Here is a 72,089-nt window from a genome sequence, read left to right as displayed (position 1 = left end):
CGGCTTGTAAGAATCCTGGACTTTCAGACTCCCAGAAAAATGGACTTTGACATTCTTGGGTCCCAAACAGATGCTGACCTGAGACATATGCATAAGTCAGTCGACAAGCTCATTGACTCACTGAGGTCCCTAGCTAAAGTTGTCCTCCAGAACAGAAGAGGACTAGATATTGTTCCTAGAGATCGAGTGTCACCCTGGAAAAAGAATGTTGCTTTTGAGCAAACAACGCCGAGGTTTATAAAAGATAGTCTGGCAGCTGTAAAGAGGAGACTAGATGAGCGAGAAAGGCAGACGGGGGTCCCAAGGATGAGAGGCTGTACAACTGGTCCCCCTGGGCAACTTCTTTAATCTCAGCCATTATTGGCCCACCGGTGATTATTTTAATGTTACTGCTACTGTTGATTGGCCCATGTGTAATTAATGCAATGACGTCCTTAGTAAAAGAGGATCAGAATTATAAAACTGATGATCCTACACACCTGGTATAACCCCAGTCTGTACTGAGGTAAATAGTCAAAGATTCAACTCAATACCAAAGCCAAGGGGGGGGAATGAGGAGCGTAGAAAAAAAAATATATTTTTGATGCTGTGCTAGCCATTTGCATTTTTGAATTAGTATTGAATTTGTATTTTCTTTACCTCACCTTTCTGCTATAACTTTGAGGAAGGTAACAGCAGTTCTGATGACTAATCTACAACCAGCCACTCACCCTTGGTCCCCAGACACTCCCGGATCTGGAGCATGAGTTACCCTCTGGCAGGGAGTATACACATTCCAGATCCTCCACCTAGGACTGGAGCTAGAGATAGTGGCCCTCTTGGCATCTACAAGGTCAGACTTGTGGGGGTCATCAACCTAGGGCAATTGCAAGCCTATTACCATGGAGATAAAACCATCCTCCTAGAATCACCATAGGGGCTCTGTCCAATCAGTTCAAAGCACGACAGCCCACTAGCCCGACCAATGATTAGCCTCGGCACCTTTCCCATTTTGTGTTGCGCCAATCTTTGCTAAAAGGTTGGTATGAATTTTCCCTCGTGGTGTACTGATTCATTACTAATACTTGCTGGGGCCTTCCCCCACCAAAGAATGAATGTACAAAAGGTGCTGTAATTTTGGGCTCGGGGCTTCTGGTCTGCACTCTACTATCAGTGCCCAGAGACCCAGGCTCCAGTTTGTCAAGAAACAACTCATTGCAGTTTGGCCTCTGGCAATGCTTCCAGCGGCTTCAAGTTTCTGGGCATTATATTGGCTTTTCTCCACTGGGGCAAAATGGTCATAAGCTTTGGAGATGGCATGACCCATTTGTGGAACGCATTCTCCATGAAAAAGAGTGGAATTAAGATTTTTTTTCAAGGTGCCAAATCCAGAGTTACATTGGTAAGGGCACATTTTTTAAAGTTTTGGGTTTTTTTCCAAACAGATAATTGATATTTTTAAATCTTATCTGCTCAATTAATCTCGGGGAAAGCAAATGTTAAAGTTTTGGCTTTTGGGGGTTGAAATTGAAAGTGTGAAAATAAAAGCATACATTGTCTCCAAATTTAACTTTTCAAATAATGAAATAGTTAGAAATTAGAGTCAGGCATGGCTACTCACATTTGCAAACTTTTATAGACAAAGCTAGGATTACATTCAGAGTATTTTAATTTATGGCTATCCAGGCATAATGCACAACACTGCATCCCATTCAACAGCTGTACCCAGTACATTTTGTGATCTCAGCTACTCAGAAAGGACATAAAGACGGATTGTGGTGCAAACTGGCCTGGGCATAAACATAAACCGTAGTATAAAAAGAAGTGAAACAAAAACAGCAGGGTGTGTGGCTCAACTAGTACAGCACTTACTAGCATGAATGTGACCCTGAGTTGAAGCACTGGGAGAGACAGGAGGGCAGGATATGAAGGAATTAAAGAAAAAAAAAAGGAGGAGGAGGAGAAGAGAGAGGCATTATCCTATAAGCACATGCCTCAATACAAGAAGGGTTAGAAATGAATCTGTTTTCTCATCATTTTTCTGCTACTTCACCACTTACAAAATCCAATGACCTGTTGTTGACCATTTTAATAATGTTTGTCTTTATTTTCCCACCAGAGAAACCAGAAGAAGAGCTATGGCTAAACTGGTAGAGCAACAGCCTTCAGGAAAAATGTTTAAGATCAGTGCCTAGGCTCTGAGGTCCAGCTGCAAGATTTGTCCCCACACACAAAGGAAATGTATCCCCAAATGTGTGTTCATCCATGTTCTCTACTGAACACAGGGACAAAAGGTGTGGAAACAGATGTTCCTTCTGTGGAAACAGATGTTCCTTCTGTGCACAGTTTGTAATAAGTGTTATCTTCCATCAGATTTTCTATTAAAACCCAATCTGGAAATACTAAGTCATCTGAGTTATAATGCATGGACCACACAATACAGTGAGAAATTTTGGGAAAACAGTGGAGAAAAAGATGCTCAAATCATCACACTCTTTTCCCATCTAACAATCCCCAAACCATCATGGAGATGACCTCAACACCAGTCTCATAGAGCCAGAGCTCTTATTTTGAGAAGAAATGAGAAAGTATGTTTTTGGCCAATCCTGGGGCTTGAACTCAGGACCTGAACACTGTCCTTGGGCTTCCTCAAGGATAGATAGCTCTACCACTTGAGCCATTGCACCACACCCGGCTTTTCCTGTATATGTGGCATGGAAGAATCGAATCCGGGTCTTCATGCATGCTACCATGCACTCTACCATGAGGGTAAACACCCAGTCTCCTGTGTGGGTTCTAGGAACACTGAGCTATACTTTTTTGGTGAAGAACTTTTGACATTTCTTACATTCATATGGTTTCTCTCCTGTCTGTGTTCTCTGATGAAAACTGAGGTATGCCATCTTCTTGAGAAACTTTCCACATTTGTTTCATTCATAGTATTTCTCTCTTGTATGTTAATGAGTTGTGGCTGTGCCTTCCTGCATTCATAAGGCTTTGATCCTGAATGGATTTCCTAATGCACCAGATGTGACTTCTGCTTGAAACACACTCGTCCTTTATAATCTAAGGGTTCTCTCTTGCATGGGTTCTCTGATGCAAACTGAGTTCTTATCTACTTGAAAGATATTCCACATTTATTATTCCTAATGTATTTCAGGTCTGTGAATTCTCCTATGTCTACTGAGAATTAAGGTCCGGTTAAAGGTCTTTCCACACAGTTTACATTCATAAGGTTTCTCTCCCGTGTGAATTCTTGTATGTCTCCTGAGATATGATTTCTGGGTGAAGGCTTTCTTACATTCCTTACATTCAAATGGTTTCTCTCCTGTGTGTGTTCTCCAGTGGCTTTTCAAATTTGTCTATCTGAAGGATTTGTCACATTCCTTACATTCAAAGGGCTTCTCTCCTTTGTGTGTTCGCTGATGGGAAGAGAGGTAGGACTTTTTTTTTCCTTTTTTTTCTTGCATTTTTTAAAATTGTAATTAGTAAAAGGGTTACATGATATTTGCCAGATAGAAGGTGCATTAATTCACATACATTGATACCTTTCACATGTATTGGTACCCATTTCCCTCCCTCCCACACCCCCCACCCATCTTGGTTTTCCCCCCTTCCCTATCAAATTTCAAATAACCAAATACAAATAAATTCAATATATCAGATAACAAAGTGAGATACTATAACAATATGAGATAACCAAGGGATAGCAAAGGAGATGAGAGACAACATAGTACATTAAGGACAACAATCATTCATTATATGGCTTTTGTTTCAATATCCTGGAGGTCCTTTCAATTAGCTTCATACTATATGGCCTTATGTATCAAGATTTTGCTCTATTGCAGATCTCTGCTAGTAGAGCCCAAGGTTTCTACTGATTATGACAAATGAGGGAAACCATTGAGCCTAAGTTCCTTTGAGTCTGGCTTATTTCACTTAATATGATTTTTCCTAAGTCTTTCCATTTCCTAACAAATGGGGCGATGTCATTCTTTCTGACAGCAGCATTGAATTCCATTGTGTATAAATACTACAACTTGTTGATCCACTCATCAACTGAGGGACATCTAGGCTGGTTCCATATCTTTGCTATGGTGAATAGTGCTGCAATGAACATTGTTGTGCTAGTGGATTTAGTATGCCCTTGTTTCTGGATGGTTGGGTAAATGCCAGGTAGTGGAATTGCTGGGTCATAGGGGAGTTCTATGTTTAGCCTTTTGAGGCACTGCCACACTGCTTTCCATAGTGGTTGAACTATGTAGTAGTGATCCCTCCTGGCCACATCCCCTCCAGCATCTGTTATTATTCGTTTTCCTGATCCTGCCCATTCTAACTGGAGTGAGGTGGAATCTTAGAGTTGTTTTGATTTGCATTTCTTTTATGACCAGAGATGTTGAGCATTTCTTCATGTGTCTATAGGCCATTTTTGTTTCTTCTCCAGAGAAGACTCTCTAAGTCTTTGGCCCACTTTTTAATGGAGAGATAGGACTTTTGTGTGAAAGACTTTTCACATTTGTTACAATTAAAAGGTTTTTCACCTGTGTGAATTCTCTGATGCAAAGTGAAGTATGACTTCATTCTGAAAGACTTTCCACATGTGATGCATTCATAAGGTTTCTCACCTGTGTGAATTCTACTATGCAAATCAAGATATGCCTTCTTCTTGAAGGTCTTTCCACATTTGTTGCATTCATGAGCTTTCTGTTCTGTGTGAATTCTTTTATGTTTGTTGAGACTTGATTTCTTGGTGAAGAATTTGTCACACTCCTTACATTCAAAGGTTTTCTCTCCTGTGTGTGTTTGCAGATGGCGAGAGAGGTTTGACTTATGTGTGAAAGACTTTTCACATTCTCTACACTTATAAGGTTTCTCACCGGTGTGAATTCTATTATGCACATGAAGATATGACTTCCACTTGAAGGTCTTTCCACATTGGTTGCATTCATAAGGTTTCTTTTTGATTTGAGTACTCTGATGTTTGCTCAGATGACAACTGAGTGGATATTTTCCTACCTCCTTCACATCCAGAAGGTTTCTCTTCTCTGGTTGTTTCAGTTTGGGAAGTTGTGTGTGACTTCTGAGAGACAGATTTTGCACACTGGCTGTACTCATCAGATTGCACCTCTGGATATTTGCTCTGACATTTTGGAATGGATATTTTCTTCCTTGAAGAATCCTCACATTCACCACATGGATTCTCCTTTGGGTATATTTCCTTATGTATAGTGACCTTAGATCTTAAGGAAAATCTTCTTCCACATACAGTACCTTCAGGTGTTTTCCTTCCTTCCTGATATATCTCATGAGCGAGGAGAACAGGCCTATCATAGTCTTCTGTGTATTCATTATGGTTTTGAGAGGGCTCTCCCCCATCAACACAATTATGTCTAAACGATATGGCCTCTGAGTTTAATACCTTCCTTTCTCCACCATATTTCAAGTACTGCAGCTCATGTAGACTTTCATCATTTTGAGTGAAATGCTCAGAATATCTGAGAGATTGTTCAACTGCAGGAGACACAGCAGCCCTGTATGCAGCATGCATCTCATCGGGCTTAGTGGAGAGAAGCATGCTCTGACACTCAATGAGCTTGTCAGTCCTCAGCCCTAAGGAATCCCAATTATTCCTCATCAGCTCTGGCTTCCTTTATGAACTCAACTTAAAAGTTGGTACTAATCTCACTCTTTCCTCCACTGTGTTACCATTCATGCTTTCTACTTCACACACACATTCATCTGTATTTTCCTCACAGGTTTGAATCATTGCCTCAATTTTTTGGACTTCTAGAATGAGTCATAGAAAAAAATACAAATGAGAACCAAAGATTCTGTAATGGAAAGACATTTTCTTCCATTCTAAATGTTAGAAAATTTCAAAATATCAAAGTAGAAATTGACTTATGAGAAATATATGCTTTTCTGTCTAGTGTATTAAGAAACGAATAGTAATATTTTACAGAGAAAAATGTTTTTCTGGGTTTCCTTTATTCTTTGTTTTTCATCGGGGGAAATTTACTCAAATTTCTCAAATTAGTACTGATAAAATTATGAGCTGAGTACTCACCTTTGGCCTTTACAATTTTTTTATCATATATTATTTGCTTGACCATGGGAGAAAAGCTGCTTTGTTTACTTTTTTTGAAATAACTAATACATTATGCTGCTTTGTTTCTGAACCATTAGTTGTTCTTTGCTTTTCACATAAGAGTTCTTTGCTTTTCACGTAAGAGTTTATATACTCAGTTCTAACTTCTCATTCAGAATTATTTAAGGTATCTATGGAAATTTTAAATTTTGTTTTTCTCAATCTTAGACAAAGTTTCATCAAATTCCATTGCTAACAGTCCTGCTCCTCAGAAACATGGAAAAACAAAGACACTCCAGGTCACCATGTAGTTAATCATCCTCACTATATTACAAGCTTTGGTTCTGGATCTCAGTTTCTGTCCACCACTGATAAACTATTGTGGTTTTCAGAGTAGAACAGCCCTGATGTATTCCTAATTTCCTCACACCTGCATATTCCTACTTTCGAAGAAAAGTAAATCTCTTTTCTCTCTCTCATTCTTTCTCTTTTTGTCAGTTGTGGGACTTGAACTCAGGGACTGGACACTGTCCCTGAGCTCTTTGGTCAACACTAGCTCACGACCAGTTTGACTTTCAGGATCACTTTCAGCTTCCTGGGGTTATTTAAAGAGAAGCGTCTAAATGACTTTCATGCCTGGCCTCTCTTTGAAACAAGATCCTGAGATCTCAGCCTCCTGAGTAGCTAGGATTACAGGTATGAGCCTCCAATACGTGGTAGAAAATGAAATCTCATTTTCTACATTATTCACTTTATTCTTTTGTTCCATAGTGACTTCCACAAAAAGAAAGAAACTGCTAAATTTACTGACACAGACAAATTAGTAGATCTCCATATTAATTCTTGTTTCACAGGCCTTTGACACAAGGATCACTTACCTTTCTGACACACATAGGACCCATGGCAACTAGCAATATTGTTGCTCCACACAGCACAAGAAGAACTTACCCACTGAGTACAGGACTCATCATCACTACATATGATGATGTAACTGACCTGTGAAGTTCTGGTCAGAGGCTCCCCATGGTTCTGTACCTTGCTTCAGCTTGGCAATCAATTCAGGTTTAGGAAAACAGTGTCCTGCTAATAAGAAGTAGTGGAGAACTATTGCTCATGCTGGGTCATCACTGCTCTAGAATGTCACACATATTGTTCACAAGGCTGATCCTAAATCTTGTTTCTCTTATCTCACTGGTTACATGGTTGACTAGCCCAGAACGTTGCATTCAGTTGGCTAAGTAATTGTCTGGAATAAACTAGATCTTTTGCTTCAAGGTAAAATTCTATCAGTCTGAGTCCAGGAACCACTTCCAGTCTTGAGTAGTTAATTGAAGATAAGAGCCTCATGTGGATTTTCCTGCAATTGATGGCTTCAACCCCAAATTCTCAGATTTCAGCCCCCTAAGGAGCCAGGATTACAGGAGTGAAGCACTGCAACCAGTGCCAGATTTAGATTGTAAATCCCTTCTTTAAATAGTGATTTCCCAGTCACATTCCCAGTATTAATATACCTTCCATTCTAGACCATATATCCACCAACAAAATCACCTCAAGGACACCAAGCTGCTGTAGGTATCTAGCATGACATCCCTGTACATGGTTCTCTGGGTAATGTTCAGGATCTGCCACTCCTGCCAGCTGAAGTCCACAGCCACATCATCAAATGACACCAGCTTCTGTAACAGCACATTCCCATCAAGTTATGAACCCCGAGCCATAAGAATACCAAGTGTGGAAATTCACTCTTGTACATATACATTTTTACCTTTCATTGAATGTTTGGAGCTTGCTCTGATATCTATACAGTAATATAAAGAAAAATTAAGAGAAATATTTGTCTCTATATTAACTGAGTAATTAGTAATACAAAGTTTCTGCTGCTAGCATTAGAGACAAATTAAAAAATCTATGGAGCTAATAACCGAGAAGGATAAAATTAATAATACATATGTGTCTAAAAGAGTGTCTTTAGCTTAATTTGATCAAATTTACTACTTATCAGGGTAACCATGTAGTAAATTATTTTTCAATGCCTTCATAGTTTTTCTCACCTAGAATCATAATTTGGTCTTTTATAAACAGGTCTCATAAGCAATCAGAAGAGATTCAGGACATCACATGGAATACATATCCCATTAAGACATCTGTGAAAAGTACAGTGTCCAGGGGTATGTTTAAGTGAGTAACACTACTCAAGAATGCAGCTAATGGGGGAAAAAAAGAATGTAGCTCATGTTCCAGTAGTGTAGCATAGTGGTAGTATGCTTGCCTAGCATGCACAAAGCCCTGGGTTCAAATACTCAGTACCACATACAGTGAAAAAAAAAGCCAGAAGTGGCACTGTGGCTCAAGTGGTAGAGTGCTAGGCTAGAAAAAGCTGAAGGACAGTGCCCAGGCCCTGAGTTCTAGCCTGAGTGTTGGAAAAAAAAAGACAAAGAAAGAAAAGAAAAAGATAACAAAGTGAGATACTGTAACAATATGAGATAACCAAGGGACAGCAATTACAATAAAAAATTAACCTAAAAAAAAGAAAAGAAAAAGAATGAAGGTAATGAAGGGCTGAGAATGTGGCTTACTGGTAAAGTGTTTGCCTAGCATGCATGTAGCCCTGGGTTTGATTCCTCAGTATCACATAAACAGAAGAAGCCAGAAATGTTGCTGTGGCTCATGTAGTAGAGGGCTAGCCATGAGCAAAAGAAGCTCAAGGACAATGCCCAAGCCCTGAGTTCAAGAGTTCAAGCCTCAACAATTAGAAAGTATCCAGTGATTGATTTAGCACTTAAAAGTTATGACTAAGTTCCCACAATAAAAATATCCTACCTTGTCCAGACAGTGGCTACTCAGGAGGCTGAGATATGAGGATTGAGGTTCAAAGCCAGCCAGTGCACAAAAGGACCTGAGACTCATCACCAGTTAACCTCAAGAAACAGTAAGTGGGCCTTGGGTCCAGGGGATGGGTGGTAGCCTTGAGCTGAGGACCTGAGGGACCCTGACCAGGCCCAGGGTAGGGAGGTATCCTTCAGCTCAACAAATCAGAGACAGTGCCAGGATGAATTAATGCCCCATGACCCACCAAAAAACAAAAAAGTCTCTGGTTGGGAGTTTGGGCTAGTGGTAGAGTGCCTGCTTAACATGCACAAAAACCCGGGTTTGATTCCTCGGTACCACATACACAGAAAAAAGCTAGAAGTGGTGCTAAGGCTCAGGTGGTACAGTAAGTGCAAGGACACTGCTCAGGCCCTGAGCTCAAGCCCAGGACTGCCAAGGAAAAAACAATCTTTTGGGCTGTTGGTCTTTTGTGCCTGGGACTGGCTCTGAACCTTGATCCTCAGATCTCAGCCTCCTGAGTTGCTATGATTACAGGTGTGAGCCACTGCATTCAGCTTGCTACTCATCTTCTAAACATGGAACTGTGGTCACAGACACCTGACACTTCCTAATTTAAAAAAAAAAGGTAGTGCCAGCATAATTTTTGTGAACATTGCCTACCTCCTATAGTACACAATTTAGGTTGGAGGGGACCAAATGGTTTCTAGACCAAATTTTCCATGAAGGCCTATTACATGGCTGAGTGTGGACAAATGTATAGGAACTTAAGGAACATTCAAGAAGGAAGAAATGTGAAATACAACCACCACCTGCAGGACAATGAAAAGAAGAAGAAAGAACAGAACATTTTAAAAGATGGAATAAAATATACTAATTTCTTGAACAGAGCCTAAAGGAGAGGTTAAAAGGACTGCTCAGGCCCTGAGCACTGTCCTTAGGCTTTTCTTAAGATTAAAACTCTACCACTTGAGCCACTTACATCTTTTCTATGCATGTGGTACCTAGGAATCCAACTCTGGTCTTGGTGCATACTAGACAAGCTCTCTATCAATAGGTCAAACTCCCAGACCCCAAAAGGAGAGTCTTTTGACTTCCTCACTGAACCCATTATATATGAATAATGACCAACAATTCTTCCAGTTCAGCCATGCTTGACAATACTGGAGATGAACATTGGCTTAAACACAGAAAGGAAATCTCTCTATAAAGTGTTAAAAGAGAACAAGATGCAATTCACAATCCATTACGAAGAGAAACTCGTGGTGATAGGGCTCAAGTGGTCGAGTGCTAGGCTTAAGAAAGCCCAAAGATAGTGCCCAGGACCTGAGTTCAAACCCCAAGAGTGGCAAAAACAAACAAAAAAAGTGCATTGATAATATCAGGAAAAGATCATTCACTAATAGCTCATCTAAATTTTGATTGTGTTAAAGACATTATCATAATTCAAGAGAATAACAAACCATGCCAACATAGTCATATACCCAAGACAAGGTAATCAAAATAGTATATGTTTAGGTAATTATAAAGGAATGAATAGGTAATTTATTTTACATAACCTCTCTGAAATGATTTGTAGAGGGAAACATATAGTACCATATCCATGATTCATAATGCATGAAGATTCAATATATAAATACCTAAGTGTATTAAAAACAAAGTATACAGACTAATTAATATTGCATATGTATTGGTGATATAGATTCATTAATATTGTATATATGTGGTAAACATGAGGCCCTGAGTTCAAATAATTACTCAGTAGAAAAAATGGGCAATAGATTCATATTATAAATGACATTTTTTCATTGAAAAGTAACTATATTTTATGATGTCATATAATAGCACTGTAAAATATTGCACACTCTTATATTAATAATACAGTGAAGTAAAACAGTCATCATGTAAATTTCCTATTTCTGCCATAACCAAGAATAAGACTGGGCAGGACATTTATTTTCTTGCAGTTCTATAGAACAATAATTTTTGTGCATGCTTAGCCTCTTCTGAAGCACTAGGCATTAGCCTCAGGATGGCCTTTGTTTGGTATGTAAAATTTGAAAGGGGCCTAATGGTAGTAGAGTGCGTGCCTAGCATGCACGGAGAACCAGGATCGATTCCTCGGTACCACATACATAGAAAAGAGCCAAGTGTTGCTGAACCTCAAGTGGTAGAGCTCCAGCCTTGAGAAAGTCCAAGGACAGTGCTCAGACCCTGAGTTTAAGCCCAGGACTGGAAAAAGAATAAAGGAAAAAATAAAATTTTTAGTTAATTCTCTATGAAAAAAAGTCATATTATCAGACTAGGTTATACCTACTATATTCAAAGGAATATACTAGGCCCTGCATATTTCTGAACTGCACAGATGCACAGAGCAATCGAACCAAAATATTTGAAAAAGTTTGGCATCTGTACTAAACAGGCAGTCTTTGAGCTATTATTACCTTAATAATCAGTCAAAAGAGTTGTATAGTAAATACAGAAAAAACAAATACAAAGATATCCTAAGCAAAAGTCAATAATGAAAAATAAAAATGGTGGGAATATGAAAGGAAATAAACATCAGTACAAATTGTATGACCACAGCTACAGACCATTTATAATCACAAATACATCAGACATCTGGATAATAGAAATTGTATGGTAAAAAGCAAAGTCTCCAAAGACTTGCTTAAAAGGAACTCTGAAAATGAGAGTTTAAAGCTCAACCCTGATAGCATTCAGAACGCTGAGAGATGGCCACGAAGGTTTAAAACAGCATCTCTGGAGAGTGTAAAGAGACTGAAATCACACCTCTTCCTTAGTGCTGGAAAGGCTGGGAACTGAACCCTTGGATGCTGTTGACCCTGAAGGCTAGTTAAGGAGGATTTCATGTCTGGACTTTGTTGGTCTATAGTCTCCTGTCTTAAAAGAATAAGCAAATAAATACCTCTTACAAACTCTGATTTGGCTCTGATCGTGATAATAATATAGATGTTTATTTTTTTCATGTGTACATTGCAAACAAATTCAGTGTGAACTAAATATGCTTGCTCGCTGGGACTCTCACCCCAAATGCTAGTCAAACTTGAGAAACCCAGTTTCTCTTAGTGCTTTATTTTTTAATGTCTTCTTGTTTCTTTTTTTTAATTTTCTTTGGCTCTGGAATCTTGTACATGTGTCTCAGTTTATAGTTAGCAACAATTTTCCTATACACTGGGTAAGTAAAATGTCAATTGTGGCCAGGCACAATGGCTCCTGCCTCTAATGCTAGCTACTCAGGAAGCTGAGATCTGAGATCAAGGTCCAGAAAAAGCCAGCCCTGGCAAAAAAGAACCTGACACTCTTCTCTCCAATTCAACTCAAGAACACAGGAAGTGGCTCCAGGGTAGGGCAGTAGCCTCTAGCTGAAGAGCTCAGGGACAATGCCCAGGCCCAGGAGTAGGATGGTGAGGCTTGAGCTGACAAGTTCAGGGATAGGACCCACGTTAAGTTCAAGGCCCATGACCCATAAAAAAATAGGGCTGGTATCTTGGTCTAGTGGTAAAGTGCTTGCCTTACATGCATGAAGGCCCAGATTTGATTCCTCTGTACCACAACATGGGACAAAAAAAAAAGCTGGAAGTGGTGATGAGGCTAAGTAGCAGAGTTCTAGCCTTGAGAAAGTTTAAGGATAATGCTCATGCCCTAATCTCAAGCCCAGGAATGGAAAAATTAATCAATAAATAAGTAAATGAATGAATGAATGTAAAAAAATGTTAATTCGGGCAGGAGTTTGGATTAGTGGTAAGAGATCCTGCCTAGTATACACAAAAACCCAGGTTCGATTCATCAGTACCACATCCTCAGGAATGGCAAAAAAAAGAAAGAAAAAGAAAATAAGAAAGGAAGGAAGGAAGGAAGAAAGAAACAAAGGGAAGGAAGGAAGAAAGAAAAGAAAACAAAAGTGAATGTCAATTCTAAGAGCCAAAGGAAAGTTGATCAATAAGAAAAACTAGTTCCTGGCAGAGTGTTTGGCCTACTGGTAGAGTGCTTGCCTAGCATGCACAAAGACCCGAGTTCAATTCCTCAGTATCACATACACAGAAAAAGCTGCCAAAATGAAGCCAAAACAAGATCATTGGAAGAAAAGAAAAAGGTGAGAGGCATAGCCCAGTGGTAGAGAGCTTGCCTAGAATGCACAAAGACCCAGATTTGATATCTCAGTTTCACATACACAGAAAAAGCTAGAAGTGATGCTGTGGCTCAGTTGGTGGAGTGCTGACCTTGAGGAAAGCCCAAAGACAGAGCTGAGGCCCTGAGTCCAAGTCCCAGGACTGGCCAAAAAAGAAGGATAAAAAGAAGGGAAGGAAGAGGGATTGAGAATAAGAAAAATAAAAAGGGACACATGTAGCCTAATTTTCAAGTAAGACACAAACCACAAAACTGTCCAAGAAGCATGTATGGAGAGGAATTTGTATACATGCAGCTTGCTCTCCCCTCTAGCACACTAGAAGTCATGTGTGGACACACTATTTCAGCTGCTCCACTAGTATTTCATTAACTACATTTATTTATGTTACTCATGGGGATGTGATGTCTCACTATCTGCTAGTGAACCTTCCATGAGAGTCACTACCCCATTGTCACTGAATCACTTAACAAGTGTGGCTATTTTTTCTTACATCAGAACAATTAAAAGAAAAAGACAGAAGTAAATTAGCATTCAATGTAGACAGAATGTAAAATTTTATAATATGTCCAATATAATACCATCTTTATCTCTTATGTTTTCAAATCTGCAAAACCTTTAGGTTCACAAAATGGAAGGTAAAACACTGAGAAATAAAAAGCAACTCACCACAGATCTTCTCATTTTCTATTGCATTTGACAGTGAACAGAAGATTCTCGAAGAATGGCTGGAAGAAAAAGCAAATGAGGCGGTTAGGAAAGAGTCTGCATGTTTTTGCCTCATTTTTCCCTACATAACAGACTATTTAGGCGGGAGAAACATACAGTCTTATTATACACTCTTTTACATCTCAAGTATAGCATAAACTATCTGCTAAAGAAGAATCCACAGTCCATTAGATGGTAGGTTCATTGTATAAAAACAATTCATTTCTAGATTAATATATATACAAAATTTGTAAAAGCTATTGTTTGTTTGGGTGGGGAGTGTGGCCTTGTGGTAGAGTGCTTGTCTAGCATGTATGAAGCCCCTGGTTTGATTCCTTGGTACCACATGCACAGAAAAAAAGTCGGAAGTGGTGCTGTGGCTCATGTGGTAGAGTGTAACCTTGAAAAAGCTCAAGTACAGTGTCCATACCCTGAGTTCAAGTCCAGAACTGGCAAAAAGCAAACCAAGACACATGTCCCCACCAAAATGAATTAACTACTTGAAACAAAAAGAAAAACAAACCTTCATTAAAACTAGTTTTTAGTGAAATACACTGAGACATGTATGAATGATTATTTTATTAATTCAAAGGTATCCAAGGACTGCATTGACCATTTGTGAACTACCTCACTCATTTGCATGCTAAATACCACAAAAATATCTATTTATAACTCAGTATTTTTCACCCGAAGTTATACTGGAGAAGTGAATCTGATATGTAAGTCTTGTGTTATAATGTTTCAATAATGGTTATCAAATGGCACATTTCCCTATATTCAGACACTCAGAGTACCCTTGTGCAATGATTTGCAATTTGTCATTTAACCTGCTTTTGTCAAAAGGCCATCAGTGCAAGTCCTTCATGCTGACTTTCCCAAACAGTCAAGTGAAGAACGTTGGCCAGCCTGCTGGAGACACAGGGCCTAATAAAGATGCAACAGAAAATACCGGTCATAGGCGTGTCTCAATCCAACCCACACATCCTGAGACAAAGAACCAGAAGATTATAGTCTTTTTTCACATCCTTTTCTGCCCAGGCTGGCTTTGAACCTTGATCCTCAGATCTCAGCCTCCTGAGTAGCTAGGATTACATGCATGAGCCACCTCGTCCAGCTTATAGTCTAGCATTATGTAAATATTTATACAAAATACCAAGCTGAGAACTCTCCAAAAGTTGGATCCATAATATTTTTTAAAAGTTAAATAGAGGTGTTTCTACGTGTACTTGTTGCTTGATTTATTACACACAAAATGCATTATCTACACTTTTGTTTTCTTTTTTTACACAATCATGTAGAATGTAAATTTTATTTGGTTGTTGTTCATGGGTCTTCATCTCTTGGCCTGGGTGTTGTCCTTGAGCTCTGTCGGGGTCCTTCATCCCCGGTCCTGCTCTACTAGTAGGGGGATGGGGAAAAACACACCCCGACCAGGCCAAGCCGCGAGAGGAAGGGGCCCACTGTCCTCCTGCACCCAGCCTTCTTACCCTGGAGCACAAGCAGAGACGCCACGCAGCTTCATCAAGGCAGGAAGATCTCTCTCTCTTTATTCCCTAAATCCCTCCTCCTTATATTGGGTGAGGGAACCTATCAGTATACAAGATGGACAGGACAAAGAGATCCACGTGTTTTATCTCTACTACAAGCCTCAGCAGAAAGTTATTGGACACGGCGTTACTCAGCCCCCAAAAGAGCTCCTCAGCTCGAAGCTTCTACCCCTACCCCTTGAACCAAACAGTGCCACTTCCTGGGTTCTGCTGCTTAATTGCAGGTAAGAGTCTCAAAGACTTTAGTGCCTGAGCTGGCTTTGAACCACAATTCTCAGATCTCATCTTCCAGAGAAGCTAGGATTACAGGCGTGAGACACCACACACAGCCTGGACATTTGTTAATGCAAAACAACATGAATTTTGGGGCCCGAGTTTGGCCTAGTGGCCTGCTTGCATAGCAAGCAGGAAGGCCCGGATTTGATTCTTTGGTACCATATACAAAGACAAAAGCTGGAAGTGGTGTTGGTGCTCAAGTGGTAGAGCTCTAGGCTTGAGATGGTCCAAGTACAGTGCTCAGGCCCTGAGCTCAAGCCCAGGACTGGCAAAAAAAAATTAATAATAACATGAATCTTCTAAAAGACATGTTGAAAAAAATGAAAATCTACCCTTTAGACTTTAAGTAAGGGTGTTTTGATAGAACGACAGTATGAATCCTTGAAAAGCAATGTTTGCACATAACTATTTTGTTTTTCTACATCAGAAGAGCGTTTTCTTACTTTAAAAACAATCATAAAAAGCTGGGTACCTGATGTTTCACACATGTAATCGTATCTTCTCAGGAGGCTGAGATCAGAGGATCAAGGTTCAAAGCCAGCCCGAGCACAAATGGACCTAAGACTCTTATCTCCAGTTAACCTCTAAAAAATGGGAAGTGGGGCTTGGCTCTCAGGCAGAGCAGTAAGTAACCTTGAGCTGAAGAGCTCAGGGACAGAGGCCAGGCCTAAAAAATCCCCAAAACTTCAGATGTAACCATGGCCTAATCCCCATATTCACAATGCTTTAGATCAAGTGTGTTATAGATTTTAGGGTGGGGTATTTTCTTTTTGTTTTGGGATTGGGACTACCCTTATACATATTAGTGACTGGACATCCCTTATTAATGTAAAGTTTTCTGTTTCACATTGGTTATTAGAAATATAATATGCATTTTATGAGGGCATTATAACTTGGCTCTGGTGGCTCAGGGTTTTAGCCCTAGCTACCCTGGAGGCTGAAATCTGAGAACTGTGGTTCAGAGCCAGCCCAGGAGCTAAAATGTATGAGGCTCTTACTTGTTATTAAGCACCAGAAACCTGGAAGTGGCACAGATTGACACCAGCAGGGACAGGTCTGGGAAACTCTGATCTCCAATAAAATACTAAAAATAACTGGAAGCAAAAATAACTGGAATTGAAGATGTGCTTTACGTGTTTCTACACATTACTCTTTTTTTTTTTGCCAGTCATGGGCTTGGGCTCAGGGCCTGAGCATTGTTCCTGGATTTTCTCAAGGCCAGGGCTCTACCACTTCTGGCTTTTTTCTATGTATGTGGTACCGAGGAATCGAACCTGGGTCTTTGTGCATGCTAGGCAAGCACTCTACCACACTAGGCCAAACCCTGCACATTACTCTTGAACAAACAAGCTCATGGTTAGTGCCCAGACTATGAGCTCAAGAACCAAGATTAAAACAACACTAAAACAGGCATTGTATTGTAATTATATTTCAACAATTGTTTTGCAATACAGATTTAGGCAGTCTCTACATTTAAGGGATGTTAACGAGGCAGACAATTAAAATGGGGAATATCCATGTGAGTAACATTTTAAGTTGCAAAAGCCATAGCAAGTGCAGAGGATAAAAACAGCATCAAGCCAGCTCAGGCAAGTCCTGTGAGATGCTCATCTCCAATTAACCACCACAAAGCTGTTGCTCCACTTGCTAGAGCAGTAGCCCAGAGCTCAAGAGCCCAGGGACAGCACAGCCCTCAGGATAGATTTCCAGCCCCAAGACCCATCAAAAACCAAACAAACAAACCAACAGGATCAAGCCAGGAGCTGGTAGCTCACATTCATCATCCTAGCTACTCAGTAGGCTGAGATCTCAGAATCAGTTCAAAGTCCGCAGGCACAAAAATCCAGAGAATTTTATCTCCAATTAACCACCAGAAAAGCTGCGCTTCAACAGGTCAGAGCAATAGTCCTCAGAATGAGTGCCTTTTGTACCTGAATTCCTAGGACTCTGAAAGAACCACCAGAAGCCGAGGACAAAGCAAAGAGGTAAGGGTCGTGTATGGCGAGTTCGAAGTCGGACCTCTGCGCACACATTGCCGGTGATGCTCAGAGGCCGGGAGCAGAGATTACACACAGCTATTATAGTCAATCTCTAACAAGTTTCCACAGTTACAGACTACATTTAACTTTGAACAACTGGTTGCTTCAGGATTAGTCAAAGCTCAGATGTTTAACCCTAGGGTGATGAAGCGTTGTCACCTGGGCTTCAAGTAAGGCTTAGTGTTTTCTGTGGTTATTTATTCCCAGAACCTGGGAGTTGATTCCCAGAAGCCTGGGGCGAGGGAGGTCATTTCACCAACAAGTACTAGAATTTTTCCACTCTTCATGCCCCGGCCCTGGGTTCAAGCCACACAACCAACCTCCGCAACCCCCTCTTCCCTCCCCCAGCAAAAAAAAAAAACCACCCAGCATAAACATGCTTCCATAAGATATTTTAACAGAGCCAGGCATGGTGGCTCATACCCTGGAAGCCTAGCTACTCTGATGGCTCAGATTTGAGGATGAAGGTTCAAAGTTAATTGGGCCCAAAAGGAACTGAGACTCTTATCTACAATTAACCTCTAGAAAACAGGAGTGGGGCTTGACTCCAGGTAGGGTGGTAGCCTTGAGCTGAAGAGCTCAGAGACAACACCCAGGGGTGGGGAGGAAGACTTGAGATGAAGAGGGAAAGCACATTAAATCTTCACTATCCACCCCCCACAAAAGGTAGTTTAACATAGTACTTATGTCCCATTAACTTCAATTCCCAGAAAGGTCTTATATGAAGTAATACTTCTTAGACCAGATTGTCCCAAATGGAGGACACTAGCTAAAACTTCAGGATATGTACAATCTACAAATTCTGAAACCTTTAGCAAGATATATTACCTCAAAGTTTCTTCTGTAATTTTTCTTAAAAGGACAAACATCCCCTACTGACACTTCCTGAAATGCCAGCAAGAACCTATATATAACAGCTAGGATCACAAAATCCATAGTTGGGGTATTTGTGATTACATTTGGGCGAATATTTCTCTTCTTATCATGGAGCTGAGGTGACTTTCTTCTTCAAATCACAGTTTGCCTCTCGAAGCATTGTAAGACCAAGCAGAAAATGGAAACACGTGGGGAGCACTAGATAAGTTGGCTTTCAATTTTGTTTTTTTGGTCAGTTGTGGGTCTTGAACTCTGGGCCTGGGCATTGTCCCTGAGCTCCAGGCTACCGCCCAGCCCTTGGTACCACAGCGCCACTTCTGGTGTTCTGGGGATTAATTGGAGATAAGAGTCCCAAGGATTTGAATGCCCGGGCTGGTTTTGAACCACTGTCCTCAGATCTCAGCCTCCTGAGTAGTTAGGATTACAGCCTGAGCCACCGCACCCAGCTTTGGCTTTTTAATTCCTAGGTGTAATAATGGCATTGAGGTTATGAGACTACATTGGTTTTGGTTTTCTTTTGACAGATTCATTCTGCTGGAGTGTAAAGTATGTCTCTGTTTCACCTTCAAGTTTTGAAAAGATACTTGTAGGCCCTAAACTAATTCCTGGATAATTATCCACTGCCCTAATGTTCACACTGACATAAAGCAGCTGGATTGTTATTGTAAGAACACAGTTTTATAGTTTTTTGTGTGTTTGTTTCTGTTTTTAGACTCAGCCTTTTCCCCAAATTGGGGGATGTGGCCTGAGCTGGCCCCACCCCCGTTTCTGAAACTGCAAAGGTCAGTTCTGTGAACCAGCTTGTTTGCAGGCAGGATCAGGGAATGTGAGAATCCCCCCCCCATGCTTTCCCAGAAAAACCTAGCAAATATAAGAGCTGTGTGAGTTGAGTTTGTTGTACCAGTCTCCACCACAGAAGGTCATGGGACTGTTAGGGTCTGTGATCAAAAGAACGAGTCTGACACAAAAGCGGAAGTTGGAAGTTAAGTTATACATAGTTTTATTCTGCACCTAGCATCAAGAATCATACTGACAGGTCAGGGCCATCTCTAAGATGTGAGTGAGAGAGTGACCCCACCTAATCTTACAGGCTACCTTTATAGACCGCCAGACATGTGCCTAGGCTGGCCATACACAGGTGGCCAATGGAATTCAACATAGTTGACTGATGGCTAGGGCAACCACTGACACCTTTGCTGTTTGAAGGGGCCTATCATCTCAGTGGTCTTCTGGCACACTGCTCTGACAAGGAAAGCCAGGGAGTTTCTGGCAGGCCAAGGGGGCTAAGGGGGGGAGGAATTGGGGAAGTCCCTTTCAGGAGGAGATGACTGGTAATCACTTAGCCACTAATTCTGCTTGCTTGGGCAAGTGGTAACCCTCACCATGATAGGTTCATTTTGTATGCTTGCATCTCAATCATTGGCTGCCTAGATGATGACGTAACATAAAATTATTGGCTGCCTGCCTGGGACAGTTCTACATGTTACTGTGTTTTCTACCTAGTGCGAAAGAGGACCAATGAGAGAGATGCATGTGTGTTTGGTTTAACATGATTGGCTACGATTCACGCCCATCTCTCTGTGAGTCAAGTCCTCTTACTCCATGCTGGAGGGAACATTTCTACTATCTGACTAGTGAGGTGCCATTCCCTGGTAAGAAAAGACTTTTGACATTTTTTGGAGAGACAGGTTGTGTTTTTTCTTTTTTCTTTGTTTTATGTGGGACATGAGGCTTGAACTCTGGGCCTGGATGCTGCCCTTGAGCTCTCTGACTCTCTGCTACCAGCCTAAACCTGGATCTCCAGCCACACTTCCTATTTTCTAGAGGTCAGTTGAAGATAAGAGTCTCCGGGCCTTTTGCGCCTGGGCTGGTTTTGAACCTTGATACTCAGATCTCAGCCTCCTGAGGACCTACCATGACAGGCATAAACCACCGACCCATGCCTGTCTATGAAACCTTAAGGAACTTTTGTTATTATTTTGGTTTCTCAATTTTGCCTTTCTTTTAAGTCCCCACCCCTTCTTTTTGCTTTCACTCCTGAGGCTTGAACTCAGAGCTTGGGCACAGTCTGGGAGCATTTGCTGTGCTTTACTTGCCTTTCCTATAATAATGATGTTATAAGACCATTAGATTAGCCCAATATAGCGATGCCACAATTTAGGAAATTATATCTGTGGTCTTTATTAAAAGGGCTGCTGAGCTGTGGCCTAGTGTTAGAGTGCTTGTCTAGCATACATGAAGACCCTGGATCGATTCCTGAGTTCCACATACATACAAAAGCCAGAAGTGTTGCAGTAACTCAAGTGGTAAAGCTCTAGCCCACAGAAAGACCAAGAACAGAGATCAGGTCCTGAGTTCAAGCTCCAGGACTGCTGGACTTCTGTCACAAAGACCAGGCGCTAACACAGTCAGAGTTTGCACCAAGTTTTGCTTTCTTTTCTTTTTGTTTTTTGGGGGGCGAGGGGGAGATGGGAACAAGATCATGGGGCTTGGCACTGTTCCTGAGCTCTATAGCTCAAGGCTAGTCATCTACCCCTTGAGCCACACTGCCACTTATACAATGCCATCCACCTTGCTTCTAGGAATTATAAACTTAGGTCAAGCTTTCTGTATCTATATAGATGAAAGGGGTTTCATTCCAACCTTCTACAAAATGTCTGAGCCTCTCTAGCCTTGAGAAAGTCCAAGGACACTGCTCAGACACTGAGCTCAAGCCCTGAACTGACACCCCCCTCAAATGAAAGTGTGAGCCTCTGCATTATTCAAAAAAGACTCAAAGAATTTCTTTCTAGAAAAAACCACATTTTCTTGAGCCCTACTTTTAAAAGAGTAATTGTTAGATCCTTCCCAAAATAAATTTCCTTACTCACACTCTCCCTGCCTCCCTCCCTTTCAAGGCCTAGCATGTTTGCTGAGGCCTCTACTACTCAGAAACAGCTCAGAACCATAAGATTTGTATCCACTTAAATTATGCATCAAATGAAGGAGCAACGACAACTTTCTGAAATATGGAAAAATACACAGCAGCCTGATATCTGAGGATCACAGTTCAAAATCTGCCATTGCAATATAGTCGTGCAGTATTTCAAACTTATCTTTAACTACTAAAAAGAAAGATGTGAGTTGTGCTTCTAGAAATAAGAGCACCAAATCTGGGGTTATTCTGATTGGTTTGCCTTTGTAGGTGATTGTTTTCTTCTCCCTGACTGCTTTTAGGATCCTATCTTTGGCCTCTATTGATTCAGTTCAGATTGTAATGTGGCGGTGGGATGTCCTTTTCTGGTCAGACTGTTTGGGGTTCTAAAAGCTTCTTGTATCTGGATGGGCCTGCCCTTCTGGATATTTAGGAAGTTCTCTGAGATGATTCCCTGAATATATTTCCAATACCATTGACCTCTTTCTCTAGACCCTCCTCAATACCAATTAGCCTTAAATTAGGCTTCCTAATTGTACCTTGGACCTCCTGTAGGTTTTTTCATATTTTCTAGATTTGAATTGACTCATTTTCTGTTCTTTTTCTATAACAACTAAATTATCTTCAACCCTGGAAATTCTCTCTTCTGCACTGTCTAACCTGCTATCAAAGCTATCTACTTTATTCTTCATCTCCCTTGCTTCTAATTGCTCATTTTTGATGCCTTGCATGTCTTGTTTTAGATCATGTATGGATTTCTTTAGCTCCTTGATTTCCATTTGAGTGGTTAGCTCAGTAGCTTTATTCTCTTTGGACATTTGTTGGAGTTCAGTCACCATAAAACAAACCTGGACATATTCAGAAACACTGAAATTATTCCCTGCACTCTCTCAGACCACAAGGGCATCAAATTGGAACTGAACACACAACTCCACCAACGAAAACCCTGTAACTCATGGAGATTGAACAACACATTGTTGAATCACCAATGGGTCATCGAAGAGATCAGAACAGAAATCCAACAGTTTCTGAAATTTAACAGTAAGGAGCACACAAAATACCAGCTCCTTTGGGACACGGCAAAGGCAGTACTCAGAGGAAAATTTATAGCTCTGAGTGCCTACAATAACAAATTGGAAAAATCGCAAACCAACAATTTAATGTGTCACCTTAAGCTCCTGGAAAAAGAACAACAAACCAACCCTAATCCCACTAGAAGGAAGCAAATTATTAAAATCAAAGCAGAATTAAATGAATTGGAATCCAAAAAAACTATAGAAAGAATCAACAAAACAAGGAGTTGGTTCTTTGAAAGAATTAACAAAATTGACAAACCCTTAGCAAATCTTACCAAAAAAAAGAAGGGAGCATACTGATATAAACAAAATCGCAGATGAAAATGGTAATATCACAACAGAAATTACCAAGATCCAGAGTATCATGAAGGAATACTTCTCAATCCTTTATGCCAACAAATTTGAGAATCTAGAAGAAATGGATGAATTCCTAGCCAATATTAACATACACACACTGAACCAAGAAGAACTAACTTAACTAAACAGGCCTATTTCAAGCACTGAAATCGAAATGGCAATAAGAGAACTTCCACCTAAGAAAAGCCCAGGGCCAGATGGATTCACAGCTGAATTCTATAAGGTCTTCAAAGCAGAGCTCACACCAATATTCCTCAAGCTCTTCAACAAAACTGAAAATGAAGGTTCTTTACCAAACTCATTCTATGAAGCCAGTATAACCCTCATGCCCAAACCAGAGATTCATCAAAGAAAGAAAACTATAGACCTATTTCTTTGATGAACATCGATGCAAAACTTCTCAACAAAATACTGGCCAACCGTTTGCAACAACTCATCAAAAAATTATACACTATGATCAAACAGGTTTCATCACAGGGAGGCAAAGCTGGTTCAACTTATGCAAATCAATTAATATAATTCAACACATCAACAGGAGCAGGGACAAAAATCAAATGATTGTCTCAATAGATGCAGAAAAGGCATTTGACAAGATCCACCCCTTTATGTTAAAAGCTCTGGAGAAATTAGGAATCCATGGAACATTCCTCAATATAATAAAGGCTGTGTATGACAAACTCACAGTTAGTATTATACTTAACGGCAAAAAGCTAAAGCCATTCCCTCTAAAATCAGGAACGAGACAAGGATGCCCACTCTCTCCACTCCTCTTTAACATAGTTTTAGAATTCCTAGCCAATGCAATGAGGCAAGAAGCAAGCATAAATGGGATCCAAATAGGGAAAGAGGAAGTAAAACTTTCCGTCTTTGCAGATGCCATGATCTTGTATTTAAAGAATCCTATAGACTCTACTCCAAAGTTCCTTGAGCTGATTCAAAACTTTGGAAGGGTAGCAGGATATAAAATTAACCCTCAAAAATCAACTGCCTTCCTCTACGCCAACAGTGAGAGGAATGAGGCAACAATCAGGAAAGCAACTCCTTTCACAATAGCCACCCACAAGGTGACAGGCAGGTTGGATTGCCAAAACCAGGAACTGAGCAATGGACCACGAGGTAAGCCTTTTGTAGCATTTCATTTCCTTGATGTGATGTGCCAAACACTTGCCTCTTATTCTAGTTACATAGGCTTAAGTAAGAGGACTGCATTCTCTGAAGCATCCTTTGAGATTTAAGTAATACTTACCTGATTAAAAAAAAATGTCTGAGTTAGGTATGGTGGCTCAGGACTGTAAGCTACTCTGGAGGCTGTCATTTGAGGATCAGGATTCAAGGCCAGCCCAGGCAGGAAATACCATGAAACTTGTCTCCATTTCAGCAGTGAGAAACCCAGAAGTACAAGTATGGTTAACAGGCAGCCTATCATCCATAAGGGAAAAGGCCAAGGAAGAGCAAGAATCCTGGGTTCAATCCCTACTCCTGACACACAAACGAGGAACAATGAAATTATTGTACAACTAAGAAGAGCAAGAATCCTGGGTTCAATCCCTACTCCTGACACACAAATGAGGAACAATGAAATTATTGTACAACTAAGAACTCAGACCTGTACTCATCACTAACTCCATGTTGCTTGTGAGAGAGTGAATGCTTTTGTGCTTCCTTCACACAGGTGAGCTTCTGCTCTGGGTTCTCACCCAGTCTTAGACATTGAAGTACACCCACTTTAGCACATCAGCACAAGAAGTTCATTCCAGAATTGTTTAATGTATGTTCTTTAAAAACTGAAGGTGACCACCAGCTGCTACTTTCTACATCAATGGCTAGAATGTAAGAAGTGGTTTGTTTAAGTGAGCTTCATAGAATAGTGATTTCTAATTTGAGTGGGATCAAAAGGGGTCAGTCATTCTCCCTGGCCTGTTCCAAAACTGCTTCCTATGAGGGATTGTACTAAAAACATCCAGTAATCACGGGAAGGAAAATACCTTGCCTTTTAGACAGAAACCATTCAATATTTAACTTTCTCTTGTGTTGAGGCTATCTTCCCTACTCACGTTATTGAGTGAAATCACCAGTGCTATACCAGAGTGAAAAGATAATTGATAAATTTCAATGGCTAGCTTCTGATTTCTCAAATATATAAAATAGAATTTATTGGAAGCCTCGGAAATTTTATTAGCCTTTTTTTTTTTTTGCCAGTCCTGGGCTTGAGCTCAGGGCCTGAGCACTGTCCTTGGACTTTCTCAAGGCTAGAGCTCTACCACTTGAGCCTCAGCACCACTTCTGGCTTTTTTCTATGTATGTGGTACTGAGGAATCGAACCCGGGTCTTCATGCATGCTAGGCAAGCACTTTAACCACTAGGCCAAACTCCCGGCCCTAGCCTTTTTTTTTTTTTTTTTGGTAGGTTGTAGGCTTTAACACTGGATATGGGTGAAGTCCATGAGTTCTTTGGCCCATGGCTAGCACTCTCTGCTAAGTAAGCACTCTGTCACTAAGGTAAATTCTCCCTCTCCTGTGTGTATTCTAGAACATTGATCTATATTTTTTTGGTGAAGAACTTTTAATTCATATGGTTTCTTCTCTTTGTGTGTTCTCTGATGAAAGCTGAGGTATGCCATCTTCTTGAGAAACTTTCCACATTTGTTTCATTCATAGTATTTCTCTCTTGTATGTAAATGAGTTGTGAGCTGTGCCTTCCTGCATTCATAAGGCCTTGATCCCAAATGGTTTTTCTAATGCAGGAGGTGTGACCTCTGCTTAAAAGACAGTGGTCCTTTATAATCTAAGGGTTCTTTCTTGCATGGGTTCTCTGATGAAAACTGAGTTCTTATCTAGTTGAAAGATTTTCCACATTTATTATTCCTAAAGTATCTGATGTGTGTGAATTCTCCTATGTTTACTGACATTTGACTTCTGCCTGAAGGTCTTTCCACACTGTTTACATTCATAAGGTTTCTCTCCTGTGTGAATTCTTGTATGTATTTTGAGACTTTTTTTGCAGGAGAAGGACTTGTTACAATTCTTACATTCAAAGGGTTTCTCTCCTGTGTGTGTTCTCTGATGAAAATTGAGGTGTACTTTCTGTCTGAAAGACTTTCCACATGTTGTGCATTCATAAGGTTTCTCTCCTGTGTGTATTCTCCAGTGCCTTTGGAAATCATTCTTGTTTCTGAAGGATTTTTCACATTCCTTACATTCAAAAGGTTTCTTTCCTGTGTGTGTTCGCATATGGCAACAGAGATTTGACTTGTGTCTGAAAGACTTTTCGCATTCTCTACACTTATAAGGTTTCTCACCGGTGTGAATTCTATTATGCTCAACAAGATTTGACTTCCTCTTCAAGGTCTTTCCACATTGGTTGCATTCATAAGGTTTCTTTTCTGTATGAGTTCTCTGGTGTCTGCTCAGAACTGACACCTGGGTGGAAATTTTCCTACGTCCTTCATATCCAGAAGGTTTCTCTTCGGTGGGTGTTTGAGTTTGGGAAGCGGGCTGTAACTTCTGAGAAACAGATTTTGCACACTGGCTGTACTCATTGGATTGCACCTCTGAATATTTGCTCTGAGGTATTGTAATGGATATTTTCTTTCTTGAACAATCCTCACATTTACCACATGGATTCTCCTCTGTGCACATTTTCTCATGTGCAGTGACTGTAGGTCTTAAGGACAATCTTCTTCCACATACAGTACCTTCAGGTGTTTTCCTTCCTTCCTGATATATCTGGTGGGCAAGGAGAACAGGCCTATCATAGTCTTCTTTGTATTCATTATGGTTTTGAGAGGGCTCTCCCCCATCAACAGAATTATGTCTAAATGATATGGCCTCTGAGTTTAATACCTTTCCTTCTCCACCATATTTAAAATACTGCAGCTCATCTGGACTTTCATCATTTTGAGTGAAATGCTCAGAATATCTGAGGGATTGTTCAACTGCAGGAGACACAGCAGGCCTGTATGCAGCATGCATCTCATCTGGCTTACTGGAGAGAAGCATGCTCTGACACTCATTGAGCTTGTCAGTCCTCAGCCCTAAGGATTCCTGTTTATTCCTAATCAGCTCTGGCTTACGATTTGAAGTCAACTTAAAAGTTGGTACTAATCTCACTCTTTCCTCCACTGTGTTACTATTCATGCTTTCTACTTCACACACACATTCATCTGGATTTTCCTCACAGGTTTGAACCATGGCTTCCATCTTTTGGACATCTAGAAGGAGTCATAGAAAACAAATACAAATGAGAACCAAAGATTCTGTAATGTAAAGGTAAAGACATTTTCTCCCATCCTAACTGTTAAGAGCTTTTAAAATGTCAAAGTATGTCGGGGGGCCAACTGTGGGGCCAGTGACCTTAGCCTCTGTGATGTCACTTACCTTGGGCAATGTTAATTGCTTCTCATTTAACCTGTTTTGTATGAAAGTATCCCCTGGCAGTTCCCTAGTTTTAAAAAGAATCTTTAAGGTCAGAACTTGAAATAAACTGGACTACAGTGTTGGGCTCATGGCCATCTGGAGTCTTGGGCTGCTGACTTAGGCTGTAGTCCTCCCGAACCCCATCTGTTTGTCTCCTTTCTATTTTCTTAGTCCTTACCCCCTATTTCAGGAATCCCAATTCGTTTTCGGCTGGCTCCGGCAAAAGTAGGAATTGATTTATGAGAAATGTATGCTTTTCTTGGGCCGGGAATTTGGCCTAGTGATAGAGTGCTTGCCTAGCATGCACAAAGACCGGGGTGAGATTCCTTAGTACCACATATATAGAAAAGCCAGAACTGGTGCTGTGGCCCAAGTGGCAGAGCACTAACCTTGAGGATAGTCCAAGGATACTGCTCAGGCCCGGAGTTCAGTCCCAAGGACTGGCAAAAAACCGAAACGAACAAAAAAAACAACCACAGGGAAATATATGCTTATCTCTCTAGTGTATTAATTAAGTAATACTGATATTTTACAGAGAAAAATGTTTTTCAGTGTTTCCTTTATTCATTTTTTTTTTGCCAGTCCTGGGCTTGAGAGCAGGGCCTGAGCACTGTCCTTGGACTTTCTCAAGGCTAGAGCTCTACCACTTGAGCCTCAGCATCACTTCTAGCTTTTTTCTATACGTGTTACCAAGGAATCGAACCCGGGTCTTCATGCATGCTAGGCAAGCACTTTAACCACTAGGCTAAACTCCCGGTCCACTTACCTCGTCTTTTACTATTTTTTTTTCAAATATTATTAGCTTGATCATGAGAGAAAAGCCGCTTTCTTTACATTTACTTTTGAAAGGATTAATACATCATGCTGCTTTGTTTTTGAACCATTATGTGACTCTCTGCTTTTCACCTAATTGTCTATACATTCAGTTCTAATTTCTCTTTAAGAATTAATTTAGGTATCTATGGGAATTTTAAATTGTGTTTCTCTATCTTCGACAAAGTTTCATCAAATTCCTTTCCTAACACTCCTGCTCCTCAGAACCATGGAAAACCAAGGATACTCCAGCGCACCATCTAGTTAATCATGCTCTCTACACTAAAAGCTTTGGTTCTGGATCTCAGTCTCTGCCCACCACTGATACACTATTTTGGTTTTCAGATTAGAACAGCCCTGATGTATCCCTTATTTGCTCACACATGCAGCTTCCTACTTTGTTTCTCTTTTTGTTAGTTGTGGGACTTGAACTCAGGGCCTGGAAATTCTCCCTGAGCTCTTCAGCCAACACTAGTGCACTGCCACTTTGAGCCATAGGATCACTTTCAGCTTTCTGGGAGTTATTTAAAGAGAAGCGTCTAAAGAACTTTAATTCCGGGGCTGGCTTTGAAATGAGGTCCGCAGATCTCAGCCTTCCGAGTAGCTACAATTACAGGTGTGAGCCACCAGCACCTGGTAGAAAATGAAATCTCATTTTCTTCATTATTCACTTTATTCTTTTTGTTCCATAGTGACTTCCACAACAAGAAAGAAATTGCTAACTTTACTGTCACAGAGAAATTAGTAGATATCCATATGAATTCTTGTTTCACAGGCCTTTGACACAAAGCATCACTTAGCTTTCTGACACACACAGGACCCAGGGAAATCAGCAATATTATTGCTCCATACATCACAAGAAGAACTTATCCTCTGAGTACAGGCCTCAGCATCACTCTGTATGATGATGTCACTCACCTGTGAAGTTCTTGTCAGAGGCTCCCCATGGTTCTGTACCTTGCTCCAGCTTGGCAATCAATGGAGGTTTAGCAAAACAGTGCCCTGCTAATAAGAAGTAGTGGAGAACTATTGCTCATGCTGGGTCATCACTGCTCTAGGATGTCACACATATTGTTCACAAGGCTGATCCTAATCTTGTTTCTCTTATCTCACTGGTTGCATGGTTGACTAGCCCAGAACTTTGCATTTAGTTGGCTAATTGATTATGTGGCATGAACTCAGATCTTTTGCTTCAAGCTACAATTCTATCAGTTTGAGTCCAGGAACCACTTCCAGTCATGAGTAGTTAATTGGAGATAAGAGCCTCATGAGGATTTTTCTTCCATGGATGACTTCAACCCCAAATTCTCAGATTTCAGCCCCTAAGGAGCTGAGATTAGAGGAGTGAAGCACCACAACCAGTGCCTGATTTAGAGTATAAATCCTGCAGCCTGAAATCTTACACTCCAATAACACAAATATTATTCACTACAAAACATGACAATGACCGTCTACATTATTATGATTTTTGCTCACCCAAGGACACCAAGTTGCTGTAGGTATCTACCATGACATCCCTATACATGGTTCTCTGGGCAATGTTCAGGATCTGCCACTCCTGCCAGCTGAAGTCCACAGCCACATCATGAAATGACACCAGCTTCTGTAACAGCACATTTCCATCAAGTCATTAACCGTGAGGCAAAAGAATACCAAGTCTGGAAATTCACTCTTGTATATATACGGTTTATCTTACATCAAATGTGTGGAGCTTACTCTGTTATCTATACAGTAAGATACAGACAAATTAACAGAAATATTTATCTCTATATTAACTTAGTAATTAGTAATACAAAAGTTCTGCTGCTAGCATTAGAGACAGAGTAACTTCTAAGGAGTTAATAACCTGGATTGATGAAATTAATTATACATAGGTGTCTGAAAAAGTGTCTTTAGCTTAATATGATAAAATTTACTACTTCTCAGGGTAACCATGAAGTAAACAACTTATTTTTCCATATTTTCATAGTCTTCCTCACTGAATATCCTAATTTATTCTTTTATAAAAAGCTCTCATAAGCAATCAGAACAGATTCAGGACATCACATGGAATACATATGCCATTAAGACATATGTGACAAGTAGAGTGTCCAAGGGAATGCTGAAGTGAGTGACAATACTCAAGAATGTAGCTAATGGAAATAATAAAAAAAAAGAATGGAACTCATGGGCCAGGAGTGTAGCATAGTGGTACAGTGCTTGCCTAGAATGCATGAAGCCCTGGGTTCAAATTCTTGGTACCACAATTGCTAGAGTCCTAGGCTTGAGAAAGCCTAAGGACATTGCCCAGGATCTGAGTTCTAAACCCAGGACTGGCAAAAAAAAAGTACATTGATAATTTCCGGATAAGATCATTCACTAATAGGTCATCTAAATTTTAATTGATCATGCTTCAGAAAAATAACAAACCATGCCAACATAGTCATATACCCAAGACAAGGTAATTAAAATAGTTAATGTTTAGGTAATTATAAAGGAATGTATAGACAATATATTTTATGTAACTTCTCTGAAAGGATTTGTAGAAGGGAAACTTATAGCACCATATTCATGATTCCTAATGCGTGAAGATTCAATATATAAATACCTAAGTGCATTAAAAACAAAGTATACAGATTAGAGATATAGATTCATTTATATTGCATATGGATTGGTAATACAGATTCATTGATATTGTATATACTTGCTAAACATGAGGCCCTGAGTTCAAATAATTACTCAACAGAAAAAAATGGGCAATGGATTCACATTATAAATGGAATTATTTCATTGAAAAGTAACTATATTGTATGTCATATACTGGCACTGTGAGAATATTGCACACTTTTACAGTAATACTACAGTGAAGTACAGTCATCATGTACATTTCCTATTTCTGCCATGACCAAGAATAAGACTGGGCAGGACATTTATTTACTTGCAGTTCTATAGAATAACAAAAATATTTTATGCATGCTTAACTTCTTCTGAAACTCTAGGCATTAGCCTGAGGATGGCCTTGTTCTGCACATAAAATTTCTAGTAGGGCTATGAGTTTGGCCTGATGGTAGTAGAGTGTTTGCCTAGCATGCACAAAGACCCACGTTCAATTCCACGGTACCACATACATAGAAAAGAGCCGATGTGGTGCTGAGGGTAGAGTGGTAGAGCTCCAGCCTTGAGAAAGTCAAAGGACTGTGCTCAGACCCCGAGCTCAAGCCCAGGACAGGCAAAACACTAAATAAATAAATAAATAAATAAAATTTCTAGTTAATTCTGTATGAAGAAAACAGTCAAACTATCAGACTAGATTATAGCTACTACATAATAAATAGCCTTTTCAAAGGAATATACTAGGCCCTGTATATTTGTGAATTGCACAGATGCACAGAGCAATGGAACCAATATATTTTAAAAGCTTTGGCATCTGTACTAAACAGGCAGTCTTTGAACTATTATTACCTTAATAATCAGTCAAAAGAGATCTATAGTAAATATACAAAAAAACAAGTACAAAGATATCCTAAGCAAAAGTCCATAAGGAAAAATACAAATGGTGGGAATATGAAAGGAAATAAACATCAGTACAAATTGTATGACCACAGCTACAGACCATTTATAATAACGAATACATCAAACATGTGCATAATAAAAGTTGCAATGGTAAAAAGCAAAGTCTCAAAAGACATGCTTAAAAGGAACTCTGGGGCCCTGACTTTGGCCTGATGGCAGAGTGCTTGCCTAGCATGCACAAAGACATGGGTTCAATTCCTCAGTACCACATATGTAGTAAAAAGTCGGAAGTATTGCTCAGACTTATGTGGTAGAGCTCTAGCCTTGAAAAAGTCCAAGGACAGTGCTCAGGCCCTGAGCTCAAGCCCAGAAATAGCAAAAAAAAAAAAAAAAAAAAAAGAAAAGAAAAAAGTGTTTCAGTTTATAATTTGCAACGATTTTCCTATATATTGGGTAAGAAAAATGTCAGTTCTGGCCAGGCCAGATGGCTCCTGCCTGTAAACGTAGCAACTCAGGAGGGCTGAGATCTGAGATCAAGGTCCAGAGACAGCCCTGCACAAATGGACCAGAGTCTTTCATCTCCAATTAACCTAAAGAAAACAGTAAGTGGATTGGCTCCAGGGTAGGGCAGTGGCCTCTAGCTGAAGAGCTCTGGGACAATGCCCAAGCCCAGGAGTAGGATTTAAGGCTTGAGCTGATAAGTTCAGGGCCAGTACCCAAGTTCAGTTCAAGTCACATGACCCACAAAAAATAAAAAACAGGGCCGGTAGTTTGGCCTAGTGGTAAAGTCCTTGCCTCATGTGCACGAGGCCCAGGTTCGATACCTCAGTACCACATAAATAGAAAAAAAAAAAGCTCTACCCTTGAGAAAGTGCAAGGATAGTGCTCAGGCCCTGATCTCAGGCCTAGGACTGGCAAAATAAATGAACAAATAAATACATAAATAAACAAATAAATAAATGTAAAAAAAAAAAGTCAACTCTGGCTGGGGTTTGCCCTAGTGTCTGCCTAGCATACATAAAAACCCAGGTTCGATTCACCAGTACCACATCCTCAGGGATGCAAAGAAAAAAAAAAGGTAAGAAAGAAAGAAAATAAAATGTCAATTCTATGAGCCAAAGGAAAATTGATCAATAAGGAAAACTAGTTCCTGACAGGGAGTTTGGCCTACTGGTAAAATGCTTTCCTACTGAGCATACGCGAAGAACTGAGTTCAATTCCTCAATATCACATGCACAGAAAAAAACTGCACAAAGTGAAGTCAAAAGAAGATCATTTGAAGAAAAGAAAAAGGTGAGACATATGACAGTGGTGGGACCAGAAGCATAGCCTAGTGGTAGGGTGCTTGCCTAGCATGGAGGAAGACCCAGACTGGATTCCTCAGACAGTATGCCATACACAAAAAAGCCAGAAGTGGTGCTGTGGCTCAAGTGGTAGAGTGCTAGCCTTGACGAGAGCCCAAGGACAGAGCTGAGGCCTACAGTCCAAGCCCCAGGATTGGCCAAAAAACAAGAAAAGAAAAGGAAAGAAGGAAGAAACAAAAGAAGGAAGGAAGAGGGATTGAGAATAAGAAAAATAAAAAGGGACACATGTAGCCTAATTTTCACAAACCACAAAACTGTCCCAGAAGCATGTATGGAGAGAAAGTTGTATACATGCAGCTTTATCTCTCCTCCAGCACACTTGAAGTTGTGTGTGAACACATTATTTCAGCTGCTCCACTAGTACTTCATTAAGCTACATTTATTTATGTTACTCGTGGGGATGTGATGTCTCACTCTCTGCTAGTAAACCTTCCATGAGAAGTCACTTCCCCATTGTCACTGAATCCCATAACAAGTGTGCTTACTTTTTCTTACATCAGAAAAATTAAAAAACAACCGGAAGCAAATTAGCACTCAATGTAGACAGAACGTAAGATTTTACAATCTTTATCTCTTCATATTTTTAAATCTTCAACCCCCATAGGTTCACAAAATGGAAGGTAAAACCCAGACAAAAAGCAACTCACCACAGATCTTCTCATTTTTTCTTTCTTTTCACAATGAACAGAAGATTCTGGAAGAATGGCTGGGAGAAAAAGCAAATGAGGTGGTTAGGAAACAGTCTGTATGGTTTTGCCCCATTTTTTTACTGCACAACACAGACTATTTAGGCTGGAGAAGCATAAGGCCTTCTATAGACTCTTTTATATCTCAAGTATAGCAATAAACTCTCTGCTAAAGAAGAATCCAGTCCATTAGATGTTAGGTAGATAGTATACAAGCAATTCATCTCTAGATTAATAGATATACAGAATTCATAAAAGCTAATGTTTGCCTGGGTGAGGAGTGTGGCCTCGTGGTACAGTGCTTGCCTGGCATGCATGAAGCCCCTGGTTTGATTCCGTGATACAACATGCACAGAAAAAAGCCAGAAGTGGTGCTGTGGCTCATGTGGTACAGCTGTAGCCTTGAAAAAGCTCAAGGACACTGTCCATGCCCTGAGTTCAAGTCCAGAACTGGAAAAAAGCAAAAGAAAAGAAATGTTCCTACATAAAACAGTTAACTAATTGAAACTAAAAGGAAATCAAACCTTCATTAAAACTGGTTTTTATGGGGCGGGGAGTTTGGCCTAGTGGTTAAAGTGCTTGCCTAGCATGCATGAAGACCCGGGTTCGATTCCTCAGTACCCCACATACATAGCAAAAAGCCAGAAGTGGTGCTGAGGCTCAAGTGGTAGAGAAAGTCCAAGGACAGTGCTCAAGCCCTGAGCTCAAGCCCAGGACTGGCAAAAAAAAAAAAAAAACAAAAAAAAAAAAACTAGTTTTTATTAAAATGCATTGAGGCATTTTTGAACAATTTTTTTAGAAATTCAAAGGTATATAAGGACTGCATTTGTGTACTGCCTCATCTATTTACATACTAAATACCACAAGAAACATGCATTTATAACTCAGTATTTTTCACTCAAATTTATATAGGAGAAGTGAATCTGATATGTAAATCTTGTGTAATGATGTTTCAATAAAGGCTATCAAAATGCACATTGCTGTATATTCAGACACTCAGAGAACCCTTGTGCAATGATTTGCAATTTGTCATTTAACCTGCTTTTGTCAAAAGGCCATCAGTAAAGATGATACAAGTCCTTAATGCTGACTTTCCTAAACAGTCAAGTGAAGAACGTTGGCCAGCCTGCTGGAGACACAGGGCCTAATAAAGATGCAACAGAAAATACCGGTCAAAGGCGTGTCTCAATCCAACTCATACATCCTGAGCCAAAGAACCAGAACATTATAGTCTTTTCTCAGGTCTTTTTCTGCCCAGGCTGGCTTTGAACCTTGATGCTCAGATCTCAGCCTCCTGAGTAGCTAGGATTAAAAGCCTGAGCCACGTTGCCCAGGTTATACTTCTTAGAGCAGATTGTCAAACATGGAGAATACTAGCTAAACCTTCAGTATATGTACAATCTACAAATTATGAAACCTTCAGCAAGATACATTACCTCAAATTTCCTTCTGAAATTTTTCTTAAAAGGGCAAAGATCTCGGAGTGACACTTCCTAAAATGCCAGCAAGAACCAATATATAGGAACTAGAATCATTAAGTCCAAGGATGGGATATTTGGAATTAAATTTGAGAGATCATGTACTAAATGACTGTGGGAGTGGCCACAATAAGCTAGTAAAAATGGGATTAGGGAGTAGTGCCTAGACAGATCCTTTCATTTGTCTCCTGTTCCCCTCTAATAACTAGGTTCCAGCTTATTCCTCGGCCCAGCTCCTCTCACCTCCTGAAAGTTGGTCTAAACCTTCCAAAATCACCAAGTGACTGAATGTTGGAAGAAAGACTACCACGTCCATTTTGTGCTCTGCAGAAGTAGAATCAATGATTCCTTAAGGGAAGAAGAGCTAAAACCGGCTTCCTCTTCCTGTGCTTTTCTCCTCTGCTCTGTAGGGCTTCTCAGAGTGGGTGAAGTCTGTCCTTTAGGAGGGAGACTCCTGGTCACAGGGTGTCTTTCAAACATCGCTAGGCTCCATTCCTAAAACCACAGCACCAGCACACACTACTCCAATATCCCATGAACAATGACTCCAGACACAAGGACGTGTGCACACCTGCGTGAACTCAAGCCAGGCTAGCTAAGAAGGCCAACAAAGCAGGAGCAGAGCAAACATGTCTTGAGAAACAACACAGAACCCCAATCCCAGCCCACTGTCCTAAGACCTTCCACAATTCCACCACAGTCATGCCCTGGCTCGTCCTCCAGCTGGGCACAGTGATAACATCCCATGGCCGACACAGCACTCTCTCTCAGTCATGGAGGGAAATTCACAGCTCCTGCTCCTCCTGGTCTGCAGGGCCCAGCTTTCTCTCCCGGCGTCCAGAGCCAGTTTCTGGCACCTGGAGGAGACCCGAGAGCTGATGGCAGCGACACTCATGAACCCCGAGTGGAGGAACACGTGGAGGTCGACTCTGCTCCCGTGCCCCAGCCCCGGCTCCCCACCTGACATGGGCTCCCCACCTGACATGGGCTCCACAGCCTGAGATGCCTTCAAAGTACACCTGGGCGCCTGCCTCGGGGACTCCAACCTACAGAACGCCACGTGAGTCTTCTGAGGAATCCAGCAGGAAGCAGAAGAGGCACATGTGGGAAATTTCAAAGGGAAAACCCTAAGCTGTGGGCGGGAATGCGCAGGCGCAAAAAGGATCTTCTGCTTTCCCAGTCCGCCCCAAAACAAACTTCCTCCACTACCAAGGTCTCTGCTCTGCCCTAAAACTACAACTCCCACAATGCACGGCGGCACCTTGGCGGAAGTGGGCTCCTTTCAGAGGATCCACCACTGTCAGAACCTTGGTCCCAGGTGTGGCTGAAGATACTGGAAAGTTTCTCTTCCAATCTTGGAACTGTGGTGACTTTTTCCTTCAAGTTACTGTTTGCCTCTTGAAGCATTGTAAGAACAAGCAGAAAACAAAATAGTATGGGGAGCTCTAGATGTAACATTGATTGTTACATCATATTAACAAACAAGTATTCAAAAGGAATCTCTATATATAATCAATAGCACTTGGTTTTTAGAACATAATCAAAATTAGGCTAAGGGTTTGTATATCATAGATACATATGAATCTATGTAATAAAACATTGTGTCTGTAGAATCATAGGTTTTTATGTCTATGTAGTTCTGTTTATATTTCCAATACCATATCCATAGCATTTGGTGTACAAATATTGAGTCCTCACTCCTGTACTGTTTGGATCTAATAGCCACATATTAAAGATACCAGGTGCTGGACTGGGAGTTTGGCCTAGTGGTTAAAGTGCTTGCCTAGCATGCATGAAGACCCGGGTTCGATTTCTCGGTACCACATACCTAGAAAAAAGCCGGAAGTGGTGCTGAGGTTCAAGTGGTAGAGTGCTAGCCTTGAGAAAGTCCAAGGAGAGTGCTCAGGCCCTGAGCCCAAGCCCAGGACTGGCAAACAAAAAAATAAATAAAAACAAATAAAGATAGCAGGTGCCTTTTGTTCCCTTGGTCTTGACTTGTCTCACTCACATCTTACGGATGTCCCTGACCGGTCAGTATGATTCTCTATGCTAGGTGTGGAATAAAACTTTGTTTAACTCCTGCTTTTCTGTCAGACTCGTTCCTTTGATCACAGACCCTAATATTGGCTAGCACTCTCCCACTTGAGCCACAGTACCACTTTCCAGTTTTCAGGTGGCTAATGGGAGATAAAAGCCTCACTGACTTTTTGCCCAGGCTGGCCTTTAACTGCAATCCTCACATCTCAGCCTCATGAGTAGCTTAGATTACAGGCATGAGCCACTGGCACCCAAATCTGGTTCTTTCTTTAAAAGTTGTTTGTTCCAGTACCTACTGTATGTGATATTTTTTTACCCCCCAGGGGTGGGCTTGAACTCAGGGCCTAAGCACTGCGAATGTCAGTTCTGTGAACCAGCTTGACTTTCCCCAAAATCCATTCCCTATAGGCATTTCCCATCTTCTTGACAAAGGAGAACTTGACTCAACTCAGGGGCTGTGAATTCCCTGATGACAGCTCAGATTACAAGAGCAGCTTAACCAGGTGAAGTTACCAGAATTCCTCCCCCACCCTATGCCCTCAGCCTGCCAAGAAACTCCCTCCCTTTCCTTTGTCGTCAGAGCAGTGCATCAGAAGCCCAAACAGCAATGGCGTGAGTGGTTGCCCAGCCATCACTCAAGTACTTTGAGATGCCATTGGCCACCTGTGTATGGCCAAGCAGAAACACATGGCTGGTGGCCTATAAAAGTGGCCTGTGAGATTAGACGAGGTAGCTCTCTCACTCACATCTTAGAGATGGCCCTGACCCGTCAGTGTGATTCTCGATGCTAGGCATGGAATAAAACTGTTTAACTCCTGCTTTTGTGTCAGACTCGTTCCTTTGATCTCAGACCCTAATATTGGGGGACTGGACCCTAGCAGTTTGCAGGCAAGATCAGGGAATGTGGGATCCCTCCCCCTTTCCCAGAAAGACCTAACCAAATATAAAAGTTGTGTGAGTTGTGGGTAATTCCCCCCACGAGGTCCTGTCAGAATGTGAAAGATCCAGCATGGAGAAATTGTGTTGAAATCATGATGTGAACCTGGAAATGGGGCTGGAGGGAAGCTAAGGAGCATGGCCTAGGACTGCTTGACTTTGGCTGTGGAGGAAAGTGGATGTCTCCTAATAGAAAATTAAGTTAAAAATCAGTCACATATTGAGTTTCTCAACGCAGCTCAAGCAGGTCTCGTGTAAGGGAAGGTTATGGGAGGAGATGACTGGTTAATTGCTGGAAATCACTTAGCCACTAATTCTTCCTGCTTGGGTAAGTGGTAACCCTCACGTCGATCGGTTCATTTTGTATGCTTGCAATGCAGCCATCATCCGCCTAGATCATGATGACACAGCTTAAAACTATTGGCCAGCTACCTGGGGTGGGACTACATGAGTCTCTGTGTTTTCTCACTGGTTGAACGAGGACCAATGAGAGATTTGCATGCCTGTTTGGTTTAAGTGACTGGGTACTGTTCGTCCCCGTCTCTCTATGAGTCAAATCCCCTCGTCCCATGCTGGAGGGCACCACATTTCTACTATCTGAGTAGTGAGGTTGCCATTCCACAGTAAGAAAGGACCCTTGCCCCCCCCTTTTTTTTGGAGTCAGCAAATTTTGTGATTTCCTATTTTTTTGGGTAATGGGACTTGAACTCTAGGCCTGGGCCCTGTCCCAAGCTCTCTGGCTCAAGGCTACCACAGTACCCCTTGAGCCCCAGTCCCACTTCCAGTTTTAGAGGTTAAATGGAGATAAGAGTCTCAGGTCCTTTTGTACATAGGCTGGCTTTGAACCTTGATCCTCACATCTGAGCCTCCTGAGAAGCTAGGATGATAGGCATAAGCCACCATGCCCAGCCTATTCATGAAACCTTGAGCTTTTTGTTATTTTGGTTGTTTCTCAATTTTGCCTTTTATTTTAAGTCCCCACCCGGCCATCTTTAATTTTAGTCCTGAGGCTTGAACTCAGAGCTTGGGCACAGTCTGGGAGCATTTGCTGTGCTTTACTTGCCTTTCCTATAACAATGATGTGATAGGACCAAGAGATTAGCCCAATATAGAGAAGCCACAATTTAGGAATTTATATCCTGGGTCCTTATTAAAAAGCAGGCTGCTGGGCCAGGAGTTTGGCCTAGTGGTAGAATGCTTGCCTAGCGTGCACCAAAACTCTGGTGCAATTCCTCAGTACCATATTCATAGAAAAGCCAGAATTAGTGCTGTAACTCAAGTGATAAAGCTCTACCCTACAGAAAGGCCAAGGACAGAGGTCAGGTCCTGAGTTCAAGCCCAGGACTACTGGACTTCTTTCACAAAGACCAGGCCCTAACACAGTCAGAGTTTGCACCAAATTTTGCTTTTTTTTGTTTTTTGGGGGCAGGGTGGGGGGAGCAATGTGGAACAGCAAGACCCTAGGGCTTGGGCACTATCTCTGAGCTCTTTAGCTCAAGGTTAGTCTTCTACAACTTGAGCCACACTGCCACTTATACAATGCCATCCACCTTATTCTAGAAATTATAAACTTGGTCAAGCTTTTTGTATCTATGTAGATGAAAGGGGTTTCATTCCAACCTTCTATAAAATGTCTGAGCGGCTCTACTCTTGAGAAAGTCCAAGGACACTGGTCAGGCGCTGAGCTCAAACCAAGGACTCCCCCCCACCGCAAAAAAAGTTTGAGCCTCTGAATTATTCAAAAAAGGCTCAAAGAATTTCCATCTGGTAAAACCCATTTTTTTCTTGACCCCTACTTCTAAAAGAGTAATTTTTAGATGCTCTGAAGAATAAGATTCCTCCATCCCTCCCTCCCTCCCTCCCTCCCTCCCTCCCTCCCTCTCTCCCTCCCTTTCAAGGCCTATCATGTTTGCCGAGGCCTCTACTACTCAGGTACAACTCAGAACCAAAGATTTGTATCCTCTTCAAATATCCATCAAATGAAGGAGCAATGACAACTTTCTAAAAAAAAAGGAAAAATACTCAGCAGCCTGAGATCTGAGGCTCACAGTTCAAAATCTGCCATTGCAATATAGTTGAGCAGTATTTCAAACTTATTTTTAACTACTAAAAGACAGAAGTGAGTTGTGCTTCTAGAAATAAGAACACCAACTTTCGCTAAAAAAAAATCTGAAAAACCCCAAAACAAAACAACAACAAAAACAAACTCTCACGCTGAGCTCACTACTGCAAGTTCAGAAAAAAAAATGAAACACTTCTTTCTAGCAGATTTACCTTGAATAAAGGAAATATTAGAATCCTTGCATGTTTTTCTAGCTACATAGGCTTATGTAAGAGGACTGCAGTCTCTGAAGCATCCCTTTAGGTTTAAGCAATATTTTCGTGATTTAAAAAAATAAATGTCTGAGTTGGGCACGGTGGCTCACGCCTGTAATCCTAGCTAATCTGGAGGCTGGGATCTGAGGATGCAAGGCCAGTCCAGTCAGGAAATACCATTAAGAATTGTCTCCAGTTCAGCAGTGAAAAACCCAGAAGGAGAGTTATGGTTAACAGGGAGCCTACCATCCATAAGGGAAAAAGCCAAGGAAGAGCAAGAATCCTGGGTTCAATCCCTACTCCTGACACACACAATCTAGGAACAATGAAATTATTGTACAACTAATAATTCAGACCCTTATTCATCAATAACTGGTTCCATGTTGCTTGTGAGAGTGAATGCTTTTGTGCTTCCTTCACACAGGTGAGCTGCTGCTGTGGATTCTCACCCAGTCTTGGACATGGAAATAGGCCCTCTTTAGCATATTAGCAGGAGGTCATTCCAGAATTATTTAATATTATCCTTTGAAAACTGAAGATGACCCCCAGCTGCTTTCTACATTAATGGCTAGAGATTTAACAAGCGGTTTGTTTCAGCGAGCTTCATAGAACAGTGATTTCTAATTTGAGTGGGATCATAAGTGGTCAGTCATTCTCACTGGCTTGTTCCAGAACTCTTTCCTACGAGTGATTATACTAAAAACATCCAGTAATAACACGAAGGAAAATCTTTTCCCTTTTTGATAGAAACCATGTAATATTTGCCTTTCACTCAGTTTACTAAGTGAAATCACCAGTGCTATAACAGTGTGAAAGGACAATTGATAAATTTCAATGGCTAGGTTCTGATTTCTCAGGTAGATGACACAGAATTTATTGAATGCCTTTGAGGTTTAATGTCTTGCCTTTATTTATTTATTTACTTACTTACTTATTTATTCATTGGTTGGTTGGTTGGTTGGTTGTAGGGCTTGAACATTGGATCTGGGCACTGGCACTGAGTTCTTCAGCCCAAGGCTAGCACTCTCCCATTTGAGCCACTGTACCACTTGCCAGTTTTCAGGTGGCTAATAGGAGATGAAAGCCTCACTGACTTTTGTGCCAAGGCTGGCCTTGAACTGCAATCCTCACATCTCAGCCTCATGAGTACCTAGAATTACAGGCATGAGCCACTGGCACCCAGTTCTGGTTCTTTCTTTAAAAGATGTCTGTTCCAGTGCCTACTCTATGTGCTATTCTTTTTTCTTAATCCCCCCCCCCCCAATGCTGGGCTTGAACTCAGGTCCTGGGCACTGCAAATGTCAGTTCTGTAAAGCAGCTTGGTTGTGAAGGGACCCCTTTCTTGACTTCCCTCCAAATCCATCTCCTATAGGCATTGCCCATCTTCAGGTCAAAGGAGTACTTGACTCAACTCAGTGCTGTAAATTCCCTGATAACAGCTCAGATTACAAGAGCAGCTTAACCAGGTGGAGTTACCAGAATTCCTCCCCCAACCCACCTCCTTAGCCTGCCAGAAAACTCCCTCTCTTTCCTTTGTTGTCAGAGCAGTGCACAAGAATCCCAGTAGATGATAGGTCAGTTCAAACAGCAAAGGCTTCAGTGGTCTTCCCAGCCATCCCTCAAGTCTGTTGAGATTCCATTGGCCATCTGTGTATGGCCAAGCCCAACCACATGGCTGGTGGCCTATAAAAGTAGCTAGGGACCTGAAAAGCTTAGCCTATTTTACCAAGGGGTTGCCAGGATTCCATTTTAGGAGCAATATTTTACTGTAAACTGTAGATCATATAAAACATCTAACAACCACACAAACTTTTTCTTTGGCTACAATAATGTAGTTCACTTATCACCCATTTGCAAAGGCATTTCCCTGATTCTCTTGGGATCTTAATCTCTGAGACTCTGCTTCAGTTGTCACTGTAGGCCTAAACAGATCAATAGGGACACAGCCTCAGGTCCACAAACTTTTCTGAATGTGTGGCTGGTGTTCAACCCAAATCTTCCTTAACGACTGCAAGTGCTGGGCTTGAACTCATGGCCTGGGCATTGTCCTTGGAATTTCGTCAAGGCTAGTGCTCTACAACTTGACCTCAGCACCACTTCTAGCTTTCTTTTTTTCTGTTCATGTGATATTGAGGACGTCCTGCACATTAGGCAAGCACTCTACCACTAGTCCATGCTCTCAGCCCCAATTATTCTATCTTTAACCCACTCTTTGATCCTACTGTTTTGGAATATTGTTGTCTTTTTCCTATTTGCCTGCCTTTTCCACCTTTTTATAACTAAGCTTTCTTCACCGTGGAAACATTTCAGGTCAAATGTTGGGATACAGACACCATAACTTCCCTTGGTGGATTTGTGTATAGCTTGGCCTTTTCTCCTCTCAATCAAAATGGTCATTCGTGGAATACATTCTCCATAAAGAAGAGTATTAAGATTTTTTTCTTCAAAGTGCCAAATCCAGAGTTACATGGGTAAGGACACATTTTTTAAAGTTTTGGGTTTTTTTCCAAACAGCTAATTCATATTTTAAAATCTTATCTGATTAATTACTCTCAGGGAAATCAAATGTTAAAATTTTGGCTTTTGGGGTTTGAAATTTGAAACTATGAAAGTAAAAGCATACATTGTCTCCAAATTTAACTTGTAAAATAATTAAATAGTTAGCTAGGATTACATACAGAGTATTTTGATTTATGGCTATCCAGGCAAAAATTCACAACAGTGCATCTCATTCAACAGCTGTACTCAGTTCATTTTGCTTGTGATGTCAGCTCCTCAGAAAGGACATAAAGATGGATTATGGACATAAACATAAAACCTAGTATTAAAAAAAAGTGAAACAAAAAGAGCTGGGTGTGTGGCCCAACTAGTACAGCACCTAGTAGCATGAAATGTGACCCTGAGTTTAAGCACAGGGAAAGACAGGAGGAAGGGATATGAAGGAATTAAGGAAAAAATTAAAAAGGAGAAGAGAGGAGAAAAAGAGAGAGGAGTTATCCAATAAGCACATACCTCAATACAAGAATGGTTAGAAATGAATGTTTTCTCATCATTTTTCTGCTACTTCACCACTTACAAAATCCAATGACCTGTTGTTGACCATTTTAATGATGTTTGTCTTTATTTTCCCACCAGAGAAACCAGAAGTGGAGCTATGGCTGAATTGGTAGAGCATTAGCCTTCAGCAAAAATGTTTAAGATCAGTGCCTAGGCTCTGCAAAATTTGTCCCCACACACAAAGAAAATGTATCCCCAAATGTGTGTTCATCCATGTTCTCTACAGAACTTAGGGACAAAAGGTGTGAAAAGAGATGTTCCTTCTGTACACAATTTGTAATAAGTGGTATCTTCCATCAGAACTTCTATTAAAACCCAATCTGGAAATACTAAGTCATCTAAGTTATAATGCATGGACCACACGATACAGTGACAAACTTTGGGAAAACAGTGGGAAAAAAGATGCTGAAATCATAACACTCTTTTCCCATCTAACAATCCCCAAAGCATCACGGAAATGACCTCAACACCAGTCTCATAGTGCTAGAGCTCTTATTTCTGAGAAGAAATAAGAAAATGCCTTTCTTGGCCAGTCCTGGGACTTGAACTCAGGACCTGAACACTGTCCTTGGGCTTCCTCAAGGATAGATAGCTCTACCACTAAGCCACTGCACCACATCTGGCTTTTTCTGTGTACGTGGCATGGAAGAATCGAACCCAGGTCTTCATGCATGCTAGCAAGCACTCTATCACGAGGCTAAACACCCAGTCTCCCGTGTATGTTCTAGGAACACTGAGCTATACTTTTTTGGTGAATAATTTTTGACATTTCTTACATTCATATGGTTTCTCTCCTGTGTGTGTTCTCTGATGAAAACTGAGGTATGCCATCTTCTTAAAAAACTTTCCACATTTGTTTCATTCATAGTATTTCTCTCTTGTATGTTAATGAGTTGTGAGTTATGAATGCCTTCCTGCATTCATAAGGCTTTGATCCTGAATGGTTTTTCTAATGCATGAGATGTGACTTCTGCTTGAAAAACACTCATCCTGTATAGTCTAAGGGTTCTCTCTTGCATGGGTTCTCTGATGCAAACTGAGTTTTTATCTACTTGAAAGATTTTCCACATTAATTATTCCTAAAATATCTCAGGTGTGTGAATTCTCCTATGTCTACTGAGATGTGAGTTCTGGTTAAAGGCCTTTCCACACTGTTTACATTCATAAGGTTTCTCTCCTGTGTGAATTCTTGTATGTCTCTTGAGACATGATTTCTGGGAGAAGGATTTGTTACATTCCTTGCATTCGAATGGTTTCTCTCCTGTGTGTCTTCGCTGATGGGAAGAGAGATATGACTTTAGTCTGAAAGACTTTTTACATTTGTTACACTTATAAGGTTTCTCACCTGTATGAACTCCCTGTTGCAAATTGAGGGATGACTTCTTTCTGAAAGACTTTCCACATTTGCTGCATTCATAAGGTTTCTCACCTGTGTGAATTCTATAATGCACATCAAGATGTGACTTCTTCATGAAGGTCTTTCCACATTTGTTGCATTCACTAGGTTTCTTTTCTGTGTGAATTCTTGTATGTATGTCGAGATCTGATTTCAGGGTGAAAAATTTGTCACATTCCTTACATTCAAAGGATTTCTCTCCTGTGTGTGTAGTGGAGTGCCCTTGGAAATCTCTCTTGTATATGAAGGATTTGTTACATTCCTTACATTCAAAGGGTTTCTCTCCTGTGTGTGTTCGCAGATGGCAAGAGAGGTTTGACCTATTTCTGAAAGATTTTTCACATTCTCTACACTTATAAGGTTTCTCACCGGTGTGAATTCTATTATGCACACCAAGATACGACTTGCAGTTGAAGGTCTTTCCACATTTGTTGCATTCAAAATCTTTCTGTTCTGTGTGAATTCTTGTATGTCTGTTGAGACTTGATTTCTGGGTGAAGAATTTGTCACATTCCTTACATCCAAAGGGTTTCTCTCCCGTGTGTGTTCTCCAATGTCTTTTGAAATTTCCCTTGTATCTGAAGGATTTGTAACATTCCTTACATTCAAAGGGTTCCTCTCCTGTGTGTGTTCGCAGGTGGCAAGAGAGGTTTGACTTTTGTGTGAAAGACTTTTCACATTGTCTACACTTATAAGGTTTCTCACCGGTGTGAATTCTAGTGTGCACATTAAGATGTGACTTCCACTTGAAGGTCTTTCCACATTGGTTGCATTCATAAAGTTTCTTTTCTGTGTGAGTTCTCTGGTGTCTGCTCAGAGTTGACACCTGGGTGGAAATTTTCCTATGTACTTCATATCCAAAGGGTTTCTCGTCTTTGGGTGTTTGAGTTTGGGAAGTTGGGTGTGACTTTAGGGAGATGGTTTCTACACACAGATTGTACTCATATGATTGCACCTCTGGATATTTGCTCTGAGGTTTTGCAATGCATATTTTCTTTCTTGAAGAATCCTCACACATACCACATGGATTCTCCCCTGTGTACATTTTCTCATGTGCAGTGACTGCAGATCTTAAGGACAATATTTTTCCACATATAGTACCTTCAGGTGTATTCCTTCCTTCCTGGTATATCTCGTGGGCAAGGAGAACAGGCCTATCATAGTCTACTGTGTATTCATAATGGTTTTGAGAGGGCACCCCGCCATCAACACAATTAGGTTTAAATGATATGGCCTCTGAGTTTACTACTTTCCCTTCTCCACCACAATTGAAGTACTGCAGCTCATGTGGACTTTCATCATTTTGAACGAAATGCTCAAAATATCTGAGGGATTGTTCAACTGCAGGAGACACAGCAGGCCTGTATGCAGCATGCATATCATCTGGCTTACTAGAGAGAAGCATGCTCTGACACTCACTGAGCTTGTCAGTCTTCAGCCCTAAGGAATCCCGATTATTCCTCACCAGCTCCGGCTTCTGTTGTGAACTCAACTTAAAGGTTGGTACTAATCTCACGCTTGCCTCCACTGTGTTACTATTCATGCTTTCTACTTCACACACACATTCATCTGGATTTTCCTCACCGATTGTAATCATTGCCTCCCGCTTTTGGACATCTAGAATGAGTCAAGAAAAACAAATACAAATGAGAACCAAAGATTCTGTAATGTAAAGGTAAAGTCATTCGTTTTCTCCCATCCTCACTGTGAAGAGATTTTAAATATCAAAGTAGGAATTTATTTAGGACAATTATATGCTTTCTTGGGCCGGGAGTTTGGCCTACTTGTACAGTGCTTGCCTAGCATGCACAAAGCCTGGGGTTCATTTCCTCAATACCACATATATAGAAAAGCCAGAACTGATGCTGGGGCTCAAGAGGTACAGCACCAACACGATGTGGTATTTGTACACAATGGAATTCTGTGCTGCTGTCAGAAAGAATGACATTGCCCCATTTGTTAGGAAATGGAAAAACTTAGAAAACATCATATTAAGTGAAGTAAGCCAGACTCAAAGGAACTTAGGCCCAATGGTTTCCCTCATTTGTCATAATCAGTAGAAACCTGGGCTCTCCTAGCAGAGATTTGCAATAGAGCAAAACTTTGATATAAAAGGCCATATAGTAGGACACTAAATGAAAGGACCTCTAGGATATAGAAACATAAGCCACATAATGAATGATTGTTGTTCTTAAGTTATCACTCATCTCTTTTGCTGTCCCTTGGTTATCTCATATTGTTACAGTATCTCACTTTGTTACCTGATATATCAGATATATTTGTATTTGGTTATTTGAAATTGGATAGGGAAGGGGGGAAAACAAGTTGAAGGGTGGAGGTGAGGGGAGGGAAATGGGGACCAAGACATGTGAAAGGGTATCAATGTATGGGAATTAATGCATCTTCTATCTGGCAAATATAATGTAACCCTTCTATTAATTACAATAAAAAATATATGAAAAAAAAGAAAATGAGAAAAAAAAGAATTATTTTAGGTATCTATGGGAATTATAAATTTTGTGTTTCTCTATCTTGGACAAAGTCTCATCAAAATTCCTTCCTACCACTGCTGCTCCTCAGAACCTTGGAAAAACAAAGATACTCCAGCTCACCACCTACTTAATCATCCTCACTAGACTAAAAGCTCTGCTTCTGGATCTCAGTCTCTGCCACCACTGATACACTAATTTGGTTTTCAGAGTAAAACAGCCCTGATGTATTCCTTATTTCCTCACACCTGCATACTTCTACTTCGAGGAAAATTAAAACTCTTTTCTCTCTTCCTTTCTTTCTTTCTTTCTTTCTTTATCAGTTCTGGAATTTGAACTCAGGGTCTGGACACTGTCCCAGAGCGCTTCAGCCAAGACTAGTGCGCTGCCACTTTGAAGCACAGGATCACTTTCAGCTTTCTGGGGATCATTTAGAAAAAGGCATCTAAAGGACTTTCATGTCTGGGTTGGCTTTGAGCCAAGATCGTCAGATCTCAGCCTCCTGATTAGCTAGGATTACAGGTGTGAGCCACCAGCACCTGGTAGAAAATGGAATCTCATTTTCTACATTATTCACTTTATTCTTTTTGTTCCATAGTGATTTCCACATAAAGAAAGAAATTGCTAACTTTACTGCCACAGAGAAACTAGTAGAGAAGCTAGGGCTTTGAGACAAAGGATCACCTAGCTTTCTGACACACACACAGGACCTAGGGCAACTAGCAATATTATTGCTCCATACAGCACAAGAAGAACTTACCCACTGAGTACAGGCCTCAGCATCACTCTGTATGATGCTGTCACTCACCTGTGAAGTTCTGGTCAGAGGCTCCCCATGGTTCTGTACCTTGCTCCAGCTTGGCAATCAATGGAGGTTTAGCAAAACAGTGCCCTGCTAATAAGAAGTAGTGGAGAACTATTGCTCATGCTGGGTCATCACTGCTCTAGGATGTCACACATATTGTTCACAAGGCTGATCCTAATCTTGTTTCTCTTATCTCACTGGTTGCATGGTTGACTATCCCAGAACTTTGCATTTAGTTGGCTAATTAATTGTGTGGCATGAACTCAGATCTTTTGCTTCAAGCTACAATTCTATCAGTTTGAGTCCAGGAACCACTTCCAGTCTTGAGTAGTTAATTGGAGAAAAAAACCTCATGGGGATTTTCCTGCAATTGATGGCTTCAACCCCAAATTCTCAGATTTCAGTCCCCTAAGGAGCCAGGATTACAGGAGTGAAGCACTGCAACCAGTGCCAGGTTTAGATGGTAAATCCCTTCTTTAAATAGTGATTTCCCAGTCACATTCCCAATATTAATATACCTTCCATTCTGGACTGTATATATACCTAGAAAATCACCTCAAGTTTGGGAAGACAGTCTCCTGTCAGTAGAATATGGTTTAGAACTTTTGTCTAACTTCTGATTGGGCTTCTGGAAGAATCAGAAGAGAAATTTTCAACATAGTCAAGTGGATGTTTTCTTAGAATATTTTTGTGTGTGTGACATTTCCTGCACACTGTAATCTTGTACTCTAGTAACATGAATATTCATAAACCCCTACAAACTATGATGTTGACCTTGTAGGTAATTATGATTTTTGCTCACCCAAGGACACAAAGTTGCTGTAGGTATCTAGCATGACATCCCTATGCAGGGTTCTCTGGGCAATGTTCAGGATCTGCCACTCCTGCCAGCTGAAGTCCACAGCCAGATCATCAAATGACACCAGCTTCTGTAACAGCACAGTTCCATCAAGTCATTAAGCCCAAGTTATAAAAATACCAAGTGTGGAAATTCACTCTTGTTCGTATGCGTTTTATCTTACACCAAATGTCTGGAGCTTGCTCTGATATCTATATAGTAAGATACAGACAAATTAAGAGAAATATTTATCTCTATATTAACTTAGTAATTAATAATACAAAGTTTCTGCTGCTGGCCTTACAGACCAGGTGACAATTCTTAGGAGCTAATAACCTGGAAGGATAAAATTAATTATACATGGGTGTCTAAAAGGGTGTCATTAGCTTAATTTGATATAATTTACTATTTCTCAGGATAACCATGAAGTAAACAAATTATTTTTCCATACTTTCATGTTCTTCCTCACTGGATACGTAATTTCGTATTTTATAAAGCAATCATAAGCAATCAGAACAGATTGAGGACATCACATTGAATACATATCCCATTCAGACATCTGTGAAAAGTACAGTGTCCAGGGAATGTTCAAGAATGTACCTAATGGGAAAGAAAAAAAAAAGAGTGTAGCTCATGGGCCAGGAGTGTAGCATAGTGGTAGAGTGCTTGCTTAGTATGCACCAAGCACTGGGTTCAAATCCTTCATGCCACATACACTGAAAAAAAAAAGCCAAAAGTAGCACTGTGGCTCAGTGGTAAAGTGTTAGGCTTGAAAATGCCCAAGGCAGTGCCTAGTCCCTGAGTTCTAGCTTCAGGAGTGGCAATAATTAAAAAGGAAGAAAGAAAACAAAACAAAAAAGAAAAATAATGAATCTATTGAAGGGCTGGGAATGTGGCTTAGTGGTAAAGTGTTTGCCTCATATGCATGAAGCCCTGGGTTTGATTCTTCAGTATCACATAAACAGAAGAAGCCAGAAATGGTGCTGTGGCTCATGTGGTAGAGGGCTATCCTTGAAGAAAAGAAGCTCAAGGACAATGCCCCAGCCCCTATTTCAAGAGTTCAAGCCTCAACAATAAGAAAGCTAATGATTGATTTAGCACTTAAAAGTTATGACTTTGTTGCCACAATAAAAGTATCCTACCATGTGGAGCCAATGGCTACTCAGCAAGCTGAGATATAAGGATTGAGGTTCAAAGCCAGCCAGTGCACAAAAGCACCTGAGATTTTTATCTCCAGTTTACCTCAAGAAAACGGGAAGTGGGCTTTGGCTCCAGGGTAGGGGTGGCAGCCTTGCTCTGAAGAGCTGGAGGACCATGCCCACGCCAAGGATACGGTGGTATCCTTGAGCTCAAAAACTCAGGGACAGTGCCCAGGATGAATTAATGCCCCATGACCCACCAAAAAAAAAAAAACAAAAAAGGCTCTGGCTGGGAGTTTGGCCTAGGGGTAGAGTGGCTGGCTAGCATGCATAATGACCCGGGTTCGATTCCTCAGTACCACATATACAGAAAAAAGCTGGAAGTGGTGCTCAGGACCAGGTGTTAGAGGAAGTCCAAGGACAGTGCTCAGGCCCTGAGCTCATGCCCAGAACTGGCAAAGATAAAAAAAAATCTTTTGGGCTTTTGGTCTTTTGTGCCTGGGACTGGCTTTGAACCTGATCCTCAGAGCTCAGCCTCCTGAGTAGCTAGGATTACATGTGTGAGCCTCTGCACCCACCTTGCCACTGAATTTCTAAAGATGGAACTGTGGAAACAGACACCTGATACCTCCTCATTAAAAAAGGAAAAAGTAGTTAAGCATAAATTTTTTGTGAACATCGCTACCTCCTACAGTACAAAATGTAGGTTGAAGGAGAGGAAACAGTTTCATGGAAGAATGTGTACAAATGTATAGGAGCTTAAGGAACATTCAAGAAGACAGAAATGTGAAATACAATCGCCACCTGCAGGACAAAGAAAAGAAGAAGACAGTGGGATTAGATCTAAAAATAATAGAACACTTTAAAAGTTTAAATAAAATATCATACTAATTTCTTGAACAGTGGTTAGAAGGAGAGGTTAAAAGGACTGCTCAGGGCCTGAGCACTGTCCTTGGGCCCTCCTTAAGATTAGTGCTCTTCGGGGCTGGGAGTTTGGCCTAGTGGTAGAGTGCTTGCCTAGCATGCATGAAGACCTGGGTTCGATTCCTCGGTACCACATACATAGAAAAAAGTCGGAAGTGGTGCTGAGGCTCAAGTGGTAGAGCTCTGGCCTTGAGAAAGTCCAAGGACAGTGCTCAGGCCCTGAGCTCAAGCCCAGGACTGGCAAAAAAAAAAAAAAAAAAGATTAGTGCTCTACTGCTTGAGCCAGAGCACCACTTCCAGCTTTTCTATGCATGTGGTACCTAGGAATCCAACCCTGGTCTTAGTGCATACTAGACAAGGACTCTACCTAGGTCAAATTCCAAGCCCCCAAAAGGAAAAACTTTTGACTCCCTCATTGAACCCATTATATATGAATAATGATCAACAATTCTTCCATTCCAGCCATGCTTGACAATACTGGAGATGAATGCTGGCTAAAACACAAAAAGGAAATCTCTCTGTAAAGTGTTGAAAGAGAACAAGATGCAATTCACAATCCATTAGGAAGAGAAACCCAAGTGGTGCTAGGACTCAAGTGGTCAAGTACTAGGCTTGAGAAAGCCCAAGGATAGTGCCCTGGACCTGAGTTCTAAACCCAGGACTGGCAAAAAAAAAAGTACATTGATAATTTCAGGAAAAGATCATTCACTAATAGCTCATCTGAATTTTGATTGTGTTACAAGACGTTATCATGCTTCAAGAGAATAACAAACCATGCGAACATAGTAATATACCCAAGACAAGGTAATTAAAATAATATATGTTTAGGTAATTATAAAGGAATGTAAAGACAATATATTTTATGTAACCTCTCTGAAATGATTTGTAGAAGGGAAACTTATAGCGCCATATTCATGATTCCTAATGCGTGAAGATTCAATATATAAATACCTAAGTGCATTAAAAACAAAGTATACAGATTAGCAATATAGATTCATTAATATTGCATATGGATTGTATATACTTGCATATGCATATTGCATATTGCATATGCATTGTATATACTTGCTAAACATAAAGCCCTGAGTTCAAATAATTAGTGAACAAAAAAATGCACAATAGATCCACTTATAAATGGAATTATTTCATTGGAAAGTAACTATATTGTATGATGTCATATACTGGTACTGTGAGAATATTAAGACTCTTACATTAATAATACAGTGAAGCACAGTCATCATGTACAGTGCCTATGCCTGCCATGACCAAGAATAAGACTGGGCAGGACATTTTTTTTGTTGCAGTTCTATAGAATCACAATAATTTTTGTGCATGTTTAGCTTCTTCTGAAGCTCTAGGCATTCACCAGAGGATGGCTTTTGTACAGTACATAAAATTTGACATGAAGCTAGGAGTTTAGCCTAATGATAGTAGAGTGCTTGCCAACCATGCATGAAGACCTGGGTTCGATTCCTCGGTACCACATGCATAGAAAAGAGCCAAAGTGGTGCTGAGACTCAAGTGGTGGAGCTCCAGCCTTGAGAAAGTCAAAGAACAGTGCTCAGGCCCTGAGCTCAAGCCCAGGACTGGCAAAAAAATAAATAAATAAATAAAATTTTTAGTTAATTCTCTATGAAAAAAAGTCATACTATCAGACTAGATTATACCTACTATATTCAAAGGAATATAGTAGGCCCTGCATATTTCTGGATTGCACAGGTGCACAGAGCAATAGAACCAAAATATTTGAAAAAGTTTGGCTAATGTACTAAACAGGCAGTCTATGAACTATTATTATCTTAATAATCAGTCAATAGAGATCTATAGTAAATATACAAAAAAACACATAAAAAGCTAACCTAAGCAAGACAATAATGAAAAATACAAATGGTGGGACTATGAAAGGAAATAAACATTAGTACAAATTGTATGACCTCAGCTACAGACCATTTATAATAACAAATACATCAAACATTTGGATACTAAAAGTTGTATGGTAAAAAGCAAAGTCTCCAAAGACATGCTCAAAAGGAACTGTGAAAATGAGTGGTTAAAGCTCAACGCTGACAGCATTCAGAATACTGAGAGATGGCCCAAGGGTTAAAACAGCAACTCTGGAGAGTGTTCAGACACTGAGATCACACCTCTTTCTTAGTGCTAGAAAGGCTGGGAACTGAACCTCTGGATGCTATTGACCCTGAAGGGTAATTAAGGATGATTTCATGTCTGGACTTTGTCTGTGCTATAGTCTCCCATCTTAAAAGAATAAGCATTTAAATGCCTCTTACAAACTCTGTTTTGGCTCTGAATGTAATATGAATACACATGCTTTATTTTGTTCATGTATCCATTGCAACCTTCCCTGTGTGAACAAAATATGCTTGCTTGCTGGGATTCGAGGCCAAAATAGTAGTCAAAGTTGGGAAGCCCAGTTTGTCTTCTACTTCTCTATTTTTTTTGTCTTTTTTTAAAAAACTTTTCTATGGCTCTGGAATCCTGTACAAGTGTGTCAGTTCACAGTTAATGACAATTTTCCTATATAGGGGGTAAGAAAACTGTCAATTCTGGCCAGGCGCAGTGGCTCCTGCCCGTAATCCTAGCTACTCAAGAGGCTGACATCAAGATTCAAAGCTAGCCCCGGCACAAAAGGACCTGACACACATCTCTCCAATTCAACCCAAGAACATAAGAAGTGGCTCCAGGGAAGGGCAGTAGCCTCTAGCTGAAGAGCTCAGGGACAATGCCCAGGCCCAGGGGTAGGATCTTAAGGCTTGAGCTGATAAGTTCAGGGATAGGACCCAGGTTCAGTTCAACGCACATGGTCCACAAAAAAATAGGGCTGGTATCTTGGCCTAATGGTAAAGTGCTTGCCTCACATGCATGAAGGCCTGGATTTGATTCCTCCGTACCACATACATAGAAAAAAAAAAAAAGCTGGAGGTGGTGCTGAGTTTCAAGCAGTATAGTTCTAACCTTGAGAAAGTTCAAGGATAGTGCTCAGGCCCTAATCTCAAGCCCAGGACTGGCAAAATTAATCAATAAATAAGTACATGAATGAATGAATGTAAAAAAAAATAAGTCAATCCTGGCAGGAGTTTACCTAGTGGTAAGAGTGCCTATCTAGCATACACAAAAACCCAGGTTCGATTCATCAGTACCACATCCTCGGGAATGGCAAAACAAAATAAAACAGAGAGAAGGAAGGTAGGAAAGAAAGAAAGAAAGAAAAAGAAAGAAAGAAAGAAAGAAAGAAAGAAAGAAAGAAAGAAAAGAGAAGAGAAGAGAAGAGAAGAGAAGAGAAGAGAAGAGAAGAGAAGAGAAAAGGTCTATTCTAAGAGCCAAAGGAAAATTGTACAGTAAGAAAAACTGTTTCCTGGCAGGGAGTTTGGCCTACTGGTACAGTGCTTGCCTAGCATCCACAAAGACCGAAGTTCAATTCCTCAGTATCACATACACAGAAAAAGCTTCACAAAATAAAGCCAAAAAAGATCACTGGAAGAAAAGAAAAAGGTGAGACATATGTTGGAGAGGTGGGACAAGGAGCATAGCCCAGTGGTAGAGAGCTTGCCTAGCATGCAGGAAGAACCAGATTTGATATCTCAGACAGTATCACATACACAGAAAAAGCCAGAAGTGGTGCTTTGGCTCAAGTAGTGGAGTGCTGGCCTTGAGGAAAGCCCAACACAGAGCTGAGGCCCTGAGTCTAAGCCCCAGGACTGGCCAAAAACAAGAAAAAAAATGGAAATGAGAAAGGAAGAGGGCTTGAGAATAAGAAAAATAAAAAGGGGCCGGGGGTTTGGGCTAGTGGTAGAGTGCTTGCCTAGCATGCATGAAGACCCGGGTTCCATTCCTCACTACCACATATATCGAAAATAAGCCAAAAGTGCTGCTGAGGCTCAAGCGTTAGAACTCTAGCCTTGAGAAAATCCAAGGATAGTGCTCAGGCCCTGAGCTCAAGCCCAGGACTGGCAAAAAAAAAAAAAAAAAAAAAGAAAGAAAGAAAACTAAAAGGGGACACATGTAGCCTAATTTTCAAGTAAGACATAACAACAAAACTGTCCAAGAAGCATGTATGGAGAGGAATTTGTACACATGCAGCTTACTCTCTTCTCTAGCACACTTGAAGTTGTGTGTGGACACACTATTTCAGCTGCTCCACTAGTACTTCATTAAGCTACATTTATTTATGTTACTGGTGGGGATGTGATGTCTCACTATCTGCTAGTAAACCTTCCATGAGAAGTCACTTCCCCATTGTTACTGAATCACATAACACGTGTGGCTACTTTTTCTTACATCAGAAAAATTAAAAACAACCAGAAGCAAATGAGCACGCAATGTAGACAGAATGTAAAATCTTATAATCTGTTCAATCTAGTACCATCTTTATCTCTTTATGCTTTTAAATCTTCAACACACTTAGGTTCACAAATGGAAAGTAAAATCCAGAGAAATAAAAAGCAACTTACCACAGATCTTCTCATTTTTTCTTGCTTTTGACAATGAACAGAAGATTCTGGAAGCATGGCTGGGAGAAAAAGCAGATGAGGAGGTTAGGAAACAGTCTGCATCGTTTTGCCCCATTTTTTTTCCTACATGACTCAGATTATTTAGTCTGGAGAAGCATAAAGCCTTCTTACATATTCTCTTATATCTCAAGTATGGCAATAAACTCTCTGCTAAAAAAGAATCCAGTCCATTAGATGGTAGGAAGACAGTAAAAAAGCAATTCTTTCTAGATTAATAGATATACAGAATTCATAATGTATGCTTGGGTGGGGAGTGTGGCCTTGTGGAAGAGTGCTCGCCTAGCATGCATAAAGCCCCTTGTTTGATTCCTTGGTACCACATGCACTGAAAAAATGCTCCTCTCCCCTCCTGAAAGTTGGTCTAAACCTTCCCAAATCACCAAGTGACTGAATGTTGGAAGAAAGACTACCACGTCCATTTTGTGCTCTGCAGAAGTAGAACCAATGATTCCTTAAGGGAAGGAGAGCTAAAACCGGCTTCCTCTTCCTGTGCTTTTGTCCTCTGCTCTGTACGGCTTGTCAGAGTGGGTGAAGTCTGTCCTTTAGGAGGGAGACTCCTGGTCACTGGGTGTCTTTCAAACATCGCTAGGCTCCATTCCTAAAACCACAGCACCAGCACACACTACTCCAATATCCCATGAACAATGACTCCAGACACAAGGATGTGTGCACACCTGCGTGAACTCAAGCCAGGCCAGCTAAGAAGGCCAACAAAGCAGGAGCAGAGCAAACATGTCTTGAGAAACAACACAGAACCCCAATCCCAGCTCACTGTCCTAAGACCTTCCACAATTCCACCACAGTCATGCCCTGGCTCGTCCTCCAGCTGGGCACAGTGATAACATCCCATGGCCGACACAGCACTCTCTCTCAGTCATGGAGGGAAATGCACAGCTCCTGCTTCTCCTGCTCTGCAGGGCCCAGCTTGCTCTCCCGGCGTCCAGAGCCAGTTTCTGGCACCTGGAGGAGACCCGAGAGCTGATGGCAGCGACACTCATGAACCCCGAGTGGAGGAACACGTGGAGGTCGACTCTGCTCCCGTGCCCCAGCCCCGGCTCCCCACCTGACATGGGCTCCACACCTGAGATGCCTTCAAGTACAGCTGGGCGCCTGTCTCAGGGGACTCCGACCTACAGAACGCCAAGTTAGTCTTCCGCGGACTTCCAGCAGCCAGGGGAAGAGGCAGAGCGGGGATTTTCAAAAGCTAAGCGGTGGCTGGGAACGCGCAAGCGCAAAAAGGATCTTCCGCTTCCCCACCCCGCCTCAAAACAGAAAACCTCCACTACCAAGGGCTCTGCTCTGCCCGAACACTACAACTCCCACAATGCACGGCGGCACCCTGGAGGAAGTGGGCTCCTTTCAGAGGTTGCACCATTGTCAGATCCTAGATCACAGGTGTGGCTTGATAGTTTGGAAAGTTTCTCACCCGGTGGGGGAGCCAAGGTGAGTTTCTTCTTCCAATTACTGTTTGCCTCTCTAAGCATTGTAAGAACAAGCAGAAAATGGAAACATATGGCTAGCACTAGATAAGTTGGCTCTTATTAAAAAACTTTTATTAGAGAATTTATTAACATTGATTTTTACATCGTATTTCAAATGACATGATTAACAAACAAGTGTTCAAAAGGAATCTCTATATACAATCAATGGCACTTAGTTTTTAGAACATAATCAAAATTAGGCTAAGGGCTTCCCACATTCCTTACATTCAAAGGGTTTTTCTCCTGTGTGTTCTCTGATGTGAAGTGAGGTATGGTTTCTCTCTGAAACACTTCCCACATTCCTTACATTCAAAGGGTTTCACTCCTGTGTGTATACGGGAGTGTCTTTGTAAATTTCTCTTGCTTGCAAAGAATTTGTCACATTCCTTACACTCAAAGGGTTTCTCTCCTGTGTGTATACGGGAGTGTCTTTGTAAATCTCTCTTGCATCCAAAGAATTTGTTACATTCCTTACATTCAAACGGTTTCTCTCCTGAGTGTGTTCTCTGATGTAAAGTGAGGTATGGTTTCTCTCTGAAAGACTTCCCACATTCCTTACATTCAAAGGGTTTCACTCCTGTGTGTATACGGGAGTGTCTTTGTAAATTTCTCTTGCATGCAAAGAATTTGTCACATTCCTTACACTCAAAGGGTTTCTCTCCTGTGTGTATACGGGAGTGTCTTTGTAAATATGTCTTGCATCCAAAGGATTTGTCACATTTCTTACATTCAAAGGGTTTCTCTCCTCTGTGTGTTTGCTGATGGGAAGAGAGGTTTGACTTTTGTCTGAAAGACTTTTCACATGTGTTACACTTATAAGGTTTCTCACCTGTGTGAATTCTCTGATGCAAAGAGAGGTTTGACTTTGTTCTGAAAGACTTTTCACATGTGTTACACTTATAAGGTTTCTCACCTGTGGGAATTCTCTGATGCAAATTGTGGTATGACTTCAGTCTGAAAGACTTTCCACATATGTTGCATTCATAAGGTTTCTCACCTGTGTGAATTCTATTATGCATGTCAAGCTGTGACTTCTTCATGAAAGTCTTTCTACATTTGTCACATTCATAAGGTTTCTTTTCTGTGTGATTTCTTGTATGTACATTGAGATCTGATTTCAGGGTGAAGTATTTGTCACTTTCCGTACATTCAAAGGGTTTCTCTCCTGTGTGTGTTTGCTCATGTAAAGTAAGGTATGGTTTACGTTTTGAATTCAACTTAAAAGTTCGTAGTGATCTCATTCTTTCCACGACTGTGTTACTATTCATGCTTTCTACTTCACACACACATTCATCTGGATTTTCCTCACACGTTTGAGTCATTGCCTCCATCTTTTGGATACCTAGAATGAGTCATACAAAAAAAATACAAATGAGAACCAACGATTCTGTAATGTAAAGGTAAAGACAATTTCTCCCATCCTAACTGTTAAGAGATTTTAAAATGTCAAAGTAGGAATTGATTTATGAGAAATATATGCTTTTCTTTTGCCGGGAGTTTGGCCTAGTGGTAGAGTGCTTGCCTAGCATGCACAAAGACCGGGGATCGATTCCTCAGTACCACATATAAAGAAAAGTCAGAACTACTGCTGTGGCTCAAGTGGTAGAGCACTAAACTTGAGGAAAGTCCAAGGATAGGCTCAGGCTCCTGAGTTCAGTCCTCAGTACTGGCAAAAAAATAAGAAACAACAACAGAGAAATATATGCTTTTCTCTCTAGTGTATTAATTAAGCAAGTAATCCAGATAGTTTACAGAGAAAAATGTTCTTCTATGTGTCCTTTTTCCTTTGTTTTATAACAGAGAAAAATTTACTCAAATTGCTCAATTTTGTACTGATAAAATTGAGCTCAGTACTTACCTTTGGCCTTTACCATTTTTTTCAAATATTATTTGCTTGATCATGGGAGAAAAGCTGCTTTGTTTACATTTACTTTTTTGAAATAACTAATACTGCTGTGTTTCTCAATAATTAGGTGACTCTTTGCCTTTCAATAATTGTTTATACATTCAGTTCTAACTTCTCATTAAGAATTATTTTAGGTATCTATGGGAATTATAAAATTTGTGTTTCTCTATCTTAGACAATGTCTCATCAAATTCCTTTCCTAACACTCCTGTTCCTCAGAACCTTGGAAAAACAAAGATACTCCAGCTCACCACCTACTTAATCATCCTCACTAGACTAAAAGCTCTGCTTCTGGATCTCAGTCTCTGCCACCACTGATACACTATTTTGGTTTTCAGAGTAAAACAGCCCTGATGTATTCCTTATTTCCTCACACTGGCATACTTTTACTTCCAGGAAAATTAAAACTCTTTTCTCTCTTCCTTCCTTTCTTTCTTTCTTTCTTTATTTATCAGTTCTGGGATTTGAACTCAGGGCCTGAACACTGTCCCTGAGCTCTTCAGCCAACACTAGTGTGCTACCACTTTGCCCCACAGGATCACTTTCAGCTTTCTGGGAGTTATTTAGAGAGAAGCGTCTAAAAGACTTTCATGCCTGGGCTGGCTTTGAACTGAGATCCTCAGATCTCAGCCTCCTCATTAGCTAGGATTACAGGTGTGAGCCTCCAGCACCAGGCAGAAAATGAAATCTCATTTTCTACATTATTCACTTTATTCTTTTTGTTCCATAGTGACTTCCACATAAAGAAAGAAATTGCTAACTTTACCGCCACAGAGAACATAGTAGATCTCCATATCAACTCTTGTTTCACAGTCTTTTGACACAAGGATCACCTAGCTTTCCATCACACACAGGAAAGGGGAAACCTGCAATATTATAGCTCCATACAGCACTGAGTTCAGGCCTCAGCATCACTACATATGATGATGTCACTCACCTGTGAAGTTCTGGTCAGAGGCTCCCCATGGTTCTGTACCTTGCTCCAGCTTGGCAATCAATTCAGGTTTAGGAAAGCAGTGCCCTGCTAATAAGAAGTAGTGGAGAACTATGGCTCATGCTGGGTCATCACTGCTCTAGGATGTCACACATATTGTTCACAAGGCTGATCCTAAATCTTGCTTCCTTTTTTTTTAGTCTATAATGAATAAATTTATTGTCTTACAAAAATCATTGTCTAGAAATATGGGAATACAAGAAAAGATATCTGCAGTCAGGAGTCTGGTGGTCAACAGCCAGTACAATTCATCCAGGGGAGATTCAAGATTCCAAACCTGCATGACAATTCTTCCTAACAGATGATAAAGCTTTTAACCCCCAAAGGTTTTGTGTTTTGAAGTACAATGCAGAGGATTGAGGATTTTTCATTAACACTGATTCATTGTTGCTGAATGTTTATAATACTACTTTGACTAGAGAGGTACATGTTATGAAGCACAGTCAAAATAATACAATAAATTGTCCTAGAGGCAAATAATATATTTAACATTGTCTTAGTACTGTAGTGTCTAAGGCACTTTCTGTAATGTCAGTTTGCTCAACTATCAACTGAAAAAAAAACCCAAAACAAAACACCAGAATGCTAAGTGTGCACTGGAATACTGTGCAAAGGAAAACGAAGGATTCACACCCCCTGGCATGTCAGCGTTCAGGCAGGTGGCATCTGTTCTTCGGGAGGACGTTAGCACGGACTTGGAGAAAGCCAAGTCCAAAAAGCATTTCCAGTCTTGAGTAGTTAATTGGAGATAAGAGCCTCATGGGGATTTTTCTGCCATTGATGGCTTCAACCCCAAAATCTCAGATTTCAGCCCCTAAGGAGCCAGGATTACAGGAGTGAAGCACTGCAACCAGTGCCAGATTTAGAGTATAAATCCTGCGGCCTGAAATCTTACACTCCAATAACACAAATATTCATAAATCCACTACAAAATATGACGATGACCTTGTAGGTTATTATGATTTTTGCTCACCCAAGGACACAAAGTTGCTGTAGGTATCTAGCATGACATCCCTGTACATGGTTCTCTGGGCATTGTTCAGGATCTGCCACTCCTGCCAGCTGAAGTCCACAGCCACATCATCAAATGACACCAGCTTCTGTAACAGCACATTTCCATCAAGTCATTAACTGTGAGGCATTAGAATACCAACTCTGGAAATTCACTCTTGTACATATATGTTTCATCTTACATCAAATGTTTGGAGCTTGCTCTGTTATGTTACAGTAAGAGAAAGAAAAATTAAAAGAAATATATGTCTCTATATTAACTTAGTAATTAGTAATACAAAGTTTCTGCTGCTAGCATTAGAGACAAAGTAACTTCTAAGGAGCTAATAACCTGGAATAATAAAATTAATTATACATAGGTTTCTGAAAGAGTGTCCTTAGCTTATAATATGATAAAATTTACTACTTCTCAGGGTAACCATGAAGTAAACAAATTATTTTTCCATATTTTCATATTCTTCCTCACTGAATATGCTAATTTGATCTTTTATAAAGAGCTCTCATAAGCAATCAGAACAGATTCAGGACATCACATGGAATACATATGCCATTAAGACATCTGTGACAAGTAGAGTGTCCAGGGGAATGTTTAAGTGAGTGACAATACTCAAGTATGTACCTAATGGAAATTTTACAGCTCAAGTGTTAGAGCTCCAGCCTTGAGAAATCCAAGGATAGTGCTCAGATCCTGAGCTCAAGCTCAGGACAGGAAAAACAATAAATAAATAAATAAATAAATAAATAAACTTACCAGTTAATTTTCTATGAAAGAACAGTCAACCTATCAGACTAGATTATAGCTATTACATAATAAATAGCTTTTCAAAGGAATATACTAGGCCCTGCATATTTGTGAACTGCACAGATGCACAGAGCAATCGAACCAAAATATTTGAAAAAGTTTGGCATCTTTACTAAACAGGCAGTCTTTGAACTATTGTTATCTTAATAATCAGTCAAAAGAGATCTATACTAAATATAGAAAAAACAAATAAAAAGCTAACCTAAGCAAAAGACAATAATGAAAAATACAAATGGTGGGAACATGAAAGGAAATAAACATCAGTACAAATTGTATGACCATAGCTACAGACCATTTATAATAACGAATACATCAAACATCTGCATAATAAAAGATGCATGGTAAAAAGGAAAGTCTCGAAAGACATGCTTAAAAGGAACTCTGGGGCCCTGACTTTGGCCTGATGGTAGAGTGCTTGCCTAGCATGCACAAAGACATGGGTTCAATTCCTCAGTACCACATATGTAGAAAAAAGGCAAAAGTGATGCTCATGCTCAAGTGGTAGAGCTCTAGCCTTGAGAATGTCCAAGGAGGGTGCTCAGGCCAAGGACAGTGCTCAGACCCTGAGGCAAACCAAGAAATGGCAAAAAAAAAAAAAAAAAAAAGAATAAAAGGAACCCTAAAGCTGAGGGTTTAAAGTTCCACCTTGCCAGAATGCAAAATACTGAGAGCTGGCCATGAAGGGTTTAAACAGCAACTCTGGAGAGTGTTCAGAGACTCAGATCACACCTCTTCCTTAGTGCTGGGAAGGCTGGGAACTGAACCTTAGAATGTTGTTGACCTTGAAAAATAATTAAGGAGGATTTCATGGCTGGAATTTGTCTGGGCTATAGTCTCCTGTCTTAAAAGCCTCTTACAAACTCTGTTTTGGCTCTGCTTGTAATATTAATATAGGTGCTTTATTTTTTTTCATGTATCCCTTGTAACCTTCCCTTTGTGAATTAAATATGCTTGTTTGCTGGGACTCTAGGCCCAAATGCTAGTCAAACTTGGAAAGCCTAGTTTCTCTTTTACTTCTCGATTTTTTTATGTCTTCTTGTTGTTTTTTGTTTTTTTTATTTGTTTCCTTTGGATCTGGAATCCTGTAGAAGTGTCTCAGTTTATAATTTGCAACAATTTTCCTATATATTGGGTAAGAAAAATGTCAATTCTGACCAGGTGCTGTGGCTCCAGCCTGTAAACCTAGCTCCTCAGGAGGCTGAGATCTGAGATCAAGGTCCAGAGCCAGCCCTGCATAAAAGGACCAGAGTGTCTCATCTCCAATTAACCTCAAGAAAACAGTCTCCAGGATAGGGCAGTGGCCTCTAGCTGAAGAGCTTCAGGACAATGCCCAAGCCCAGGGGCAGGATGGTAAGGCTTGAGCTGATAAGTTCAGGGAGAGTACTGAAGTTAGGGCCGGTAGTTTGATCTAGTGGTAAAGTCCTTCCCTCATATGCACAAAGGCCCAGGTTTGATACCTTGGTACCATATACATAGAAAAAAAAAAGCTGGAAGTGATGCTGAGGCTCAAGTAGTAGAGTTCTAGCTTTGAGAAACTGCAAGTATAGTGCTCAGGCCCTGATCTCAGGCCTAGGACTCCAAACTAACGAACTAAATAAATAAATAAATCAATGATTGAAGGAAGGAAAGAAGGAAGGAAGGAAGGAAGGAAGGAAAGAAGGAAGGAAGGACGGAAGGAAGGAAGAAAGGAAGAAAGAAAGAAAAAAAGAAAAAAGAAAGAAAGAAAGGTATGTAAAAAAAATGTCAATTCTGGCTGGTGTTTGGCCTAGTGGTAAGAGTGTCTGACTAGCATACACAAAAACCCAGGTTCGATTCACCAGTACCACATCCTCAGGAATGGCAAAAAAAAAAAAAAAAAAAAAAAAAAAAAGCAAGAAAGATAGAAAAGAAAATGTCAATTCTATGAACCAAAGGAAAATGGATCAATAAGGAAAACTAGTTCCTGGCAGGGAGTTTGGACTACTGGTAGAGTGCTTGCCTACCTAGCATGCACGAAGAACTGAGTTCAATTCCTCAATATCACATACACAGAAAAAGCTGCCAAAATGAAGCCAAAAGAAGATCATTGGAAGAAAAGAAAAAGGTGAGACTTATGACAGACAGGGGGGACCAGGAGCATAGCAGGAAGACCCAGATTAGATATCTCAGACAGTATGCCATACAAAAAAAGACAGAAGTGCTGCTGTGGCTCTAGTGGTGGAGTGCTAGCCTTGAGGAAAGTCCAAGGACAGAGCTGAGGACCTGAGTCCAAGCCTCAGGACTGGCCAAAAAAACAAGGAAAAAACGTAAAGAAGGAAGGAAGAGGGATTGAGAATAAGAAAAATAAAAAGGGACACATGTAGCCTAATTTTCCAGTAAGACATAAACAACAAAACTGTCCAAGAAGCATGTATGGAGAGGAATTTGTACACATGAACCTTGTTCTCTTCTCTAGCACACTAGAAGTTGTGTGTGGACACACTATTTCAGCTGCTCCACAGTATTTCATTAACTACACTTATTTATGTTACTCATGGGAATGTGATGTCTCACACTCTGCGTATAAACCTTCCATGAGGGCCATGAGTTTGGCCTAGTGGTTAAAGTGCTTGCCTAGCATGCACGAAGACCCGGGTTCGATTCCTCGATACCACATACATAGTAAAAAGCCAGAAGTGGTGTTGAGGCTCAAGTGGTAGAGCTCTAACCTTGAGAAAGCCCAAGGACAGTGCTCAGGGCGTAAGCTCAAGCCCAGGACTGGCAAAAAAATAAAAAAATAAAATAAATAAAATAAACCTTCCATGAGAAGTCACTTCCCCATTGTCACTGAATCACAGAAAAATTAAAAACTACCAGAAGCAAATTAGCACTCAATATTGACAGAATGTAAGGTTTTTATAATCTGTTTGATCTAATTCCATCTTTATCTCCTTATATTTTTAAATCTTCAACACACATAGGTAGGTAAAACACTGAGAAATAAAAAGCAACTCACCACAGATCTTCTCATGTTTGACAATGAACAGAAGATTCTGGACGAATAGCTGGGAGAATAGCTGGGAGAAAAAGCAAATGAGGTGGTTACGAAAGAGTCTGTATGGTTTTGCTCCATTTTTTTCCTGCAAAACATAGACTATTTAGGCTGGAGAAGCATAAAGCCTTCTATAGATTCTTTTGGATCACAAGTATAGCAATAAACTCTCTGCTAAAGAAGAATCCAGTCCATTAGATGTTAGGTAGATAGTATACAAGCAATTCATTTCTAGAATAATAGATATACAGAATTCATAAAAGCTAATGTTTGCCTGGGTAGGGAGTGTGCCCTCCCGGTAGATTGCTCGCCTATCATGCATGAAGCCCCTTATTTGATTCCTTTGTACCACATCTACAGAAAAAAGCCAGAAGTTGTGCTGCGGCTCATGTGGTAGACCTGTAGCCTTGAAAAAGCTCAAGGACAGTGTCCATGCCCTGACTTCAAGTCTAGAACTGGCAAAAAGCAAACCAAAACAAATGTTCCCACCAAAAAGAATTAACTAATTGAAACAAATAGAAAATGAAACCCTCATTAAAACTAGTTTTTACTGAAATACACTGAGGCATGTATGAATGATTATTTTATTTATTCAAAGGTATCCAAGGACTGCACTGACCATTTGTGTACTGCCTCATTCATTTACATACTAAATACAACAAAAACATGTATGTCTAACTCAGTATTTATCACCCAAATTTATACAGGAGAAGTGTATATGATATGTAAGTCTTGTTTATAATGTTTCAGTAATGGCTAACAAATGGCACATTTCCCTATATTCAAACACTCAGAGTACCCTTGTGCAATGATTTGCAAGTTGTCATTTAATCTGCTTTTGTCAAAAGGCCATCAGTAAAGATGATGCAAGTCCTTAATGCTGACTTTCCTAAACAGTAAAATTAAGAACCTTGCTAGCCTGGTGGAGACACAGGGCCTAACAAAGATGCAACATAAAATACCGGTCAAAGGCGTGTCTCAATCCAACTCACACATCCTGAGCTAAAGAACCAGAAGATTATAGTCTTTTCTCAGGTCCATTTCTGCCCGGGCTGGCTTTGAACCTTGATCCTGAGATCTTAGCCTCCTGAGTAGCTAGGATTACAAGCCTGAGCCATCTCACTCAGCTTACATTCTAACATTACTTAAAAAATACTTATGTAAAATTACTAGCTGAGAACTCTCCAAAAGGCAGATCCATTATATTTTTAAAACATTAAATAGATGTGTTTCTACATGTACTTAGTAGTTGGTTTGTTACACATGAAATACATTATCTACAGTTCTGTTTGTTTGTTTTTTTACACAGTCATATAGAATGGAAATTCTTTTTTTGTGGTGTTCATTGCACTTCTGCTTTAGGGCCTGGTTGTTGTCCCTGAGCTCCTCAGCTCCAGGCTACCACCCTACCCCTGGAAGCAAACAGTGCCACTTCCAGGTTTTTGCTGCTTAACTGCAGGTAAGATTCTCAAAGACTTTAGTGCCTGAGCTGGCTTTGAACCACAATTCTCAGATCTCAGCCTCCAGAGAATGTAGGATTATAGGTGTGGGCCACCACACCCAGCTTGGACATTTTTTGATGTAAAATAACATGAATCTTACAAAGACGTACAAAAAATGAAAATGTACTCTTTAGACTTTAAGTGAGGCTGTTCTTGCTAGGAAAGACAATGTGAATTGTTTAAAAGCAATGTTTGCAGATCAGTATTTTGTTTTTCTGCATCAGAACAGTGTTTCCTTACATTAAAAACCATTTTTGAAAGCCGGTGCAGGTGGCTCACATCCATAATGCTACCTTCTCAGGAGGCTGAGATCAGAGGATCAAGGTTCAATGCCAGCCTCGGCAGAAAAGGAACTGAAACTCTTATCTCCAGTTAACCTCTAGAAATTGGAAATGGGCCTTGACTCTCTGGCAGGGTGGTAGCCTTTTAGTGGAATACCTCTGGGACAGAGCCCAGGCCTAAGAAAAACAATAAGCTTAAAAAAGGTTTTACAATAGCCCATTGCCTATATTCACAACGCTTGAGATCAAGAGTGTTATAGATTTCAGGGTAGGGTATTTTCTTTTTGTTTTGGGATTGGGACTACCCTTATACATATTAGTGACTGGACATCCCTTATTAATTTAAAGTTTTCTATTTCATATGAGTTTATTAGAAATATAATATGCATTTTATAAGAGAGTATTGTAACTAGGCCCTGGTGGCTATAATCCTAGCTACTCTGGAGGCTGAGATCTGAGAACTGTGGTTCAAGCCAGCCCAGGCATGGAAAGTCTATGAGATGCTTACTTGCTATTGAAAGCCAGAAACCCGGAAGTAGCACAGATTAAAGCCAGCAGGGACAGGTCTGGAAAAATCCAATATCCAAGAAAATACCAAGAATAACTGGAATTTAAGAGGTGCTTTAAGTGTTTCTGAACACTACTCTTGAGCAAACAAGCTCATGGTTAGTGCCAGGCTGTGAGCTCAAAGGGCAAAATTAGAGAACCCCAAACAGAGAACACTAGCTAAAACTGCAGGGTATGTAACATATACAAATTGTAAAATCTGCAGCAAGATACCTTACCTGTATGTTTCTTCTGTAATTTTCCTAAAAAGGACAAAGATATGGACTTACACTTCCTGAAATGCCAGCAAGAGCCAATATAGGATCACCAGATCCATAGATGGGATATTTGGGATTCAATTTGAGAGATCATGTACTAGAAATGACTGTGGGAGTAGTCTGAATAAATTAGTGAGAATGGGATTGGGGAGTAGTGCCTAGACAGATCCTTTCATTTGTCTCCTGTTCCCCTCTAATAACTAGGTTCCAGCTTATTCCTCAGCCCAGCTCCTCTCCCCGCCTGAAAGTTGGTCTAAACCTTCCCAAATCACCAAGTGACTGAATGTTGGAAGAAAGACTACGACGTCCATTTTGTGCTCTGCAGAAGTAGAACCAATGATTCCTTAAGGGAAGAAGGCTAAAACCGGCTTCCTCTTCCTGTGCTTTTCTCCTCTGCTCTGTACGGCTTGTCAGAGTGGGTGAAGTCTGTCCTTTAGGAGGAGACTCCTGGTCACTGGGTGTCTTTCAAACATCGCTAGGCTCCATTCCTAAAACCACAGCACCAGCACACACTACTCCAATATCCCATGAACAATGACTCCAGACACAATGACGTGTGCACACCTGCGTGAACTCAAGCCAGGCCAGCTAAGAAGGCCAACAAAGCAGGAGCAGAGCAAACATGTCTTGAGAAACAACACAGAACCCCAATCCCAGCTCACTGTCCTAAGACCTTCCACAATTCCACCACAGTCATGCCCTGGCTCGTCCTCCAGCTGGGCACAGTGATAACATCCATGGCTGACACAGCACTCTCTCTCAGTCATGGAGGGAAATGCACAGCTCCTGCTTCTCCTGCTCTGCAGGGCCCAGCTTGCTCTCCCGGCGTCCAGAGCCAGTTTCTGGCACCTGGAGGAGACCCGAGAGCTGATGGCAGCGACACTCATGAACCCCGAGTGGAGGAACACGTGGAGGTCGACTCTGCTCCCGTGCCCCAGCCCGGGCTCCCCACCTGACATGGGCTCCACACCTGACATGGGCTCCACACCTGAGATGCCTTCAAGTACAGCTGGGCGCCTGTCTCAGGGGACTCCGACCTACAGAACGCCAAGTTAGTCTTCCGCGGACTTCCAGCAGCCAGGGGAAGAGGCAGAGCGGGGATTTTCAAAAGCTAAGCTGTGGCTGGGAACGCGCAAGCGCAAAAAGGATCTTCCGCTTCCCCACCCCGCCTCAAAACAGAAAACCTCCACTACCAAGGGCTCTGCTCTGCCCGAACACTACAACTCCCACAATGCACGGCGGCACCCTGGAGGAAGTGGGCTCCTTTCAGAGGTTGCACCATTGTCAGATCCTAGATCACAGGTGTGGCTTGATAGTTTGGAAAGTTTCTCACCCGGTGGGGGAGCCAAGGTGAGTTTCTTCTTCCAATTACTGTTTGCCTCTCAAAGCATTGTAAGAACAAGCAGAAAATGGAAACATATGGCTAGCACTAGATAAGTTGGCTCTTATTAAAAAACTTTTATTAGAGAATTTATTAACATTGATTTTTACATCGTATTTCAAATGACATGATTAACAAACAAGTGTTCAAAAGGAATCTCTATATACAATCAATGGCACTTAATTTTTAGAACATAATCAACATTAGGCTAAGGGTTTGTATATCATAGGTACATATGAATCTATGTAATAAAACATTATGTCTATAGAGTCATAGGTTTTGTTTTGTTTTTTTTTTTGCCAGTCCTGGGCTTGAGCTCAGGCACTGAGCACTGTCCCTGGAATTTCTAAAGGCTAGAGCTCTACCACTTGATCCTCAGCCCCACTTCCGGCTTTTTTGTACGTATGTGGTACCAAGGAATCAAACCCGGGGCTTCATGCATGCTAGGCAAGCACTTTAACCACTAGGCCAAACTCCCGGCCCTATAGAGTCATAGGTTTTTATGTCTATGTAGTTGTGTTTATATTTCCAACACCATATCCATAGCATTTGGTGTGCAAATATTGAGTACTCACTCTTGTATTGTTTGGATCTAATAGCCACATATTAAGGATACCATGTGCCTTTTGTTCCTTTGGTCTTGACTTGTCTCAATCAACATGATTCGCTCTAGATTCATCCACTTCCCTGGGCAACCACATGCAAAAAACGAAAAATTGACTCTAGCCTTTCGTCATGCACAAGCATTAACTCAAAGTGAATCAAAGACCTCAATGTCAGAGCAGAAACTGTGAAACTGCTACAGGATAGAATAGGAGAGACACTGGAACTCATAAGCACAGGGAAAAGATTCCTGAACAGAATCCCAGGGTCACAACAGATTGGAGAGAGACTCCAAGGATAGTGCTCAGACCGAGAGCTCAAGCTCAGGACAGGAAAAACAATAAATAAATAAATAAATAAATAAATAAACTTGCTAGTTAATTTTCTATGAAAAGAACAGTCAAACTATCAGACTAGATTAAAGCTATTACATAATAAATAACTTTTCAAAGGAATATACTAGGCCCTGCATATTTGTGAACTGCACAGATGCACAGAGCAATCGAACCAAAATATTTGAAGAAGTTTGGCATCTGTACTAAACAGGCAGTCTTTGAACTGTTATTATCTTAATAATCAGTCAAAAAGATCTATACTAAATATAGAAAAAACACATAAAAAGCTAACCTAAGCAAAAGACAATAATGAAAAATACAAATGGTGGGAATATGAAAGGAAATAAACATCAGTACAGATTGTATGACCATAGCTACAGACCATTTATAATAACGAATACATCAAACATCTGCATAATAAAAGATGCATGGTAAAAAGGAAAGTCTCGAAAGACATGCTTAAAAGGAACTCTGGGGGCCTGACTTTGGCCTAACGGTAGAGTGCTTGCCTAGCATGCACAAAGACATGGGTTCAATTCCTTAGTACCACATATGTAGAGAAAAGTCAAAAGTGATGCTCATGCTCAAGTGGTAGAGCTCTAGCCTTGAGAATGTCCAAGGAGGGTGCTCAGGCCAAGGACAGTGCTCAGACCCTGAGCCAAACCCAGAAATGGCAAAAAAAAGAAAAAGAATAAAAGGAACCCTAAAGCTGAGGGTTTAAAGTTCCACCTTGCCAGAATGCAAAATACTGAGAGCTGGCCATGAAGGGTTTAAACAGCAACTCTGGAGAGTGTTCAGAGTCTCAGATCACACCTCTTCCTTAGTGCTGGAAAGGCTGGGAACTGAACCTTAGAATGTTGTTGACCTTGAAAAATAATTAAGGAGGATTTCATGGCTGGAATTTGTCTGGGCTATAGTCTCCTGTCTTAAAAGCCTCTTACAAACTCTGTTTTGGCTCTGCTTGTAATATTAATATAGGTGCTTTATTTTTTTTCATGTATCCCTTGTAACCTTCCCTTTGTGAATTAAATATGCTTGTTTGCTGGGACTCTAGGCCCAAATGCTAGTCAAACTTGGAAAGCCTAGTTTCTCTTTTACTTCTCGATTTTTTTATGTCTTCTTGTTGTTTTTTTGTTTTTTTTTTATTTGTTTCCTTTGGATCTGGAATCCTGTAGAAGTGTCTCAGTTTATAATTTGCAACAATTTTCCTATATATTGGGTAAGAAAAATGTCAATTCTGGCAGGTGCAGTGGCTCCAGCCTGTAAACCTAGCTCCTCAGGAGGCTGAGATCTGAGATCAAGGTCCAGAGCCAGCCCTGCACAAAAGGACCAGAGTCTCTCATCTCCAGTTAACCTCAAGAAAACAGTCTCCAGGAGAGGGCAGTGGCCTCTAGCTGAAGAGCTTCAGGACAATGCTCAAGCCCAGGGGCAGGATGGTAAGGCTTGAGCTGATAAGTTCAGGGAGAGTACTGAGGTTAAGTTCAAAGCCCATGACCCACAAAAAATAAAAAACAGGGCCGGTAGTTTGATCTAGTGGTAAAGTCCTTCCCTCATATGCACAAAGGCCCAGGTTTGATACCTTGGTACCATATACATAGAAAAAAAAGCTGGAAGTGATGCTGAGGCTCAAGTAGTAGAGTTCTAGCTTTGAGAAAGTGCAAGTATAGTGCTCAGGCCCTGATCTCTGGCCTAGGACTGGCAAACTAACTAACTAAATAAATAAATAAATAAATGATTGAAGGAAGGAAAGAAGAAAGAAAGAAAGAAAGAAAGAAAGAAAGAAAGAAAGAAAGAAAGAAAGGAATAAAGAAATGTATGTAAAAGAAATGTCAATTCTGGCCCGGGTTTGGCCTAGTGGTAAGAGTGTCTGACTAGCATACACAAAAACCCAGGTTCGATTCACCAGTATTCACCAGTACCACATCCTCAGGAATGGCAAAAAAAAAAAAAAAAAGCAAGAAAGATAGAAAAGAAAATGTCAATTCTATGAACCAAAGGAAAATGGATCAATAAGGAAAACTAGTTCCTGGCAGGGAGTTTGGCCTACTGGTAGAGTGCTTGCCTACGTAGCATGCACGAAGAACTGAGTTCAATTCCTCAATATCACATACACAGAAAAAGCTGCCAAAATGAAGCCAAAAGAAGATCATTGGAAGAAAAGAAAAAGGTGAGACTTATGACAGACAGGGGGGACCAGGAGCATAGCCTAGTGGTAGAGTGTTTCCCTAGCATGCAGGAAGACCCAGATTAGATATCTCAGACAGTATGCCATACAAAAAAAGCCAGAAGTGCTGCTGTGGCTCTAGTGGTGGAGTGCTAGCCTGGAGGAAAATCCAAGGACAGAGCTGAGGCCCTGAGTCCAAGCCTCAGGACTGGCCAAAAAAACAAGGAAAAAACGTAAAGAAGGAA

General features: G+C 40.7%; 2 protein-coding genes across 2 annotated transcripts; both read right to left on the bottom strand.

The window, feature by feature from the left end:
- Positions 1-44,509: 44,509 nt before the first annotated feature.
- LOC150044766 (uncharacterized) lies at positions 44,510-56,400 on the bottom strand. Its single transcript, XM_090321163.1, has 6 exons — positions 56,323-56,400; positions 48,923-49,049; positions 48,124-48,207; positions 45,928-46,443; positions 45,196-45,750; positions 44,510-45,027 (listed from the first exon to the last, which is right to left on the bottom strand). The coding sequence occupies exons 1-6, from the start codon at positions 56,398-56,400 to the stop codon at positions 44,510-44,512; spliced, it is 1,878 nt and encodes a 625-aa protein (XP_090177289.1).
- An 858-nt stretch (positions 56,401-57,258) lies between these two features.
- On the bottom strand, positions 57,259-68,100 carry LOC150044765 (uncharacterized). The gene is made up of 4 exons (XM_090321162.1): positions 68,035-68,100; positions 60,905-61,031; positions 59,875-59,958; positions 57,259-58,373 (listed from the first exon to the last, which is right to left on the bottom strand). Exons 1-4 carry the CDS (start codon positions 68,098-68,100, stop codon positions 57,259-57,261), a joined length of 1,392 nt encoding a protein of 463 aa, XP_090177288.1.
- Positions 68,101-72,089: the final 3,989 nt, after the last annotated feature.

This window comes from Megascapheus bottae, chromosome 29 (genome assembly GCF_031878675.1).
Source record: "Megascapheus bottae isolate mThoBot1 chromosome 29, mThoBot2.hap1, whole genome shotgun sequence".
NCBI lineage: Eukaryota > Metazoa > Chordata > Mammalia > Rodentia > Geomyidae > Megascapheus > Megascapheus bottae.
The sequence above is the reverse complement of the archived record's forward strand: the minus strand, read 5'-3'. Positions and strand labels throughout refer to the sequence as shown.

Bases quoted from the DNA above. Each gene is read 5' to 3' on its own strand.
- LOC150044766 (XM_090321163.1), bottom strand. From the start codon at position 56,400: ATGGGATGTTATCACTGTGCCCAGCTGGAGGACGAGCCAGGGCATGAC. The intron at 49,050-56,322 runs GTGAGCTGGGAT...GTGCTGTTACAG, and splicing joins TTGTGGAAGGTCTTAGGACA to AAGCTGGTGTCATTTGATGA. The intron at 46,444-48,123 runs GTGAGTGACAGC...GACTCATTCTAG, and splicing joins CTCTGACCAGAACTTCACAG to ATGTCCAAAAGCGGGAGGCA.
- LOC150044765 (XM_090321162.1), bottom strand. From the start codon at position 68,100: ATGGATGTTATCACTGTGCCCAGCTGGAGGACGAGCCAGGGCATGACT. The intron at 61,032-68,034 runs GTCTTAGGACAG...GTGCTGTTACAG, and splicing joins CTGTGGTGGAATTGTGGAAG to AAGCTGGTGTCATTTGATGA. The intron at 58,374-59,874 runs GTGAGTGACATC...GACTCATTCTAG, and splicing joins CTCTGACCAGAACTTCACAG to GTATCCAAAAGATGGAGGCA.